Source organism: Salmo trutta, chromosome 14, assembly GCF_901001165.1.
Source record: "Salmo trutta chromosome 14, fSalTru1.1, whole genome shotgun sequence".
Lineage (NCBI taxonomy): Eukaryota > Metazoa > Chordata > Actinopteri > Salmoniformes > Salmonidae > Salmo > Salmo trutta.
The window spans coordinates 12,758,424-12,829,658 of record NC_042970.1 but is presented as its reverse complement, the minus strand read 5'-3'; the positions used below and the strand labels follow the sequence as shown (position 1 = coordinate 12,829,658).

At 40.6% G+C, this 71,235-nt stretch overlaps 6 protein-coding genes across 7 annotated transcripts; 1 reads left to right on the top strand and 5 right to left on the bottom strand.

Annotated features, from left to right (window-relative positions):
• Nucleotides 1–18,875: 18,875 nt before the first annotated feature.
• LOC115207423 (uncharacterized) lies at nt 18,876–23,763 on the top strand. Of its 2 annotated transcripts, none has more exons than XM_029774489.1 (6): nt 18,876–19,011; nt 19,391–20,033; nt 21,270–21,374; nt 21,565–21,626; nt 21,944–22,225; nt 22,583–23,763. In XM_029774489.1, the coding sequence occupies exons 2-6, from the start codon at nt 19,400–19,402 to the stop codon at nt 22,628–22,630; spliced, it is 1,131 nt and encodes a 376-aa protein (XP_029630349.1). In that variant the 5' UTR covers nt 18,876–19,011; nt 19,391–19,399; the 3' UTR covers nt 22,631–23,763. The 2 variants fall into 2 exon arrangements, with proteins under 2 accessions (XP_029630349.1, XP_029630350.1); XM_029774490.1 differs by having other exon boundaries at nt 18,885–18,932.
• Nucleotides 23,764–23,923: 160 nt separating this feature from the next.
• On the bottom strand, nt 23,924–28,293 carry LOC115207422 (uncharacterized). Its single transcript, XM_029774488.1, has 5 exons — nt 27,681–28,293; nt 27,144–27,422; nt 26,313–26,436; nt 25,823–25,933; nt 23,924–25,371 (listed from the first exon to the last, which is right to left on the bottom strand). The coding sequence occupies exons 1-5, from the start codon at nt 27,907–27,909 to the stop codon at nt 24,804–24,806; spliced, it is 1,311 nt and encodes a 436-aa protein (XP_029630348.1). The 5' UTR covers nt 27,910–28,293; the 3' UTR covers nt 23,924–24,803.
• A 3,055-nt stretch (nt 28,294–31,348) lies between these two features.
• Nucleotides 31,349–41,153, bottom strand: LOC115207420 (60S acidic ribosomal protein P2). Its single transcript, XM_029774487.1, has 5 exons — nt 41,050–41,153; nt 34,370–34,493; nt 34,177–34,225; nt 31,998–32,090; nt 31,349–31,792 (listed from the first exon to the last, which is right to left on the bottom strand). The coding sequence occupies exons 2-5, from the start codon at nt 34,490–34,492 to the stop codon at nt 31,716–31,718; spliced, it is 342 nt and encodes a 113-aa protein (XP_029630347.1). The 5' UTR covers nt 34,493; nt 41,050–41,153; the 3' UTR covers nt 31,349–31,715.
• A 3,602-nt stretch (nt 41,154–44,755) lies between these two features.
• On the bottom strand, nt 44,756–59,802 carry LOC115207419 (adenosine receptor A1). Its single transcript, XM_029774486.1, has 2 exons — nt 59,451–59,802; nt 44,756–46,655 (listed from the first exon to the last, which is right to left on the bottom strand). Exons 1-2 carry the CDS (start codon nt 59,762–59,764, stop codon nt 46,538–46,540), a joined length of 432 nt encoding a protein of 143 aa, XP_029630346.1. The 5' UTR covers nt 59,765–59,802; the 3' UTR covers nt 44,756–46,537.
• A 3,903-nt stretch (nt 59,803–63,705) lies between these two features.
• LOC115207418 (adenosine receptor A3-like) lies at nt 63,706–65,554 on the bottom strand. Its single transcript, XM_029774485.1, has 2 exons — nt 64,915–65,554; nt 63,706–64,823 (listed from the first exon to the last, which is right to left on the bottom strand). Exons 1-2 carry the CDS (start codon nt 65,253–65,255, stop codon nt 64,118–64,120), a joined length of 1,047 nt encoding a protein of 348 aa, XP_029630345.1. The 5' UTR covers nt 65,256–65,554; the 3' UTR covers nt 63,706–64,117.
• Nucleotides 65,555–68,993: 3,439 nt separating this feature from the next.
• LOC115207417 (adenosine receptor A3) lies at nt 68,994–71,024 on the bottom strand. The gene is made up of 2 exons (XM_029774484.1): nt 70,206–71,024; nt 68,994–70,122 (listed from the first exon to the last, which is right to left on the bottom strand). The coding sequence occupies exons 1-2, from the start codon at nt 70,535–70,537 to the stop codon at nt 69,420–69,422; spliced, it is 1,035 nt and encodes a 344-aa protein (XP_029630344.1). The 5' UTR covers nt 70,538–71,024; the 3' UTR covers nt 68,994–69,419.
• Between the last annotated feature and the right edge of the window lie 211 nt (nt 71,025–71,235).

Below are 71,235 nucleotides of genomic sequence, written 5' to 3'. Positions count from 1 at the left end.
CCTTCATCCATCAGATGCACACCATCGCTACGATACAACTGCACACGATAATTTGCACAGGTTGTAAACATTTCTCTGCCATGTATACATGTGGGAATGTGGGCTCTTCTACTGGAGTTGGACAGCTGTGGACAGCATTACTAAGAACATTTGTAGCTAAAGGATTTAGAGACTAATCATTGTCAGATTTGTTCTTAAAAGTGTTTTGTATTTGTCTAATGACTTTATATTTTGTTTCTCAGCAGTTTGTCATTTGTCACAGTGTTAGTATCAGGAGTTACATAAATGTATCTTTACGAGTCACAGGGCTATGCAGTTTTTTTTGTTCAAGCCCAGTGCTACTGTACCACACCTGATTCTACTACTCAGCTGTTTATCAAGACCTCAGCTGTTCATCAAGACCTCAGCTGTTTATCAAGACCTCAGTTGTTCATAAAAACCTCAGCTGTTCATAAAGACCTCAGCTGTTCATAAAGGCATCAGCTGTTCATCAAGACCTCAGCTGTTCATCAATACCTCAGCTGTTCATCAAGACCTCAGCTGTTCATAAAGGCATCAGCTGTTCATCAAGACCTCAGCTGTTCATCAATACCTCAGCTGTTCATCAAGACCTAAGCTGTTCATCAAGACCTCAGCTGTTCATCAAGACCTCAGCTGTTCATCAAGACCTCAGCTGTTTATCAAGACCTCAGCTGTTTATCAAGACCTAAGCTGTTCATCAAGACCTCAGCTGTTCATCAAGACCTCAGCTGTTCATCAAGACCTCAGCTGTTCATCAAGACCTCAGCTGTTTATCAAGACCTCAGCTGTTTATCAAGACCTCAGCAAGCTGTTCATCAAGACCTAAGCTTTTCATGGATACCTTGAATAGTAGAATCAGGTGAGGTAGCTTTGGGCTTGAACAAGAAAGCCTGCATAACCCTGTACCTTTTCAATAGCAATTATGGCCATCCCTGAATTGTATGTACAAAGTTTACTATGTCTGATGAATGTACGCTTGATTGTAAATTGTATATTTTGCCCTAACTCACTATTGTTTACAGGTAGTACAACACCTTTCTTCAGTGAACTTCAAAGTACATTTTAATGTAAATAGTTAATGAGTACACATTAATTATTTTGTGTATTTTCTAAGAGCTTTCTCGATTGGTCTAAATGTCTTTTTGTTTTTTTGCCTCCCTCTGGAAAATCAGCTGTTAATATTAAATAAATACTAATAACTACATTATTTATTTTGCCATTCTTCATTATTGTGTACGTTTACTTTTATTGCTGTGTTTTGCTGTGTTATAATGTTGTATAATAATGTTGTATAATCACCTTCCGGTGTAAATATCATGAAAATTAAAAACAAAAAAACGATGTTTTAAGTGAGAAGAAGCCGAAAAAGAAAGGAAATTCACGAGCACCATAATGCTTACTTCCCCCATGCTCTACCAAGGTTTTCCAGCACACTGCTTTGACCTCCTACAAAAGCTACGTATGTTGATCTATTGTGCTAACATCAATGTGTAGTCAGGTTGCTTAGGATTCAAACATTCTCAAACAGCCTAATTCATACTCTTTAGAGGCATTATGGACTTTACAGTGTCCTGCTATTAAAATAATGTATATACACCAAGTGTACAAAACATTAGGTATACCTTCCTAATATTGAGTTGTACGAATCACAGTTTTGAGAGAAATCTTCTTTAATGTCACAGAGTGCTATTGCAATAAACTACATAATATCATTTTTCAGGTAATATTCATTATTTTCAGTTTTTAAACTCTCCACACTTTTATGGAGAGTTTGAAATTGGGATCCTTTGCTCATGACAAGGGCAAATCTTTCCTCATACAATTCACCTAAATGTTATTTTGAGCTCAAATAATGCAACAAAATCACAAAAAATACTAGGAAAAGAAAGTTTCCTTGCAGGACAAAGATGAATAATAATAATATTATATTTTATTTAGTGGATGGCTTTCAGGACATTTCCCATTAACGGTACGTCAACATGAGAACAAGTGCAGCACATAAGATCATAAAATCAATTTGAATCAATCAAAGTAACATTTAAATCAAAAGATCAGTTGAAACAGGACAGATAAAAAGAAGATGGAGGGGTTGGGTAGAGGATACAAACCCGGTTAGGGTAAGGGTTTAGGTTTAGGTATGGTTGGGAATAGGATATGGACCCGGTTAAAGGTAAGGGTTTAGGTTTAGGTATGGTTGGGAATAGGATATGGACCCGGTTAAAGGTAAGGGTTTAGGTTTAGGTATGGTTGGGAATAGGATATGGACCCGGTTAAAGGTAAGGGTTTAGGTTTAGGGTGTGGGTTGGGGGGACACATAGGGATACATAGGTATATGTTTTAATACGGCTGAGGTCAGGACTGGGGTATGTTTTAATCAGGCTGAGGTCAGGACTGGGGTATGTTTTAATCAGGCTGAGGTCAGGACTGGGGTATGTTTTAATCAGGCTGAGGTCAGGACTGGGGTATGTTTTAATCAGGCTGAGGTCAGGACTGGGGTATGTTTTAATCAGGCTGAGGTCAGGACTGGGGTATGTTTTAATCAGGCTGAGGTCAGGACTGGGGTATGTTTTAATCAGGCTGAGGTCAGGACTGGGGTATGTTTTAATCAGGCTGAGGTCAGGACTGGGGTATGTATTAATCAGGCTGAGGTCAGGACTGGGGTATGTTTTAATCAGGCTGAGGTCAGGACTGGGGTATGTTTTAATCAGGCTGAGCTCAGGACTGGGGTATGTTTTAATCAGGCTGGGGTCAGGACTGGGGTATGTTTTAATCAGGCTGAGCTCAGGACTGGGGTATGTTTTAATCAGGCTGAGGTCAGGACTGGGGTATGTTTTAATCAGGCTGAGGTCAGGACTGGGGTATGTTTTAATCAGGCTGAGGTCAGAACTGGGGTATGTTTTAATCAGGCTGAGGTCAGGACTGGGGTATGTTTTAATCAGGCTCATGAGATCAGTGGGGTTTATGTTTTTTACCTTTCTAAAGGAAATGGTGTGTTGGATATTTTGTTTGGAAAGGGGGGGCGGAGACTTCAAACTGAACAACTTTGTGATCAGAGATGGGGAGCTCAACATCAGTTATTTTGCCAGGAAGAATACCAGTGGATGAAACTAAATAAAAAAATTGTGGCATTTGTTGTGAGAGGGGAAAGCAACATTTTGAATGATATCAAGACCATCACATAATGACAAAGTCAGCAGCAAAAGTACAACTTGCAGTAGCATCAATGTGGATCACCTACAAGCAGTACATTGGCAGACAGAAGCCATTAATGAGGACAGTTCACATAAAAACAGATCAGATGACTTAGGTGGTCTATAAATGGTTAAAATGATCAGTGGTTGACAGCCAGGGAGTTTACCACACAGACATCGAAAGGAAGAGAGCTGGGATACAGAAACCAGGGTTTTGATTTCCATGAGCAGGAAGCACAAATGTATATCATTGCATAACTCGGAAATCCCAGTCCTAGGGCAACAGCACTAGCATATTATTTGCATTGTGGGAGGTAACCTGTCTGCCTAGGGAGATTCAAACTTACCTTTGCACCTAGCACTCTTTCAAGTTCCTAATCTACAGCAAATAAATATTGTCAAGAAGGAAGTTATGCTCATGTTAGGGACAGCAGGCGACTGACGCAACGCAGCGTTCAGCCTCGGTTCTCTGGATATCCCTGTCACCAATAAGATGTAATTTCAACTAACTTCCTGAAAATTCGCAAAGATCTGGTACGTTTTAGTCTCCCTAGGCAGACAGGTTGCCTACAACAATGTAAACAATGGTCAGGTTGTCACAGGCGTCGTAGTGAACAGACCAAGGTGCCGCGTGTAGAGTGCTCATTCTTACTTTATTAAATGATGACCCTTCAACGAAAACAACCAAACGACCGCCAACAGTTCCGTAAGGTACTCAGACTATACGGAAAACAACCACCCACAAAACCGAAAGGAAAACAGGCTGCCTAAGTATGGCTTCCAATCAGAGACAACGAAAGAGACCTGCCTCTGATTGGAAACCATACTCGGCCACACATGGAAAATGAAACATAGAAACAGAAAACTAGAACAAATTCCCCTAGAAACAAACCAACCTCAAAACACACAAAACAACCCCCTTGCCACACCCTGACCATTCTACTATGGCAAAATGACCCTTTTCACTGGTCAGGACGTGACACGGGTGCTGTTTCCCTAGGGCTAGGATTTCTGAGTTACACCATGAAATAACTTGTGCTTCCTGACAATACATAGGAGAGATAAGATCTATATAATGAAATCACGTTAACAGTAATTTTGCAAAAGACACCCTCCCCTTTAACTGGCACCCTATTACCATTACTCCCTTTAGAATATAATTTGGCCGTCCATTTCATCAAGGCAAACCAACTACAGCAGATAAACGTTTAGACTATGACCTCTACAGGATGAGATGATCTTTGACCTTGAGGTTAGCTAGCGTAAAGTGCCTTTTTGCCCTTAGCTTGTGTCATTTGATAAGGAGTATGGCATGAACAACCTGACACTTGGATGATGGGACATGTGAAGTGCGAGCAGGAAAAGAGGACAAAAACATGCTGACATAATATGTAAAGCCCTTGCCCTGTACCTTGTCTTGTATAAATGTAATTTCACACAACTTCTAATTTGTTGACCCAGACATCCCTTAGTAATATACTGTATGTGCTGAAATGTTTTATAGCTACAGCAAATTAATCAATTGTGTGCGTGTGTGTGTGTGTGTGTGTGTGTGTGTGTGTGTGTGTGTGTGTGTGTGTGTGTGTGTGCGTGTGTGTGTGCGTGTGTGCGTGTGCGTGTGCGTGTGCGTGTGTGTGTGTGTGTGAAATATGATAGAGACCCAATGGCACCTGGCGGGCAGACAGACAGAAAAACACACACACATGCGTGCGTGTACCTTCCACCTGCTCATTAGGCATAAATTGGTATGGAGGACAGACAGGTGAACACATCCTGCATCTTGGTGGGAGTGGCAGAGTCTTGGGCCTGGTGACAGACAGTGAGGCCAAGCCTGTTCAGGAAGGAAGTGAAGAGTTTAATTGCAAAACGCTATATATACATTTTCAGAAATGTTGGTCAAATCTAATCAAATCAAAGTTTATTTTGTCGCATACACAGATTAGCAGTTGTTAAAGTTGGTGCAGCGAAATTAGTAAATTGGTCAATTAAAAATAGGTAAATTAGCTTTTATTGTCTAAAGAAATTATGAAAGAGATCAGTGTGTTTTTTCCACTATCTGATGATGGCATGGAGTTGTTCAATGACAGACATGTACTTGTTTAAAATATATCACCTGATGGTTTCATTTCAAAGAGACAAATAATTATGCTTTTTTTTTACTAAGTGCTATACAGTATACCTGCCTCACTCTTCGATAAATAAGTAGTACTGCAGGTTTTACACAGTCAAATGTAACAAATAACAAAAATGTTTATTTAAGAACTGCACAAATTATAAATTTCTGTCAATATATAAAAAATCTAAATAAAAAAATCGATACAGTAATATGAGATCTGTATGTGAAACATTTACATTGGACATTTCAATAATTTAGCAGATGCTCTTATCCAGTGTGACTTACAGTAAGTGCATTCATCTTAAGACGCTAAGTGAGACAACCATATATCACAGTCAAATATACAGGATACAAACATTCCATTCCAGCTAAACAATGGATATACAGTATAGTGTTTTGTAAAAAAAAATACATTTTCATACACACAAAATCTATGAATAAAAAATCAATAATTTCTGATGAAAAAACACAAATGTGATAAATTGGTAGATATATCATTTTGGAAATGAACTCATCAAGTTATGCTCATGTCAAGTCCTGTAAATGATGCAATGAATTACCTTCCTGATTCCTGCTCATGGAAACTAAATCCTGGTTTCTGTATTACATAGAAAAAGATGAGATCACATGTGAGCAGTCTGAATGATTGTACCTGGGGAAGTTTAGGAAATTGTACACTGATACCAGGGTCTCTTGTGTTGACTAATGCAAGTCACAAGTCCCTCTAAATGTTATTGTTTAGTGTTTAGTTGTGAAAATACTAGAAAAAAGTTCTGTGTTATTAAATATTCCAAATATATATACCTATATGAGGATAATGTGTGTGGAGGGAAATATTTCAATGTGTTTTAGACAATTCAAATAGAAGTCTATATTTGTCCTCTCAAGGATCTGACCCTTTTAAAAAAAAATTCGCCTAAAATGACAAAGAACAAAAACACGTACACCAGTCTTTCCTCTAGTTTAAAGCAAGGTGAAAGCAAGGTGAAAGCAAGGTGAAAGCAAGGTGAAAGCAACATCCAGGCTTTCTGGCATCACAATTGTCAATTGACATGTTCATTACTGCTTTCTTTCATGTGTCCATGGGTGAATATTTGGGCTTAAAAAAAATAAATAATGTATACTGGTTTATTCCTTGTTGCTCTAAAATGTGGGAACGGATACCTCAAATCACCCAAAGCCTTAGGAAGTATATTCAGATTGAAGATCAGATTTGGGTATGCCATTTTAGGCAAAAATTGAAAAAAAAGGGTCCGATCCTTATTAAGAGGACAAACATAGAAAAATATATAAGCAAGGATATGCATATTCTTGGTATAATTTGAAAGGAAACACTTTGAAGTTTGTGGAAATATGAAATCAATGTAGGAGAATATAACACATTAGATCTGTAAAAGATAATACAAACAAAAAACAGTCGTGTTCAATTATTTGATTTTTTCATAATCTTTGAAATGCAAGAGAAAGGCCATAATGTACGAGTCTAGGCACAATTTAGATTTCGGCCACTAGATGGCATCAGTGTATATGCAAAGTTTCACATTGATCCAGTGAAGCGCTGAAATACTACACAATCTTTTTTTATCAAGTCTGCCCAAATGTGCCGAATTGGTCAATTGATACATTTTCAAGTACATAACTATAGAGAACATGCAAAAATAATATGGTAATACAACATTTAAGTTTACACACTCCCAGGAATGTCATACATGATGGATCATTAGCTTATACACTAACTTTCACACATCTAGATGGCCGGACAGGGTGGGTGTGGAGCCAGAGACAGCAGGGGTTCAAACTGTAGAAACCAGTTCCTACATTTGAATATAAAAATGTATTTTATCAAACAAAACTATGCTACAATTTATCTCTGGGACCCTCAGGATGACAAATCAGAGCAAGAGTACTGAATGTAAGTACATTATTTACCTTCAGAGGTGAATGTATCAAACCAGTTGCCGTGATAAAAGTGTTTTGTTGTTGTGTACTTTCCTCAAACAATAGCATGGTATATTCACTATAATAGCTACTGTAAATTGGACAGTGCAGTTAGATTAATACGAATTTTAGCTTTCTGCCCATATATGGTCCCGTGTGGCTCAGTTGGTAGAGCATGGTGTTTGCAATGCCAGGGTTGTGGGTTTGTTTCCCACAGGGGACCAGTATGGGGGAAAAAAATGTATGAAATGTATGCATTCACTACTGTAAGTCGCCCTGGATAAGAGCATCTGCTAAATGACTAAAATGTAAATATAAGACACATCTATGTCCTGGAAAATTTGCTGTTACTTACAACGTCATGCTAGTCACATTGGTGCACGTTAGCAACAACTGTCCCGGTAAAGTGACACCGATCCCATAGAGGTTACATTACTGTTCAGTCCTCTATGAAATGCATGACAAGGTCAAACCAGTTTAAATTATCTTTAACTGTGATGTCACGGGGAAGACGCACAGCCCTTTTCCTGATGTAGAATTCTCCACTATCAGACTTTGTTACTACAAGCTGCTCAATAACACAACTGACATGTAGGTCCTCTTTAATAATTCCGAGTTAATTAAGAGTTTAGTTTGTGATGACTAGTTGTCCATTAGCAATGAGGAAGCCCTTTATAATTATTGTCAATCAGGTGACCTAATCTTCACAAGGTTGAGCCCAAACAATACAATGACTCTGCTATACACTATCTATCTATAGACACATTAGGGACTTTTTGGTTTCACTTTGGTTTCTCTATGACATGGTTTAAGTTAGCTGCCTTTCCAACTGATGCATATTTATTTAAAATGGTACTGATTTCTCTAAAGTCAGACTGAGGATACTGCAGTATCTAACTTATAAACCTCTGCAGCAGCCAAAATGGGTTTGAGTGCAGCAGAAGCAGGAAATGACCTAAGAGATGTCGTGTCTTTGGGCACCACTAACTGAAGACATGTTTATCAATTAACTCCCTGTAATTATTATCACGCGATTAAACTGATTAATCGTTTAACTGTAATTAACTAGGAGATCGGGGCACCAAGGAAAATATTCAGATTACAAAGTTATAATTTTCCTAATATAACTTTCCTATATTATAACATCATATATTATATTATATTATATTATAGTATAGGCCGATTATCTTCTGGTTTAAATGGTGTATTTTACCTCGCATCCAGTCTCATTCCAAACGTTGTAAATTGTTGTATCTGCACGAACCCAGCCTTTACTAAAAGTAAATACATCAATTGTCTTAAAATCATTTATTTACTAAACAAAGTAATTCACAGAAAGCATACAAACAGTAGTTATCGTTACAAAGAAATGGTAGAGTAATGTACCCTAGTGGGCTAAACCGGCATGGCGGCTTTTTAAACAAAGGGTCATAAAGGGCAGCTGAGGAGGCACACAGAGCTCATTAATATTAACAATTGATATGCTAATCCTTTGCACATGAACGCTCACTCATTCGGGAACAATTGCAATCAATATATATTTACGCTCAGTGTGTGTCGGGATCCTTGTTGGAGAGTTCTGTTCTGTTGGAGAGTTTTGTCCGCGTTCTCTCTCTCTCGGTTAGAATGGATCTTTCAAAGTGACATTCATTAATGTTGTTATAGAATGGATGTTTCGTCGGTCTTCGCATTCAATGATACCGAATTTTAGCTGTAGACTAGTACTTAAAATCAAAGACTTGTTCTTATTCTGTATCGATAGTTTAACCACATGGTATGGTTAAAGTTCAGTAGAGGAATGTATGGTCAAACCTATTGGCCAACTCGTAATGGAGGGGAGTTTTGTCCCATGGAATAAATGTTGTGGATCTTAATGTTTTTCCTCATAATCCTGGATTATCGGACCACCATTTTATTGCGTTTACAATTGCAACAAATAATCTGCTCAGACCCCAACCAAGGAAGATTAAAAGTCGTGCTATAAATTCTCAGACAACCCAAAGATTCCTTGATGCCCTTCCAGACTCCCTCTGCCTACCCAAGGACGTCAGAGGACAAGAATCAGTTAACCACCTAACCGAGGAACTCAATTTAACCTTGCGCAATACCCTAGATGCAGTTGCACCCCTAAAAATTAAAAACATCTGTCATAAGAAACTAGCTCCCTGGTATACAGAAAATACACGAGCTCTGAAGCAAGCTTCCAGAAAATTGGAACGGAAATGGCGCCACACTAAACTGGAAGTCTTCCGACTAGCTTGGAAAGACAGTACCGTGCAGTATCGAAGAGCCCTCACTGCTGCACGATCATCCTATTTTTCCAACTTAATTGAGGAAAATAAGAACAATCCGAAATTTCTTTTTGACACTGTCGCAAAGTTAACTAAAAAGCAGCATTTGGAAATGGAGGATGGCTTTCACTTCAGCTGTAATAAATTTATGAACTTCTTTGAGGAAAAGATCATGATCATTAGAAAGCAAATTACGGACTCCTCTTTAAATCTGGGTATTCCTCCAGGGCTCCATTGTCCTGAGTCTGCACAACTCTGCCAGGACCTAGGATCAAGGGAGATACTAAAGTGTTTTAGTACTATATCTCTTGACATAATGATGAAAATAATCATGGCCTCCAAACCCTCAAGCTGCATACTGGACCCTATTCCAACTAAACTACTGAAAGAGCTGCTTCCTGTGCTTGGCCCTCCTATGTTGAACATAATAAACGGCTCTCTATCCACCGGATGTGTACCAAGCTCACTAAAAGTGGCAGTAATAAAGCCTCTCTTGAAAAAGCCGAATCTTGACCCAGAAATTATAAAAAACTATCGGCCTATATCGAATCTTCCATTCCTCTCAAAAATTTTAGAAAAAGTTGTTGCGCAGCAACTCACTGCCTTCCTGAAGACAAACAATGTATACGAAACGCTTCAGTCTGGTTTTAGACCCCATCATAGCACTGAGACTGCACTTGTGAAGGTGGTAAATGACCTTTTAATGACGTCAGACCGAGGCTCTGCATCTGTCCTCATGCTCCTAGATCTTAGTGCCGCTTTTGATACCATCGATCACCACATTCTTTTGGAGAGATTGGAAACCCAAATTGGTCTACATGGACAAGTTCTGGCCTGGTTTAGATCTTATCTGTCGGAAAGATATCAGTTTGTCTCTGTGAATGGTTCGTCCTCTGACAAATCAATTGTAAATTTCGGTGTTCCTCAAGGTTCCGTTCTAGGACCACTATTGTTTTCACTATATATTTTACCTCTTGGGGATGTCATTCGAAAACATAATGTTAAATTTCACTGCTATGCGGACGACACACAGCTGTACATTTCAATGAAACATGGTGAAGCCCCAAAATTGCCCTCGCTAGAAGCCTGTGTTTCAGACATAAGGAAGTGGATGGCTGCAAATTTTCTACTTTTAAACTCGGACAAAACAGAGATGCTTGTCCTAGGTCCCAAGAAACAAAGAAATCTTCTGTTGAATCTGACAATTAATCTGGATGGTTGTACAGTCGTCTCAAATAAAACTGTGAAGGACCTCGGCGTTACTCTGGACCCTGATCTCTCTTTTGAAGAACATATCAAGACTGCTTCAAGGACAGCTTTTTTCCATCTACGTAACATTGCAAAAATCAGAAACTTTCTGTCCAAAAATGACGCAGAAAAATTAATCCATGCTTTTGTTACTTCTAGGCTCGACTACTGCAATGCTCTACTTTCCGGCTACCCGGATAAAGCACTAAACAAACTTCAGTTAGTGCTAAATACGGCTGCTAGAATCCTGACTAGAACCAAAAAATTTGATCATATTACTCCAGTGCTAGCCTCCCTACACTGGCTTCCTGTTAAGGCAAGGGCTGATTTCAAGGTTTTACTGCTAACCTACAAAGCATTACATGGGCTTGCTCCTACCTATCTTTCCGATTTGGTCCTGCCGTACATACCTACACGTACGCTACGGTCACAAGACGCAGGCCTCCTAATTGTCCCTAGAATTTCTAAGCAAACGGCTGGAGGTAGGGCTTTCTCCTATAGAGCTCCATTTTTATGGAATGGTCTGCCTACCCATGTGAGAGACGCAGACTCAGTCTCAACCTTTAAGTCTTTACTGAAGACTTATCTCTTCAGTAGGTCCTATGATTAAGTATAGTCTGGCCCAGGAGTGTGAAGGTGAACGGAAAGGCTGGAGCAACGAAATGCCCTTGCTGTCTCTGCCTTGTCGGTTCCCCTCTTCCCACTGGGATTCTCTGCCTCTAACCCTTTTACAGGGGCTGAGTCACTGACTTACTGGTGTTCTTCCATGCCGTCCATGGGAGGGGTACGTCACTTGAGTAGGTTGAGCCACTGACGTGGTCTTCCTGTCTGGGTTGGCACCCCCCCCCTTGGGTTGTGCCGTGGCGGAGATCTTTGTGGGCTATACTCGGCCTTGTCTTCGGACGGTAAGTTGGTAGTTGTAGATATCCCTCTAGTGGTGTGGGGGCTGTGCTTTGGCAAAGTGGGTGGGGTTATATCCTGCCTGTTTGGCCCTGTCCGGGGGTATCATCGGATGGGGCCACAGTGTCTTCTGATCCCTCCTGTCTCAGCCTCCAGTATTTATGCTGCAGTAGTTTATGTGTCGAGGGGCTAGGGTCAGTCTGTTACATCTGGAGTATTCTCTTGTCTTATCCGGTGTCCTGTGTGAATGTAAATATGCTCTCTCTAATTCTCTCTTTCTCTCTTTCTTTCTTTCTCTCGGAGGACCTGAGCCCTAGGACCATGCCTCAGGACTACCTGGCATGATGACTCCTTGCTGTCCCCAGTCCACCTGGCCATGCTGCTGCTCCAGTTTCAACTGTTCTGCCTGCGGCTACGGAACCCTGACCTGTTCACCGGACGTGCTTGTTGCACCCTCGACAACTACTATGATTATTATTATTTGACCATGCTGGTCATTTACGAACATTTTAACATCTTGACCATGTTATGTTATAATATCCACCCGGCACAGCCAGAAGAGGACTGGCCACCCCTCATAGCCTGGTTCCTCTCTAGGTTTCTTCCTAGGTTTTTGGCCTTTCTCAGGAGTTTTTCCTAGGGAGTTTTTCCCAGCCACCGTGCTTCTTTCACATGCATTGCTTGCTGTTTGGGGTTTTAGGCTGGGTTTCTGTACAGCACTTTGAGATTTCAGCTGATGTACGAAGGGCTATATAAATACATTTGATTTGATTTGATTTGATTTGAGGCCTGGTCTGAAGAAAGTAACCCTGGGTGGGGGTTTTATTCGGAATGACAGAAAAAGGCTGTCTCATGACGCCAGGTCTTGTCTGTGTCCCTGGGGGCGTGCCGATGACTGAGTTAAGCTTTGAACAGAAATAAAATTCTATCACATTAACAACAGTACATAGCCTCTCAACATATTCCAAATAGCTTTAATCTTTGTATACAACCATTTAGATGCAAGTCCCATAGCTGAGGCTATTATATAAACCTTAGTATGGTAATATGGTACTATTGTCTCCAATGGGTATCACAAAATTGTACCAAGCGGACCAGTTCGTAGCTGGATTCTTCACCGATCTTTTATACCTTCTCCAGAACATAAATGTTGTTCGGTTCCCCAATTCTGTGAGTTGGAAGAATTTCCTTTGTCTCTCTATGAAACCCCTCTCTGTCTCAACTGGGCCATGCGGCAGGACATTCTCCTTTAGAATTTTACAACCGCCTTCACAGGGCCTGGGTAGGGAGAGGTAGGTAGGGGGATGGTGCAAAGGGGAGGGGGTCAACTGTGCTCCCTGTTCCCAGAGAGAGGGCAACGTCATGACATAGATAAAGATTGATGACTGATTACAGAGTGGTGACTCTTCCTGCTACGCTGCGGTGCGCTGTCCCCCCAGGTCAACGAACGCGCCATGTGAGAGGTAACGTGAGTCCGACATTTGTCCTGCTTAAGGGCCATAAAAAATAAGGGCCATAAAAAACACCTGGAGTATCAACCTGGATCAAATTAAGTTCAATTTAAAAACAAGATAAGGCTCCCAAATATAGACAGCTATCAAGCTGCTGAAGTGGTTCAGCAACAATCTCTTAATTTCATCATAAATGTATCATATATAGTACAAAAATCTATTTGCCCCAATCAAGTTAACAAATTATTATCAGTGTAGAGTCTTACATTACAAAAAATAAAAGTATGATAATTTAACTTGTATGGTTGATATCAGATTAAGAAAATACCAGTGCCCTTTCAGCTGCGCCTCCCAGAATGAATAGTGTTTGTGAATCATTCATCTGTCACACTTTCTTCTTGGGAACAAATTATGTCTAAGTTTTTTGTTTACACCTCATTTACTCTAATTCTGGAGTGCATCATATGAAGGCCAACCTGTCACATTAGAGACCATACAATAATATACCACATTCAAGGTCCTTACTGAAATGACCATTCATCTTAAAGCAAACCAGCATAAAGGTACTGATCTATTGGACAGTTGCTGTGTTTTGCACAAATGTTGCATTGACTATCAATCTATGTGATCACATAGACATCACAATGATGAACTCTCTTATTGTGTTTCACGGTATTTGAAGTGACAGCCGCTGGCAGTAAAGTGTTGTCTAAGGGTTCAACTTAAGTAAGTCGAAGTGGATGCCGGCGACTCTTCCTGGGACGGTGAATTGGATCACATAAGAGAACGCTCGTTGATCAGATATACATATACTATGTGAAACGGATATGATGCGTTGTCATGTAGAAAAAGGAATAATGTCAGCTTTACAAGTTGGTGTGTTTTGCACAAATGTTGCGTTGACTATCAACCTATGTGATCACAAAGCCATCACAATGATAATGTCATGCCCTGATCTGTTTCACCTGTCATTGTGCTTGTCTCCACCCCCTTCCAGGTGTCACCCATCTTCCCAATTATCCCCTGTGTATTTATACCTGTGTTCTCTGTCTGTTTTTGTTGCCAATTCATCTTGTTTGTTCTTGCTTACCAGCGGTTTTCCTGACAGCTCCTATCGTTTCCCAGCGTCTCTTTGCTAGTCCTCCCGGTTTTGACCTCTGCCTGCCCCTGAGCCTGCCTGCCGTCCTGTACCTTTGCCTTACCCTGGATTTTCGACCCCTGCCTGCCTTGACCTGTCTTTGCCTGCCCCTGTCTCTACAATAAACATTGTTACTTCGACATCTGGGTCTTACCTTGATCGCTGAGAGATAAACTCTCTTATTGTGTTTCACAGTGTTTGGGGTGACATTCTTTGTCATTGAAGCATCACTGGATGACTAGTTGATTTTAGTAAGTAGATAATACATAGTCTATTGTGGAATGTAAATATCATATTGATTTGATCAAATTCCTCACCAAATTTTTAACACTGAGGATGTACCATTATTTTTAGAAAGGTACAATAAATTAAATCCTCCCTAAATGCAATTCAATTATGAGAGAGCCCTTCATAATCCTCTCATAGTTTCATGGTCTGACTGTTGGTCAAACATCAGGGATCAGTATAATGGCCTGTTGTAGAAGCTGACTAACAGAGGGTGAACAACACTAATGCCACTCTGTATGCCACTGTAACTGTATGAGTTTCCGGGTTGGTATTTCAGGAGAGAAATAACTGAACATCCTTCACATGAGCCAGCTGTTCACTACTAGCTCTGTAATCCTTCTGTAAGGTCAGCCTGGGTACATAATGTATTGAGTCTGAGTACAGAATAGAATAGAAAAGTAAAGAATAGAATACAAGAGAATAGAATGGAATATCATGGAATATAATAGAATAGCAGAGAATATAATGGAATATAAGAGAATACAATGGAATACAATTAAATAGAATACAACAGAATAGAATGGAATATAAGAGAATACAATGGAATACAATTAAATAGAATACAACAGAATAGAATGGAATATAAGAGAATACAATGGAATACAATTAAATAGAATACAACAGAATAGAATGGAATATAACAAAAGTGGAATAGAATAGAACAGAAGAAAACAGTGCCTCCCAAGTGGTGCAGCGGTCTAAGGCACTGCATTGCTGTGTTAGAGGCATCACTACAGACCCTGGTTCGTTCCCAGGCTGGTTCACAACCGGCCGTGATCAGGAGTCCCATAAGGCGGTGCACAATTTTCCCAGCTTCGTCTGAGTTAGGGGAGGGGTAGGCTGGTTGAATTTGTTCTTAACGGACTTGCCTAGTTAAATAAAAAGTCCATCCCTAGGGAGATGGAAATTCACAGTGATGTGTAAATGTGTCATCCACAAACATCAAGTTGTCTATAAAATGAACCTATTGGTTTTAGTGCATTACAAAAAAGGAGACCAGCAAATCCTGGATTTGGAGAGGCAACAAATGCTTGATTTGCAAACTTCTCTTTTTTTCTTTTTCCAGGTACAGTATATACATTGAAAAGCAGAAGAGAGGGTGAATTCTGCAGCAGGTACTATTGAGAGGCTTTACACACCATCCCCAGTGTTCACAGAGAATGTTAATAAGGCATAGTGAGTCAGCAGCCACACTCATTATGCAGGTCATGATCATGCCATTTAAACTACAGTGATAAGAAGAGGAAAGACGGAATAGTATGTGTACATTGTTCAGTTTGTGTGCAAGCACTTTGTGAAAACTAATGAGGAAGCTGCAGTTGTGAAGCTACAAAAAGCTTCATGAATAAATGGGATTGATTGATTGAGGCTTGTATTTTTCCATTGTATGGTGTACAGTATGTGTAGTCTACTGATTGTTTATGTATTATGATGGTGTGCTAAGTGCTATGGTGTTAACAGGAAGTATAATTGTGCTCCTGGGTAAAAATGTTATTTTTGGCGACATTCGGTCAGAAATGTTGCAGATGGGAGGATGAAGTCTCTAGTGAGACACCATGGGAGAATGGAGAGACATATCGCAAGAGGAAATGGTAGAATGATGATTTACTGGGAAATATGAGTTTATCTGTGGCTGTCTGAAGGTTGGAATTAATGAGTGTTCGAATAAATACATACACACATGCACAGTATAGATATTTGAGCTCCAACCAATCAGAGGTGAGGGTGGGGATGTGATTATTGTATGTTTTGCATTTAGTTATTTATGTTTTGTGTTATGGTTTCACTCTGTGAGTGGTGTGTGTGCTGGCCCTGGTGGTTTCGGTTGCGCTCACTTCCATGCCCGCCTGGGCGACAGGCGGGTCTTGGTGCTTCTTGCTCTTGGAAAATACCTTTGGGTCGGGGGCAGGAGCTTTGCCCTGCTGGCGTCTCGGGGCGGGTGGGGGTGAACGCACCCACTGACCAGAGCACCCACTGATGGGAACGGTCATTTGTATTGTCTTTCTATAGTATTGTGTTGTATTGTATAGTATTGTATTGTACAGTATTGTAATGTGTTGAATTGTATTGTATAGTATTGTATTATATAGTCTTGTCTTGTATTTTCATGTGTTGTATAGTATTGTATTGTATTTGTATTGTATAGTATTGTCTTGTGTTTTATAGTATTGTAAAGTATTGTGTTGTATAGTATTGTATTGTGTTGTATTGTATAGTATGGTTGTTGTTATTGATTTACTATAAAATGCGATGTAGGCTGTGTGTGCCATCCAATAGTGTAAATCCAGATATATATATAGCTAGCTGGTTTTTGACTATGATGGTGCCTTGTGAGTAGCCTGCATTGCATTGCATTAATTGCATTGCATTAATTGCATTGCATTAATTGCATTGCATTAATTAATTGCATTGCATTGCACTGAGAATTCAACAGAGTCCTTTTTTGTATGAGTTAGTATTCTGCCAGTTTAATCAAAATTCTGGTCATATGACTACAGTGTGTGTGGCTGACATTGACTGGAGCAAATAGATTAACAGGCTTTGAACACGACCAAAGCCAGCAGGTCATTAAAAATGAAAAATCACAACCATAATAGTAACAGTCAAAAATAAATTTCAGATCAAATGAACCCACGTGTAAATTAATCAGACCAGTGCATTAACGTGAACGCCGTCCCTTTTCTTATCTCTACTCCTCACATTCATCTCTGGTCACAATCATGAGCTGTGGTCGATTTCATGATTAATGCGATACACCTTTATGATGGAATAAGATTACACTTCAAATAATGAAGCCTTGAATATGAGGAGTGCAGCGTAGACTTTCAATGGACTCTAGAAGTGTATGCCACTGCAGCCTAATGGCTATGTGGCCATACAATATAACCATATACTGTAGCCTAGTTGTGTCTTGATCACTTCTCTTGAATCGTACAGTGTAGTCATAACACTTGTCAGCGAATGGCTCAGACACCATCCACTTTTTAGGAACTGTTCAAACTTCCATTTCAGAGAATATAGGTCACTTTAGGGTGGTGTAAAGACTTAAAGCCCATGGCTCCTATAAGGAGCATAGTCCATCGATGAATGTTCTGTCTCTCTCGGTTCAGGGCAAGTTTTTCCAGGTCAAAGGTCACACCAGTTGGGGACGCTCTCTGTCATATCTGCCTGGAAGTCTCTCCTCCTCCTCCACTTCCTCTCCTTCTCATTCCCCCTCCACTCCTCCATCCTTTCCAAGGTTGAACAATAAAATATAAATATAACAGACTAGGTAACACAGCACTGCTTGGGAACATGCAGAATGACCCTGAGTCAAGGTTGGAACATATAGCATCATGCCACCACAAACACCTGCCCCAAAAAGAGCACACAATGATATATCATGTATTTTTGTGTTTCTCCAGACCTAAAGGTTATGGTAATATATTATCAGCTGAACCGAAAGTCCAAATGCCCCACAAAGTAGTTACTCACATTTTCCCTGCAGTCAACAAATGTTCTTATCAGTAGGCTACCGGTTTGACTACAGAGGTCCAAAAATGGTGATGGCAGCCTTTATTGCTGCCTTTGACAGTAATAAAAGTTGATTTGACTGTGCCCAGTGTGTATGGTCAATCATAAAACAAGAGAATGAGGATTCTGTTTTTGTTTCTAGTCACATATGCCACTAAACCCGCATTATTATATAGGCCATATGAATGTTATTTTGTTGATGGGGTAGCCTTATTTTATTAATCAAATCAAATCAAATGTATTAGTCACATACACAATTTACTGCAGGTATAAAAGGTGCAGTGAAATGCTTATGTGTTAGCTCCCTCAACAATGCAGAACATAAATCCTTCATCAATAATAACAATGATGAAGTAAAGAAATAAAATAAGAAGTAGTAGAAGTAGCAGAAGAGATAGTATGCATAGTAATAATGGACTGGATTTACAATGGATTTACATATTTAAAGTGGGTAGTAGAATTAATAGTATATATTAGAACAGCAGCATCAACTGTGTGTGTGTGTGTGTATTTGCGTTTATGGGTGTTTGTGTGTGTGTGTGTGTGTGTGTGTGTGTGTGTGTGTGTGTGTGTGTGTTTCAGGTTAACTAAAACCAATACCGTAATTTCCCCTTTTGGGACGAGCAGGACAACACCGAAACCGTAAACAAGCCCTAAACTACCGTTGCGGAGAAATCATATGACGCATTGAACTGGAGGCGTTACTCACCTGCTACACTTCAGCCAGCCATTGCCCTGCATGACGGGTGGTGATAGGCTGTCGGTAAAGAAGGAGGCGTAAACCATAGCGTCATTATATGTCCTAAACTGGGTTTTTGTTGAAGAGGTCATTTTTAGGTAAGAATATCTCACCTAGTCAACACGTCGAAATCAACACATTTATCGGGAAGGGAACAGTAAGACAGTTAGTGAAAAAGTGAGTAGCCTACTGTATGATATTCAATTATATTTAATGTTGTCGACTGACATATTCACATGGGAAATTGCAAGTTGAAGTGGTAATGCTAGGCTACTGTTAATGTTCAGGAAGAACTAAGATCAGCATTGGGTGAAATACCACGAACAGAGAGAACTGTTATGCAATTTTTTGGGCACCCAATGCTGTGTTTAATCGTTGGTTTAGCCGTATTTAAGAAAATGTAAACGGAATATTTACTTTAGGCTATTTTACAAGTGAAACCAAAACAACCATATCCAAGACAATTATGCAATTGTGACATATCATAAAGTTCGAAAGAAAGACATCTTTACGGTAATGAAAAAAAATGTATCTAATTTTGCATTATCCATTGTAGATTCCTATCATGGAGGTTACAGAAAAGAAGATGCCCAAACAGGCCCAACTGCTCTCTCTTGGCCGCAAGGACACCAGTCACCTCTTGGAAGTGTATGTGAAGCGCAGCATCAGTTTAAGTGATGGGACATGTGAGGACCAGAGGTCACCAACAAAGCCTCGGAAGTGGGTGACACTGTCAGAGAAACGCAGAAGAGTCCACCGGCATTCTATGGACTCCTTGGTCACCTTAGGGCCCAGCAAACTTGACAAGGGCGATGCTACCAGCACACCACCCCACGAGGGCTTTGTTATACCAAATGTGGCTCCTGTAGAAATCCCAGGGCCTGCTGATATTCCTGAGATTGATGCGTCTACTGAACTGGAGAATAAGTCTAAAGAGGGAAAGAAGAAGACCAAAAGGCCCTCTCTCTGGAAAAGTTTTCTGGGTTTCTTCTCGAAGAAGGGGAGTGACCAGAAAGATGAGCATGAGTCTGGTACAGAGACTGCTGGACAGTCACAAGGAAACAAATCCATAAAAAAGCAATGGCGCTCCATGAGGAGACTACCTCTGAGAAAAATAAAGAGTGACAGCCTCAGAGGGTCTGTGAGGAGATCATCGGCTCGGAACAGGGCCAACACTACAGAAATAACTGGAGTTGAATGTAGGTTTGAGCGGGCATGCACCCAAACATCACACACAGTACTGTTTTTGTTGTTGTTATGGTCCTTTTGTTCAAACAGGATTTTGTGGATAATCTTAGTTTAGCAATGTTTTGGGAAATTGGGCCCTAGTTGGTTGTCCTGTTGTTAGAGTTAGTTGGTAGTCCTGTTATTAGAGAGTTGGTAGTCCAGTTGTTAGAGAGTTAGTTGGTTGTCCTGTTGTTAGAGTTAGTTGGTAGTCCTGTTATTAGAGAGTTGGTAGTCCAGTTGTTAGAGAGTTAGTTGGTAGTCCTGTTATTAGAGAGTTAGTTGGTAGTCCAGTTATTAGAGAGTTAGTTGGTAGTCCAGTTGTTAGAGAGTTAGTTGGTAGTCCAGTTGTTAGAGAGTTAGTTGGTAGTCCTGTTATTAGAGAGTTAGTTGGTAGTCCTGTTATTAGAGAGTTAGTTGGTAGTCCTGTTATTAGAGAGTTAGTTGGTAGTCCAGTTGTTAGAGAGTTAGTTGGTAGTCCAGTTGTTAGAGAGTTAGTTGGTAGTCCAGTTGTTAGAGAGTTAGTTGGTAGTCCTGTTATTAGAGAGTTAGTTGGTAGTCCTGTTGTTAGAGAGTTAGTTGGTAGTCCTGTTGTTAGAGAGTTAGTTGGTAGTCCTGTTGTTAGAGAGTTAGTTGGTAGTCCTGTTGTTAGAGAGTTAGTTGGTAGTCCTGTTATTAGAGAGTTAGTTGGTAGTCCAGTTGTTAGAGAGTTAGTTGGTAGTCCTGTTATTAGAGAGTTAGTTGGTAGTCCAGTTGTTAGAGAGTTAGTTGGTAGTCCAGTTGTTAGAGAGTTAGTTGGTAGTCCTGTTATTAGAGAGTTAGTTGGTAGTCCTGTTATTAGAGAGTTAGTTGGTAGTCCTGTTATTAGAGAGTTAGTTGGTAGTCCCGTTATTAGAGAGTTAGTTGGTAGTCCTGTTATTAGAGAGTTAGTTGGTAGTCCTGTTATTAGAGAGTTAGTTGGTAGTCCTGTTATTAGAGTTAGTTGGTAGTCCAGTTGTTAGAGAGTTAGTTGGTAGTCCAGTTGTTATAGAGTTAGTTGGTAGTCCAGTTGTTAGAGAGTTAGTTGGTAGTCCAGTTGTTAGAGAGTTAGTTGGTAGTCCTGTTATTAGAGAGTTAGTTGGTAGTCCAGTTGGTAGAGAGTTAGTTGGTAGTCCTGTTGTTAGAGAGTTATTGCATGAAAAAAATACTCTGCTACTTGTTACTATCTACAGCGGTTGTGAGTGTGGTGCTTACAGACTCGTACTATGAGAAAGTGTCAGAAGAGCTGGAGAAGATTGTGTCTGAGGAGAAAGAGACAGACACAGCTTCTACAGATGGTAAGTAGCTTATCATCAAGCAATGTTCTCATGTGTATTGATGTCTTATCCAATCATAATAGAAATCGCACATTCAATAGCATCCTAAGCATTCTATATATAAAACTGTAAAGGCCATGTAATACAGCACATCACACATCTGTTACAACTGTGTAGACTTCTATTGACCCTTTCTATCCATTTCTTCCAGAGGACGTCATCAAAAGGTTAATTGTTCTGATGAAGCAGCAAGGAGACGTCATTGATAACAAGGTTTGTGTTCATAAACTACAACAAAAAAAATGAATGTATGTGAGAAACTTAACACAAAGTCTATCTTTGACACTCAATGCTTCTTTCACGTCCAGGATAGCTTGCTATAGCCTGGGTACCAGTCTGTTTGTGCTTACATTCCACCCCTTGTAATCAGTATCCTATGCCAAACAGGTTTGGTAAATGGCACAGAGTACAAGGAGTGAAATGTTAGCACAAAACTGGTCTGGATTTCAGGCTAAACTTGCTATTTCCTCATGGATAGTAATGTATTATTCTGTGATCACTCATGAAAGTCTGTCCTGCTCTCTCCGTAGCTAAAGGAGAACCCCAGCCTGAGCACATTCTTCCAGAAGCTGTCCTACAGTACCTTCCAGCAGTTAGCTGATACGTATGTGGAGACAGAGACCCCTACAGGCCAGAGCCGCCAGACACCACACAGTGTTGGGCCCGGGCCCGTCAATGCCCCGGAGCTGGTCAAGCTGGCCTTCACTCTGGACTTCACAGCCAGGGTGGCCTGTCTCTCCAGACAATCCACAGGACACATCATGGGCCTGGGCAACCGCTACTTAGAGGACCGCTTCACCCAGACACCAGAGGTAAGAGTCAGCCCTGTTTTCTCTTTTAATTCAAATGCATGTAATTATGTGTAAATCACAGGAGGCTGGTAGCACCTTATTTGGGGAGAACAGGCTCGTGGTAATGACTGGACTGGAATTAGTGGAATGGTATCAAATGCATCAAACACATGGTTTCCAGGCCGTTATTATGAGCTGTTCCCCCCCTCAGCAGCCTCATGTGGTATAAACTAAACTAGAGGTCAGAAGGGATTGTGACACAGAAACACCCCCAACACACAAGTTAAAACCTGTTTTGTACCTTTAACCACAGTGCTGTTAGCAGGTGAATCAAGGAAGATCACATATGTTTCTAATGGCATTTGTGTTGCTTTACAGGTTAATCCAGATCAGACGTTGTATAACCAGGATGGTCCTAATCATTGATGCACCACCACACGCAAATGAGACCAACTACTGCAGGGGAAAGTAAACATTCTCAGTACTGTAATAGCACATGTAGTGCCCCTTGGGACACAAATAAAACCCAGAGGCAGGTCACCTAGGGAACACCACATGACAGCCACTTATGGTAGTCCTTGTACCAGTAAATCTACACTAGGTAATCTAAATAACTACTATGTGTACAGGTTAGTAAGTAAAATATATCCACTATGGACTGTCTGTATTTACTTATCTGAATTAGTGATAGTAAGTACTATGTAGCCTACTGTAACTGCATGTACTTGCTACAAGGTACATTGGTTATTTCCCTACAGCAGGGTATCTTAATCCTGGTTCTGTGGACTCAAAGGGGTGCACATTTTTGGTTTTGCCCTAGCAATACACACCTGATTCCACTAATCAAAGGTTTGATGATGAGTTGATTAGTGACATGATGTGTGTAGTGCTAGGGTAAAAACTAAAATGTGCACCCCTTTGAGTCCACAGAACCAGGACTAAGAAACAGGCCCCTACAGTAACCCTAGAGTAATGCATTGTTTCTGGGGATTCTACTTATGAGATGTGAGAAAATAAGAAAACCAAGCTATTGATCCAAACTATTTATGTAGCAATATTTCCAGGTGGTAGAAATATATTTTCTCTAATACTGTGGTCCTGTGTGGCTCAGTTGTTAGAGCATGATGCTTGTAACACCAAGTGTCAATTCCCACTGGAGCCACCCATATGTGAAATGTATACACGCATGACTGTAAGTCACTTTGGACAAAAGCGTCTGCTAAATGGTATATATTATTTCTACAATATCAATGTTTTACAGATTTGATAGAATGCACTTTACAAAACTGTATCTGGCTATGTAATAATGCAATGCATTGTCCAGCACTTTACACAGTGCACTAGTATTAGTGCAATTACATGAAAATTGCAGCATACTTCTATTAACTTTTTAAAAAAAAAACAATTATCGTTATTGGCAGTACAATCTTTAGTTTCATCATTGTTTACCTGTTTTGGGATGAACAACTGCTGATGAACAATATGACATTTATATAGATGTGTATGCTGGCATTCACACTATTTGTTACATGAATAAATTATGTTTTTGTTAAAAAGCACTACTTCTACTGATTGAAATGCGTTATTTGATGGTACCTTGGTTGATACAGTATCAGCATTTGACTTAGTTTAGATAATGGCCAAACTGTCCTCTGAAAGAAAGAGAGCTGAATTCTTGAAACTGCCAGAGCTTTGAGAAAGAAAGAGAAAGCCAGAGCCTTTTCATTTAACTACTTTTATTTAAATGAACTAAGTTCCACTCAACCCCAGCAAAACAGTTGGTCAAGGAGAAAAGGCTTAACATTGTCTCAATCTAAAGGTATTACTATTCAGCTAACAAAATAATGGTGTTTATTAGGATCCTATCAAACACTGATAATAACCAGATAGGGGGAAAAAATACTGCTTGCTATTTGCCGCCACCCAAGGCTGTAAATTCCTACTGCCAGTGGGCGAATGGAGTTTTCCGTTCAAGATGATATTTTCATCTCTGCCAGGTAGCCCCCCACTCATAGGACTGTCACTCACTTGATGAACAATACCCGCAATCAAATACCTGAAAGTAATCTGATTTAACTAGTTGAGGTACAATACATGTTCTGTGGACATTATTTACCTTTATTTAATCAGGGAGTCGCCATTGAGACCAGTGTCTCTTTCAAGCGCTGCATATACAATTTCTTAAAATACGTAAATCTAATACAATATAAGTACTACCTTACCTGGAAGTCGGCTGATAAGGTAATACCTACTACTTTACCTGGAAGTCAGCTGATAAGGGACATGAGGCAATTGTTTTGACTATGTGACGTGACTAAGAGGGACTCTACCCTAATCATCATTCCTTCCAGTCATTGTGCATCCTGGAGTGAGAATGGAAGAACGTAGCAGAAAGAGAGCTTTTGTGCTTACTACCTCATGCGGCACATGAGAGTCGACTTCACTAATCTGGTTCAACATACATTATACTTCAAAGTACAAACTAGTTGTGAATTGGATACAGGCAGACTTAAGTCTGCTATTCATTTGCTGAGAAAATCACATTGCTAACCATGTGACCCGATCAGGGAAAAAGTCCTGACCCTAAAGTCAGCCAACATTAGTAGCCAGTATTGGCACACTCCACAGGAAGGCTGCGGAGGAGAGCTAACCCTTCCTCCACCTCATCCCCTCCCTGAGAGATCCTCTCCTCCTCTTCCTCCACCCCCATGTAGGAGATGTGTGGGGAGGCCAGGGCCTCTTCCTTTATGCAGGGGCCATACTCCAGTGGCAGCAGCCTCTCGCTATGGTGGAGTAGAGACTGGTTGTTGGGCTGATTGGGCTGGTTGTCCATCGCTAGTTCCAGGTTGAAGAGGAGGCAGAAGCCCAGGGGGTCAGGGTGGCTCTCGGTTGGGGTGTTGGGGGTCTCGGTTGTGTAATGGGTGCTGGTGGTGGACAGCTGGAACCGCAGGACGGAGCGACGGCGCTGCTGTGGAGGAGGATCCTCTGCACTCTTAAACTGTGTATGTGTTTCTTTGGTAGATGCCAGAAAGCGTAGGGGCCACAACCTGATAAGATTGTAGGGCCACAACCTGACAGGATTGCAGGGCCACAACCTGACAGGATTGCAGGGCCACAACCTGGCAGGAACACCAGGCCAAAATCTGACAGGACCAGAGGGCCACAACCTAAAAGCATCACAAAACAGAGTGTAAGACAGAGCACTGGCTGCACTAGCCTGACAGAAAGTGTTATGGAAATGTACTTGGTAGAAGAAAGATTAAAACAAACATGTCTGACAGACAGGAGCTACCACCGGGCAATGGCAGATCAACATTCAATTTTGATTGATACATAATTGCCCACAGTTTAAAATGAACCACACCTAGAAACCCTGTAGTCAAGTTTGTTGATGTCAGGATTAATCTGACAAGAAAATCTACTGAAATATGATTCACTAACCACGTTGATATCATACGTTAACCAGAAAGTATGTTGAAATAACAAATGGTGATTCAACCAATTCTAACCTGATTGGGATGCTCTTGCCAAGAACACCATGGTGTTTGTGTGGCACATGATTTCTAGTAACTGGGATCGCTGACTTACAGCTGATACGATCTGATAGTCACGTCTCACCTGTGCATGAGGTTCTTCCTGGGGTGAGAGAGCTTTAGAAGGAATGGCACAACCATTTCGACACCCGGCCACAGCCACTTCCCTGGGACTTGGCGGAGCCAACACAGCACCCTGGGGGATGTAAAGTCCATGTACACACAAGTTGAAGCAACAACAAAAAAAACATACAGACACAAATGTACAAATGGTATGAACACAAGCATGACAGAAAGAGCCATAGTTACAGTATGTAACTAAGGGGTAGACTGTGCAGAATATGTACTGTAAACACTATCAGTTCACAGATAAGTTTACCCTTGGAAATCGCCGGACATGTCTATGAAAGTTTCCATAATTATGCTTATTTTAATGGTGTTAGGTCATAGTAACTATGCTATCATGTTTTGATTGATGGACATTTTATAGTCCGTGGGGTAATGTGACTTGTTTTCTTTGTTCTTTTGATAAATTCAATATGGTTGTTTGTATAGACGCTAGTATTGAGCATCACCTGTAGTTGACATGGAGAAAGATAGAGGCTGGCAGTATGTAGGGCAGCAGCAGGTAGGACAGCAGACGGGCTGGGAAGAATGAGTTGTTTACACCACATTTAGCCATGAGGTTGCACAGCAATGCTGAAACAGTAGACAAAAGAAGGACAACCACAACTGTGTCAAAAGGTTGGCTGGTTTCCATTAAAGTGCCGAAGATCAATTAATTACTCATTTTTGTTTACAAAGCCCTACTACACAAGCTTCCAACTTACCTAACTGTGTTGTTATAGTATAAAAAAAACATTACATACCAAACCCACTCACAGGGTTGGTTAACTCTCGAGGTTCCTCAGATCTCCCCCAAATTAGGTAAATCCTAAAGTACACTGCAATTAGACGCTCTGATGCTGCTCAGGCAATTTAAAATATTAATTGGGGAACTATTTGCTGAGGAATGTGGCTGTTTTTCTTGATTGTTTGTTGAGCTGAATTTTAGTTTGTTTTTGTCCTATCTGATTTTGATTTGATTTTGTCTATGAATTGTATGTGCAGGGCTCCCTTGCGAAAGAGACCCTGGTCTCAATGGTGAATCTCTGTCAAATAAAACTTAATGTTATAATGATATTTTAACAGTCTTGGCTGTCAAAGGAGAAGAAACCATAAAACAACACTTGAATGTGAGAGATAAATGTTTTGTGTTTTACTATTGAGCAACGTTTATAATTGTCTCACCCATCTGGGCATGGCTTCATGGTTAAGGGACAGCTGAAATTGTGGCTAAATGCCCACTAACAACACAGCAGTAGCATGACATGGTGATGTGGTGTGGGTGGTGTCGTCATGCATACCTCTCTGGACCCACGGTGGCAGGCTGAGATATACAGCCTTCTCTAGAGAGCTCAGGTTCCACCTCAGGTCCTCCAGGCCATGGGAATACTCCTCAGGCAACTCTGGATCCAGCTCTGAGTCCGTCAATACGTCCCCTTTTTTCTCCTCTTCCCTCTCTTTCTCCTCCTCTAGTGTTACCTCCTCCTCCTCTTCTTTCAGGACAGGCTGCGAGTCGGTGTCACTCCCCAGAGAGGACTGGGAATGAACGTTTCTCATCCTTACTAGAGGGTGCTTCATATCTGCAACACATTTTCATTTGGTTGAACTTTTGACTCTGGTCTATTTATACATTGTAATAACTACAGCTATCATCAGTCCACTATGAATCTCATTACATAGAGCGATGAGGTCATTTGTCTTCAAAACAAAGGGATCCCGTCCACAAAGCTCTTATAGTGTACAGTGTACCTAAACATTTCAAAGCAAACAACTAGTTAAGAAAAAAAGCTATTCACACTTTTATTGTGTCATGCATGCAGTTAAAGGGTAACACTTGCCTCTGTTATTAGCATATTTCATTTTCCAGAGAGATAGATACAGGCACAAGGAGAGAAGTAGGAGCAGGGGAAATTGGGTCGAGTTCCTCCCCCAACCAGCACAGTGTGGAGTGGACACTGGACAGGGACGTTTGACCAGGCACTGTTCGGACTGCCAGACTGCAATGTTGCAAGGTGAAACTATTTTTAGTGGACACCATGACTTGAAATTCCCTGGCAACAGTTTCATATTTATGTATTTACTTTTTAACCTTTGAGTAGATATTCTGGGGTCATTTTTTTTGTAAGTGGCATTGTCTGTAAAAATGCCATTTTCAACCACCTTCTGAGAGAAAATGTGTACGAAATGAAATATTGTATTCAATTTATCCACAAGATGTCACTGCTGTGTCATGAATGGCAGTAGAACATTTCTCGTCCACCTTAGATATTGTTAAAGATGCCAAATACAGCAAAATATAACACAGGTGGAATACAGGAGTCAGATGGGGACTTGATCTGCATGGAGCTGTATGCAGCACACCAAGCAGAGTTAAAACATGCTGACCAGACCGGACATGTCGCGTGCGCGAGCATCGCAAAATAAATTTAGAAATCCATGTTATTCAATTACTGCACCCACACTGCTCGCGAGCGTCTGCGATGCCAAGGGCTAAAATAGAAGTCATTCCTATTTCTGACGCAGATCGCGCTGAAAGTCCTGCCTCTCCCATCTCCTCATTGGTTTATAGAAGCAGGTATCCAGTGCCATCTCCTCATTGGTTATACCCACGTGGGTGATTGAAAGACTAACTGTTTTGCTGGTTGTCGTGGTAATACTATCAAAGTGTAGATGCCAATCACCATATAAGTTCAAAGATGAAAAAGCCTGGAAGGAGGAGAGATGACTAGAAATGATTTGGTTGGCCGTTTTATGTGTGGATTAATTGTCGGAGTGGAGGACCTTGTGCATTTCAGGTAAAATAACTCAATATTTACATCCCAGAACAAATTAGCTAGCAACAGCAAGCTAGCTAACTAGGACAAATTAGCTAGCAAGTGCAAGCTAACTAGCTAAATTGCCATACATGTTCAATGCTTTTCGACCTGTCCCCAAATTAATGTCATTGGTTCAGAGTTTGTTTTGATATTTTAACCTGCGTGTCTTGATCGCGTTTGGTGTGGGGGGACTAAATAAATTCATGCACGATAGCGCACGCTCGCAGCCAGTTTGGCCTCCGTGTTAGAGTAGTAGTTTCACAAGCAAACAGGTCAAGTACGTATCAGTGACATTTGAGTCCAAATACACTATATATACACAAATGTGGACACTCCTTCAAATTACTGGATTTGGCTATTTCAGCCACACCAGTTGCTATCAGGTGTATAAAATCGAGCACACCGCCATGCAATCTCCATAGACAAACATTGGCAGTAGAATGGCCTTACTGAAGAGTTTAGTGACTTTCAACGTGGCACAATCACAGGATGCCATCTTTCCAAGCTTCATGAAATGGGTTTTGATGGCCGCACACAAGCCTAAGAACACCATACGCAATGCCAAGTGTCGGCTGGAGTGGTGTAAAGCTCGCCGCCATTGGACTCTGGAGTGATGAATCACGCTTCACCATCTGGCAATCCGACAGACGAATCTGGGTTTGGCAGATGTCAGGAGAACGCTACCTGCCCCAATGCATAGTGCCAACTGTAAAGTTTGGTGGAGGAGGAATAATGGTCTGGGGCCGTTTTTCATGGTTCGGGGTAAGCCCCTTTGTTCCAGTGAAGGGAAATCTTAACGCAACAACATACGATGACATTCTAGACAATTCTGTGCTTCCAACTTTGTGGCAACAGCTTGGGGAAGGCCCTTTCCTGTTTCAGCATGACAATGCCCCCCCGTGCACAAAGCAAGGTCCATTCAGAAATGGTTTGATGAGATCGGTGTGGAAGAACTTGACTGGCCAGCACAGAGCCCTGACATCAACCCCATCGAACACCTTTGGGATGAATTGTAACACTAACCGCCAGCCAGGCCTAATTGCCCAACATCAGTTCCCGACCTCACTAGTGCTCTAGTGGCTGATTGGAAGCAAGTCCCCACAGCAATATTCCAACATCTAGTGGAAAGCCTTCCCTGAAGAGTGGAGGCTGTTATAGCAGCAAAGCAGGGACCAACTCCATATTAATGACCATGAATTTGGAAAGAGATGTTTGACGAGCAGGTGTCCACATATGCTACATGACCAAAAAGTATTTTTTGTTTTGGGGTAGCGATAGGAAATGAGTAAACAAAATGTATTCTACTAGCTAGGTGAAGCAGATACACTTCCCTACATATTTATTTGGACAGTGAAGTAAAACCTTTAATATGGCTCTATAACCCAGAATTTTGGATTTGAGATCAAATGTTATGAGGCGACAGCAAAGAATGTCACCTTTTATTTTAGGATATTTTCATACATCGGTTTTAACATTAAAAATGAATTCCCCACATTTTGAAGTTGTCGTAAGTATTTAGAAAAATGAACTTAGTTTATTCAATTTAGTCAAAAGTTTAGTATGCATCGACTATATCAAGCTTGTGACTCTACAAACTTGTTGGATGCATTTCCACTTTGTTTTAGTTGTGTTTCAGATTGTTGTGCCCCCCCAACTCCCCTCAGACGATCCCGCAAGTGAAGCCGGATGTGGAGGTTCTGGGCTGGCGTGGTTCCACATGGTCTGTGTGTAAAACGACTTGAGAAGCAGTTTATGGTAGAGAAATTAACATTAAATTCTCTGGCAACAGCTCAGGTGGACATTCCTGCAGTCAGCATGCTAATTGCACACTCCCTCAAAACTTGAGACCACTGTGGCATTGTTTTGTGTGACAAAACTGCACATTTTAAAGTGGCCTTGTATTGTCCCCAGCACAAGGTGCACCTGTGCAATGATCACGCTGTTTAATCAGCTTCTTGAAATGCCACACCTTCCAGGTGGATGGATTATCTTGGCAAAAGAGAAATGCTCACTAATGGATGTAAACTAATTTGTGCACAGAATGAGAGAAGCTTTTGTGCATTTGGAAAATGGCTGGGATTCTTTATTTCAGCTAATGAAACATGGGACTTCTTGCGTTTATATTTTTGTTCAGTGTAAATTCATCCAAATACTTGACACCTTCAAATGGGGGGGACTATATATATATTTTTTAGCTTTATTTAACTAGACATGTCAGTTAAGAACAAATTCTTATTTTCAATGACAGCCTAGGCACAGTGGGTTAACTGCCTTGTTCAGGGGCATAACGACAGATCTTTACCTTATAAGCTCTGGAATTTGATCTTGCAACCTTCCGGTTGCTAGTCCAACGCTCTAACAACTAGGCTACCTGCCACCCCCATTTACACAAAGTGCTTTCATTTCCAAATGCTAAAACAGAGGTATGAAAATACCCTCAAATATAATGTTCTGTCACCTCAAACATTTGATCTCAAATCCAAAACGCTGGAGTATAAAGCCAAATGAAAAGGTCTAGCTTCACTGTACAAATAAACACGTAGTTGAGACTACCTCAAAAAGCACACACAATAGTCATTACAATTACCTCAAGTATTGTTGATTCTAAACTTTACCGTGTCTAAAACGTAAATCCCATGCTATTCTGTGAATAAAACGGAGCTAAGAAAAAAATGTAAACATACCAGGTGTTTACGGTTCTTGATATTTTATAATCCAACAAGGTTTCTTTTTTAGCATAGATCGACAAATTAATCCCAACAGTGTCATTACACGCAAAATACCTTTTCCCATATCAAGAAAATGTGGTCGTTGCCAAAAGGAATACTACTGTTCTGCCAGACTTCAGGTTTGGCGCAGGCCAAGGTCAATATCTCAGTGAGCTACACAATGTGTTTGTGTCATTGTAACATTCACTCCCCCCCCCCCCTTTAACGGTCCTACAAAATTGAACGTTAATGATAAAATAACATATTAAAAAAAAATGAAGACAACAGTGGCTTTCTTCTAACCATTTCCATCTTATTATTGGTTTTTCAACCTCTAACGGAAGGAAGATTAATCAAAGAGTCCAAATCCCATGTCATCATCAGATCCCTCTTCAGATTCCTCTTTCTCCTCCTTTTTCTCTTCCGCTGCACAGACACACAAACATAGGTTAGTTTCGTATTTGGGAGCCTATCCCCAAAACACATTGACAATTTCCAGAAATACATATACATAATCAAAGTGCATTTAAAATATCAAGCGTTTTCCTCAATGTGTCTTCTCATGCAATTCATTTCAAATAAACGTGTTTCAGTCCATTGAAATTAATGACTCCCTACTATGATGGCTTACCAGCAGTAGGAGAAACTCCAGCTGCAGCAGACCCAGCAGCAGCAGGAGCCGCCACAGCACCACCTGCTGGCACGGAGGCCAATTTAGAGAGACCTGCAAAGAGCAAAGGAGTAATTAATTGACAGGTCATTTAGATTGTACAGTGACTGGTAATTTGACAACATTTGCACCTATATGCAATCTACAGACCAAAGTCTGATTCACACGATGGTGCCAAACCAAGCTGTACTGGTAATTTTGGTATTTTATTAGGATCCCCATTAGAGGTCGACCGATTAATCGGAATGGCCAATAAATTAGGGCCGATTTCACATTTTCAAAACAATCGGAAATCTGTATTTTTGGACGCCGATTTGGCCAATTTTTTTTTATTTTTTACACTTTTATTTAACTAGGCAAGTCAGTTAAGAACACATTCTTATTTTCAATGACGGCCTAGGAACGGTGGGTTAACTGCCTTGTTCAGGGGCAGAATGACAGATTTTTACCTTGTCAGCTTGGGGATTCAATCTTGCAACCTTACGGTTAACTAGTCCAACGCTCTAACCACCTGCTTTACATTGCACTCCACGAGGAGCCTACCTGTTACGCGAATGCAGTAAGAAGACAAGGTAAGTTGCTAGCTAGCATTAAACTTATCTTATAAAAAACAATCAATCAATCATAATCACTAGTTAACTACACATGGTTGATGATATTACTAGTTTATCTAGCCTGTCCTGCGTTGCATATAATCGCTTAGGTACACGTTGCTCCAACCATAAACATCAATGCCTTTCTTAAAATCAATACACAGAAGTATATATTTTTAAACCTGCATATTTAGCTAAAAGAAATCGAGGTTAGCAGGCAATATTAACCAGGTGAAATTTTGTCACTTCTTTTGCGTTCATTGCACGCAGAGTCAGGGTATATGCAACCGTTTGGGCCGCCTGGCTCGTTGCGAACTAATTTGCCAGAATTTTACGTAATTATGACATAACATTGAAGGTTGTGCAATGTAACAGGAATATTTAGACTTAGGGATGCCACCCGTTAGATAAAATACGTAACGGTTCCGTATTTCACTGAAAGGAAAAATGTTTTGTTTTCGAGATGATTGTTTCCGGATTCGACCATATTAATGACCCAAGGCTCGTATTTCTGTGTGTTATTATGTTATAATTAAGTCTATGATTTGATAGAGCAGTCTGACTGAGCAGTGGTAGGCAGCAGCAGGCTCGTAAGCATTCATTCAAACAGCACTTTCGTGCGTTTTGCCAGCAGCTCTTCGCTGTGCTTCAAGCACTGCGCTGTTTATGACTTCAAGCCTATCAACTCCCAAGATTAGGCTGGTGTAACCGATGTGAAATGGCTAGCTAGTTAGCCGGGTGCGCGCTAATAGCGTTTCAAACGTCACTCGCTCTGAGACTTGGAGTAGTTGTTTCCCCTTGCTCTACATGGCTTCGAGGGTGGCTGTTGTCGATGTGTTCCTGGTTCGAGCCCAGGTAGGGGCGAGGAGAGGGACGGAAGCTATACTGTTACACTGGCAATACTAAAGTGCCTATAAGAACATCCAATAGTCAAAAGTATATGAAATACAAATCGTATAGAGAGAAATAGTCCTACAATTCCTATAATAACTACAACCTAAAACTTCTTACCTGGAAATATTGAAGACTCATGTTAAAAGGAACCACCAGCTTTCATATGTTCCCATGTTCTGAGCAAGGAACTTAAACGTTAGCTTTCTTACATGGCACATATTGCACTTTTACTTTCTTCTCCAACACTTTGTTTTTGCATTATTTAAACCAAATTGAACATGTTACATTATTTATTTGAGGCTAAATTGATTTTATTGATGTATTATATTAAGTTAAAATAAGTGTTCATTCAGTATTGTTGTAATTGTCATTATTACAAATAAATAAAAAAATTGGGCGATTAATCGGTATCGGCGCGGTTTTTGGCCCTCCAATAATCGGTATCGGCGTTAAAATCATAATCGGTCGACCTCTAATCCCCATTAGCTGTTGCAAAAGCAGCAGCTACTCTTCCTGGGGTCTACACAAACCGTGAAACATGACATAATACAGAACAGCCAACAGTACTGTTTGGGTTGGCCATATAGTGTAAATCTGGCATAATTATGTATGAATTCATGAGTCAAAACAAAGACATAAGGACAATGCCTCACCAGAGTTCATGACTTCATTGATGTCTTTTCCATTCAATTCATTGACAACCTGTGGAGACAAATTCAGGTTCTTATTATCACCAGTTACTATGTAAACCAAGGCCTTTGTCCTGCAATAGCGTCGAAGTACACAAAAGTAACTCAGTTCATCTTCTCAAAATACAAGACAGCATCGCCCTAAATGGAGGCATACCTTGTCTAGGCGCTCATCTTCGGCCTCGATTCCTACACTCCCCAAAATGGTCTTGATATCCTTGGAGGAGGGGCTGGTGTTGCCACCGAGCACAGCCAGGAGGTAAGCGGACACGTAACGCATTCTGCAAGCAGGAGGATGGAGAAGGGGAAAAAAAAAAAAAAAAAATGTTAGTTGGATTATTAAATATTGGCCTACTTGAAATGCACTCTGTGGATATTCATACTATCCAGGTCTATATTAGGATAGGAGTAGCCAAATTAGTTAACGACTATGATTATTTCATAAATATTATTGTTTTTTACGTGTCATTTCGTTACAATTACCTCAACTTCAAGTATTGTTGATTCTAAACTTTACCGTGTCTAAAACGTAAATCCCATGCTATTCTGTGAACAAAAGGGAGCTAAGAAAAAACACATACCAGGTGTTTACTGTTCTTGATATCTTATAATCCAACAAGGTTTCTTTTTTGTATAGATTGACAAATTAATCCCAACAGCGTCACTAAACGCAAACATTTAATTTTCCCATATCAAGAAAATGTGGTCGTTGCCAAAAGGAATACTACTGTTCTGCCAGACTTCAGGTTTGGCGCAGGCCAAGGTCAATATCTCAGTGAGCTACACAATGTGTTTGTGTCATTGTAACATTCACTCCCCCCCCCCCCTTTAACGGTCCTACAAAATTGAACGTTAACGATAAAATAATGAACAAAAAAAATGAATTGAGACAACAGTGGCTTCTGACTATTTATTTTCTAGTGATCGATGACAACCGAGCTCGCTGCCCGAACTTACATAATTACAAAGAGGAGATTCTCCTGATTAAAATGGGTATCCAACCTGAAAATCTAAATATACACATTGTGAGATATTTGGCGAAATAGACCGGCATGCCTCTCCATAGGAAAACAATGGGTGGAGCTCAGGATTCAAAGGGCAAAAAGTATTTTGGGGCTAGCATTTGAAGACAATCGAGCTCGCTGCCCAGCCTTACATCATTACAAAAAGGAGATTCTCCTGATTAAAAAATGGTGTCCAACTTGAAAAAAATGTAAATACACACATTGTGAGATATTTGGGGAAATACAGACATGTCTGTGTAGAATTTCCCATAGGGAAACAATAGAGTGTCCTCAGAGTTCCAACAGTAATGGGTAATTTCTGATATTTGAAAGGCTAGTGTTTGATGACCGCAGAGCTCACTGCCCAATCTTACATCAATACAAAGGAAATTATCCTGATTAAAATGGTGTCGGACTCGAAAAAAAATATACACACTCACACACACACACACACACACAGAAATTTGGCAAAATATACATACATACCCCTACTTACTTAAACAGTTTACCATTTATCTACTACCATTTGCCTTTTTGTGTTTAACATTGTGTGGTTTGTAATCTTAGTGGTTAAGAGCGTTGGGCAGTAACCGAAAGGTGGCTAGTTCGGAGATTCAAACAGACTAGGTTAATCTGTCGATGTACTCTTGAGCAAGAAAACAAACTGCTCAGCAAAAAAAGGCTCTTTTGAGAGCTACCAGATTTATTATATTAAAAAAAAGCACATTTTAGTGTCTGTGTTTATATGTTAAGGGGGTGTTACTTTTGCAGATGTCGCCCATCTAAATAAAGTTATTTTTATATAACTAAATGTATAGTGTTTGTCAGTTTCATTGCTATGGTTTAAATAGTTATGGTTGTAAGTGATAAAATGAACTAGAAAATTGTATATTTTCCAATTCTGAGTAATTACTAGTTTGGTAAGGATATACAATTTATTCATTACTACCGCAGTGGCTAAATAATTCCAATAGAAGGCAGCATAAGACCATAAATGAAATTTCAGAAGATTCGTTCTCCCTGGATACTCCCTTCACAAGAAAAATCCCGCGAGTGCTTTTTTCCTGTCCCTTTCCACACTTCTAACGCAAGAGGAAGGACTGAACATGCATTTAACAGATTACTGTGAAGTAATATAATGATTCATGTTATTACTACTTGTTTTTATTCTCATGTTTTGAAAATATACTTCATTACTATAACTTTTATCAATAAGGCTGAACATTAATTCTGTCACCTCTGGTCAACAAAACGTATTTTCCCTAGTACATTCACTGTCAAATTCATCAACCAGCATCGACCCGCTCTGCCTTCTCGCAAAAGTAGCCAATTCAACAAAGTCCTGCCAAAAGCTTGTGCGCTAGGCAGCAGCGAGCACTCTGACTTCTCGCGCAATCGAGGGGCACGTTGAGGTAAATTTGCTAACCGCAAGGGTTGCATGATGTAATTTATTGACGAGCTGGAAGAAAGACTCGTCTTTTCTATTCTAGGATGTTTACTCATAATATGCTATAAAAAGCTCTGTTAGTGTAATACATGTCTACTAGGGTTGATGTTAGCGCACCTGTCTTGTGATTATTTATCCAGGGTTCAATACCTGCTGTAGTCACTATTGTTTTGCTCCCCAAAAGCAACACAGGCCTAATACGAGATGAATAGCAACCTGTAAAGTAATGAGTGACCATTTTAGAAAATCATGGGACATATAGTCTTTGGTTGCATGCTATTTTATGTCAATTATATTGCTGCTACAGCCTATAATTGATGCTTCATGGTCTTATGTCTTATGCTGCCATCTATTGGAAATATTTAGCAATTAAAAGGTATTAATTAACATAAAGACATTGGTGAAGCAGCTAAGAAATAAAGTGTCTTTTTCTTATTAATTCCTGAGATCAGTCTCAAACCTGCCCCACCTATCCCAGCCAATTGCTGGAAATTCACATATAGGTTACTAAGTCACACACAGTTCAAACCACATTTGAAAAATACAAAAATAGCAAAACGCTTGCATTGGTTTTGATTAAAAACATAACACTAAAAATGCTATTTTGTACAATAATGGTATTTACTAACATAATATTATACAAAAATAGTTTTTCAAAAGTATAGGCTACCCTACCCAAGAATTAGGGTTAGGGTTAAAGGCTAAAATAGGTTATACCAAGGGTTAGGGTTAAAGGTTGTACCTAGGATTAGGGTTAAAGGTTATACATAGGGTTAGGGTTAAAGGCTAAAATAGGTTATTCTTCTATGAGGTTTAACGGCGGCTGGCATCCAATTTGTTGCATTACCTCCACCTACTAGACTGGAGTACAACTCCCTTATACTTTACTTGAAATAGAAACATTTACTAAATAAATACCCTACAATCTAACACTATACTCACCAACGTCAAAATTATATAAAATAAAACACCCCTCTACGCCACTAATTAAACATATTTATTCCTACCTCATGCCATCACCACTTAACACATCCTGTAACTTCTGTGGTCAAGTCTTGCACACCCACATACCTCTCTGCAACTGGCACCACAACCTCAATTCTCTGAGACTTCCGATCCATCCCTGCAGTACAATTAATAACCATCGCTCTAAATACTAAAAATCCAATCTTACTGAAACTTATTTCACTTTTTGGCCTATCCCTCTGTACTGGTATATCTCTACTACTCTCACCACTCCTCTCCCTTAACCCATCTTCCTCTACTTTCTTCACTGCCTAGGCATATGACAACTTCTGCTCTACTCTAACCCTGGAAAGCTCAACCTGCCTCCCGCACAGGACATTTCTGATCCCCAGCTCCATGGGCACCCCTACAATTAACACATTCTACTACTTTCCCAAATATTACACATTCCTTTGTCTCGTGCCCTTCTGCACATTTCTCACACCTTGGAACCTCCCTTCTACACACTGCTGCCACCTGCCCATCAGCTTGACACCTGTAACAACGTAATGTATTCGGCACATACGCTCATACAGGATAACTTCACTTTGTCAGGCAAAGACAACATCAAAACTCAAAAGAACAATGACTTCTGTTTCCCCACCTTGTCTGCATAGCATCAAACGACAAGCATCACATACACCGGGAATCTTTGACCTCAACGTTTATATCTACCGCACCCCAGTTATCACTCCTTTCATTAGTGCCTTTTTCTTGAGAACGAAACGTTTCACTTTCCCATTCGTTTTACTTTGAGCACATTCTTCCTCTGCCCAACAGAAACACAAACAATTATCACTAGACCACTTCTGGTTACCCTCACCAATTCCACATGACCACTCTTTTTTCACCCACCCGTGAAACCCCAAATGGATCAGCTAAAAGGCAGGAGTCCACTTTGTCCATAAACTTCACTCCTACTGTCAGACTCTTCTTTATCCTGATCCTCGGTGCATACCTCAGTCTCCGATGACTTTACCGCACCTACCACCTCCAATACTTCACCCTCATTCACTTCCCTTTCTCCTCCTGTCTTCAGCTCCCTCTGCTTACACTTTCTACCACTCTTCTTTGACAAACCATCTCCCCTTTTATCAGACTCAAGCTCACCCTCTTCTTCCCTAACTCTCGTAGACCTCTTCTCCCTCTCTTTTCCCCCCTCCGTTTGTCTCTGCATTGCTTTCCACACGCGAATGATTAACACCAAGCATTACCCCATAGAGGCCTTCCTGTTTGTCTCGCCTGTGCTGGAATGTAGGCACCTCAGATAATGACTAGGGCTAAGTAGGTTATACCTAGGGTTAGGGTTTTTAAGGTAAAAAACTGTATTGTTTATAGCTCTCTTGCTCCTCCCTGTGGCCATAATCTGAGGTAGCAACAGTGTCAGATCTGCAAATCAATGAGCTAGACCTATCCATTTGGTTTGCAACTCTGTGAACCTGCCCTCCATTTGCTCCATTTGATGCCTACTAATGAACACATTTTGACACATATCAAATTATCCAGCAGCCATTTAGAAACAAAACATTTTTTTTTAATGGTTTTCTAAATAAATAAAAAAAGTATTCTGGCTGTTTAAATTCGCCACATCTTGAAACTTCGTTCAGGGACTTGCGGTTTGTTTAGGTTTACACCTTCTTCTGAAGGAGGTCACAACAACGTGTACCCAGGCGAACAGTGAACTTGCTCACCAACTAGCCTTGTTGATAATAAGTTACTTGAGGTAAGCCTATGAGTTTAATGTGGGCACGTTTTGTGAAGTAGAACAATGGGCTGGAAATAGAATGTTCGGAAGGCGAGTTGGTGCCACGGTGCTCAATAGAACTAATAGAAGCTGGCAGGGTGAAAAATGCCCTAAAATAAGATCTGTTTTTTTCCCCACGATTACTTCAAAACTACGGCAAACAGTTGGGACAGATGGTAATATTAAGAAACTGGGCTCCACTGCGGATGCAATGAACCAGTTATCACAACAACAAAAAAACGTTAATTTCATGTGCGTTTGTGTCGTAACATTCACTCAACGGAACGTTATAATGATAAAATAATGAACATATAAAAAAAAGTTTAAAAACAACACTTTCTTTCTTGTGACCATTTCCATATAATTATTGGTGCTCATGCAATGGTGTCATGTGATCTAGCAAACGCTGACATTAGCTTCCATAAAGCTAGCAAAACTTGCACACGCCTTTTTTTGTTAACGTGGAACATTTCATTTCACCTTTATTTAACCAGGTAGGCTAGTTGAGAACAAGTTCTCATTTGCAACTGCGACATGGCCAAGATAAAGCAAAGCAGTGTGACACATACAACAACACAGAGTTACACATGGAATAAACAAAACATACAGTCAATAATACAGTAGAACAAAAGAAAACAGAAAGTATATATACAGTGAGTGCAAATGAGGTAAATTAAGGCAATAAATAGGCCATGGTGGCGAAGTAATTACAATATAGCAATTAAACACTGGAATGGTAGATGTGCAGAAGATGAATGTGCAAGTAGAGGTACTGGGGTGCAAAGGAGCAAGAGAAATAAATATAGTATGGGGATGAGGTAGGTAGATAGATGGGCTGTTTACAGATGGGCTATGTACAGGTGCAGTGATCTGTGAGCTGCTCTGACAGCTGATGCTTAAAGCTATTGAGGGAGATATGAGTCTCCAGCTTCAGAGATTTTTGCAGTTCGTTCCAGTCATTGGCAGCAGAGAACTGGAAGGAAAGACGACCAAAGGAGGAATTGGCTTTGGGGGTGACCAGTGAGATATACCTGCTGGAGCGCAAGGCGGGGCTTTACCTAGCAGAGACTTGTACATAACCTGTAGCCAGTGGGTTTGGCGACGAATATGAAGCGAGGGCCAACCAACGAGAGCGTACAGGTCGCAGTGGTGGGTAGTATATGGGGCTTTGGTGACAAAACGGATGGCACTGTGATAGACTGCATCCAGTTTGTTGAGTAGAGTATTGGAGGCTATTTTATAGATGACGTCAAGGATCGGTAGGATGGTCAGTTTTACGAGGGTATTTTTGGCAGCATGAGTGAAGGATACTTTGTTGCGATATAGGAAGCCGATTCTAGATTTAATTTTGGATTGGAGATGCTTAATGTGAGTCTGGAAGGAGAGTTTACAGTCCAAACAGACACCCAGGTAGTTGTCCACGTATTCTAAATCAGAACGTCCAGAGTAGTGATGCTGGACGCGCGGGCAGGTGCGGGCAGCGATCGATTGAATAGCATGCATTTAGTTTTACTTGCGTTTAAGAGCAGTTGGTTGTACAGAATGGATTCTGATCATATACTTGCACATTAAAACATCTGAGCTATAATACTGAAACCGTTTTGATGGTCTAACACGTATTAAATAGTTTAACTTACTTTAAGTCTATACAGACACGAAACGTCGGTCGCGCTGAATCTTCCGGAAGAGAAAGAGGGTCGTAACCGGAAGATAGAGTAATTTGCAGTGCCCAGATATTATTGGCCCATCATCACGCCTCGTCCAAAAAAATCACCTTGGACGAGATGCGCCTGACGAATGAAGTGTCGGTATGTATGAACACATTACCACGGTAAATAGTTTCTTAATTCAATTTCTTCGCGACATAGCTAGGACTAAAACTTGTTTTTATGAACATGATTTTCAGCAGCAGCACATTTTGTCCAGCAATAAGTCAAGCCATGACGAAATTAAATGATTATTTGTAATGTGTGATTCAGACTAGGGGTAGGCTAGTTTCGTATGAAACCAAAGAATATCTAATAAATCGACAAGATAATCGTGTGACCACTCTAACAATGGAAATACATGTATTTAAAGATGGAAGGCAGGCGGTCGAAGGCCAGAGCAGATGGGACCATTCTAGCCAATGAAAGGTCAGGTATACGCTTGTGACCGACATGCTTACTCAGATATAAAGTCGTTTTTTTTGTTGCCGAAATGCCACGTGAGCCCACTTATATCAGTGAATACTAACAGCCTAACCATTTTGAAACGTCTATTCAATCAAATAAACCTATGTAGCAATTACATTTTTTTGTTGTTGAACAAATTCGACCCTTTTCATTGATCCTCATAAAAAAATCCTCACTTCTTAGTCTTATTTTCATGAACAGATATTGTGTAGAGTAAACCCTCTCGCTTCACCTCTTCCTCTCTGGTGAAACTGGCACCGGTACATATCCAGAATAGTCCATCTCTGGTATGGGAAACCTATATCCACTAGCGGTTCTGGGGGGGCCAGTGCCCCTGTGACAACAATTTTGGACCCCCTTGTGGCCCCCCTAAATGTGGAGTATAAAATAATTTTTACATAACACATTTTTGCTATCTTTCTTTTTTTACATCAGTTATTAGACAGTGGCAACGCGGATCACTAATTTAACCCACACATTTTCTAGAGGGACGGCTTTAGGCGGAACACAACAGTATCGTACCACATACATCTGCATTATGAACATGGTCTTTTGCCTGCAATGCAGTGAAGAAAACGATATGACAACAATAATGTCTAATGTAACTGGCCCCTCTAACAGTACAACTGGCCCCAGCTTGCCCCCCCCCCCCCCCCCCCAGTTGAAATGGTCTAGAACCGCCACTCAAAAAAGAGTCTATCAAACATAAACTATGCCGCAGAATAATAACCAAGAATAATAACCAATACGCACAGTTTAGTTTATTGAATAATTGACAATCTTGGACTTCAGATTACATAAGTCGCTCTGGATAAGAGCGTCTGCTAAATGACTTAAATGTAAATGTAAATTTCGCACAATCAGAAACTAACGAAAACAGGATTTCCAAACAGACAGAACAATTTATCACATTTCAAATATTTCTGTCAAAGCAAAGTAGCCTACTGACAAATCATAATCTCTGGTGTGGTGATCCTCGGGTGATCATGAGGATGTGCTAGGCATCTTTGTCGTGGTCATACTGTCCAATTGGCCTACAGTTCAATCATCTCCTTCCTTTCCTCCTGGGTGAACAGGTATGTGGCAAAGTTGAACAAAAACACCTTAATGTTATATCAGTTTGACACCCACCACGTTTTGTTAATAAACTCCCCAAACAGCAGAAAGAGGGAGAAGATGACAGATGTGACGAGGAAGACAAGAAAGCAGCAGTAAGTGTAGTAGGTAATCTTCTCCTGGCAGGTCTTCTGATCCCTGGGCACGGCGTTGCGGGTCTCGGCATAGCGGATTAAGTGTAGCAAGGCAGCATCGGCCTCCCCGGTCCCCCCCCCCCCCCCCCCCCCCCCCAAGGCCTGTAGCAAAGCAGCCTCCTCTTCGGTCACCCCCCCAACGGTTTCTCGGCCACCATCTCCCTCTCATCTTCAGCAAGCCCGTCTCCCTGTGCCATCTCTCTTAAGACTTCCTCTATCAGGAGATTCTATGAATCACCCTAAGTCCTCTAGTTTAGGATTTCAGGTTTTTGAGATTTCAATGGTCAGAAAACTGAAGAACAATGAGGGACGGAGAGAAATGCAGAGCGTCTGGAGATTATAGTTTTACAGCACCAATACTGCTTAAGTGTCCTCGCTAAAGATTGGTATCCAGTCTGTCAATCAGCACTCTCGGATCTCTGATAGCTTAGCTTCCATTGTCACCTCTTCTGTTGTTGTCTGGCTTATTTTTTGTTTATCCTTTGAATGGTTGTTTTCCAACTAGAATCAATTATGATCTCACCCATGCATTATACTGTCTTGTTTTCTCTATGTCAGAGCTCAAGCGTCTCCAGGGACAGCTTGTGTTGGACTGGCTGTAGGGCAGAAATTTCTAGGCTGATTAGTGAGGTCAGGACACCTCATTAAGAAGATATAAGAGATTAAAAACAGTGGTGTAGTGGAGGGTAAATGGAAGTAAACGTATTTTATCTACTTTTTTTTTGCTTGACAGTTTACCCACCTTTTGCGGAAAAATTAGCGATCAGAGTTTACCACTACATCACTGATTAAGAGACTATTCAGATTGAAGAGAATTGAAGAAGAGGCAACGCTACGAGATTTCAATTCACATAATATGTACATTGAAGATGACCTATGCAGAAATCGTTCCTCCATTTTCAGGTTGCTAAAATTCTAATAGTTCGCTTAATTCCAGTTTGTGACAAAACAAGCAAGTATAGTGTAGAGAATCATTGTACTATCTAAACCACTGTGAAATATATTTTCCATAACCAAAAATATTGTATTTTCAACTGTTTGAAGCTGCTTTACAAAACCGAAAGTAAGACGCAAAAACGAAACCTAAGACAGGGAAGCATAGAAATTGGGCACCTAGAACAGATCTACCTCTTCTTATGCTTGCTTTCAATGAGAATGGCAGATCTATAACACATATTTGGTTGGGTCGACCAAAAATGTACTTATTGCAGCTTTAACTTTAACTTTTCCATTATCAAAGGAATGTCACATGCCGAGAGAAGGTTGGGGGTTTCATGACACACATTTTTGCTCCACAGCTCAAATTTATAGTAAATATCCCAGTATAGCCACTAGCCAGTAAGCATGCTTTTAACAAACTGTTTAACTATGAAAGCAACTTTTCATCATATAACACTCTTGAATGAGTAAGGCAACCAGACCACATTACACCATTGAATAATGCAACAATTCAAAACCATGTTGGACAGTTAAAGAGTTTATTTTCTTGTCCGTACACTACATTTTAGCTTCAAGACAATAGCACAGATACTGCTAGCTAGCTACCCACTAGGCACAGACATCAGATGAACGTTTAGTTTTGATTTACATTTGGTTGCGTTTTCAACTAATGTGAATCCAACGTGAAATCAACCATTTTTTTTGCCATTTCATTGGATTTAGGTTAAAAGTTGGGTAAGAAAAAAATACGAAATGCCCTTAAGTTGATGACTTTTTGCAAATCCAATAAGTTTTCCACATTGATTCAATGTCATCACATTGAATTTTGGGGTAAAGGGACGTGGAAGCAACTTTGATTCAACCAGTTTTTTCCCAGTGGGTAGCTAGCTAAGAACATGTTTCATCAAGTAACGTTAGCATATATATATATATATATATATATATATATATATATATATATAACAAATACCCCTCTCATATGAATTATAAAAGTGCAGTAGTCCTACATTACAACTTAGCTTATCAAAGTTAAGAACAAACCAAGCTTCATTTTTATCAATATCATGCAAATCATTACATGTGGTAAAATGAAAGTGTGACTGAAAACATGGGTAATTCACTGGGGAGTCGATCAGCTGCTTGCTGGCCAAATGTATATTATTTGTTCAAAATCACATCTCGCCCAAGAAAAAAATCAGCTCGGATTAGATGCTCCTGACAAATGAAGTGTTGGTATGTATGAATACATTATCACCATAATGGTTCAAGGATCTTTAAATTTTTTGAGGATTTTTAAAAAATGAATATGATATGCAGCAACAATACATTTCGTCCAGCAATAATTCAAGCCATGATGAAATTAAATGATCCTTTGGAATTTGCGATTCAGGTTAGGGATAGGCTAATTTGAGTGAAACTCCTTGCTTTTGAGAATCTATGGTAGTGTAAAACGCTCTAATCCACACCCTCAGCAGTTTACAATCCTTCTGTTTGTTGTGGGAGAGCATGTGACCCAAGGTGTGTGAGAGAGAGAGAGAGAGAGAGAGAGAATTTGAGCCTTATGCAAATTTCAATTGGTTATAGTTGAAAAAGTATAAATGCTATCAAAAAGCTGAATACTATCACACTATTGTGCCAGACCGGTCAGCACATTTTAAAGTTTGAATGGCGTTTCTAGCTAAAACGGTTGAAAATTACTTACGGTCCAAACGTTTACCATGTTAAACTATGGCCATTGTAATGCATTGTGATTTATGCAGGTACTTTTGTAATGTGAAAAGTATTAGTAGTATCAAAACGTTTTTTTTTTTTCAAGCAAGTTGTTTGTGTTGGTATATTTTATGGTTTTGGTGCTACATGTGGTAGCGGAATAATAATGAATTTAGTTGAAATTATGTGGAAACAACATTGATTCAACCAGTGTGTGTCCTGTGGGAAGTATGAGCAATCACACCTAATTATTCATGTAGACAGTTGACTTTATTGAATAATTAACCATTTTGGAGTTTAGACGATTGTTCTGATTATATCTAGTTGATTTCCTTGCACACATTCAGTAACAAACAAAAACAGGATTTCCAAACAGACAAAACAGTCAATCACATTTCAAATATTTGTGTCAAAACAAAATAGCCTACTGACTAACAGATAGTAATTTCAGGTGTGGTGATCCTCGGGTGATCATGAGGATGTGTTCGGCATATCTGTCAATGTCATACTGTCCTATAGGCCTACAGTTCAATCATGTCCTCCCCTTCCTCCTGGGCGAACAGGTATGTGGCAAAATTGAACAAAAACGCCTTTATCTTATGCCCATTTGACACCCACCATGCTTTGTACATAGCCTCCCCAAACAGCACAGACAGGAAGATGATGACGAAGATGAGAAAGCAGCGGTCAGTGTAGTAGGTAATCTTCTCCCTGCGGGTCTTCTGGTCCCAGGGCAGGGCTTGGCGGGCCTCGGCATAGCGGCTAAAGTGTAGCAAGGCATCCTCCTCTTCAGCCGTCTCCCTCTCATGTTCAGTAACTCCGTCTCCCTGTGCCATCTCTTCAACACTTCCTCTATTGGGCGATTCTATATATCCCTTCACCCTAAACCCTCTAGTTCAGGATTTCAACGTTCACGAAACTAACAAATAATTAGAGATGGAGAGAAATGCAGAGAGTGGTGATTATAGTTTTACAGCATCCATACTGCTTGTGTGTCCCTCGTGAAGATTGGTATCCAGTCTATCGATTAGCACTCTCAGATCTCTGGTAACTTAGCTTCCATTGTCAACTCCTCCTCCTGTTGTTGTCTCTGTTTTCTGAATCAACGAGAAACAGTCTTGATGTCTCCTGTGTATTATTCTGTCTGGTTTTCTCCCTGTGTTAGACTGGCTGTAGGGAAGAAAGTGCCAGGCTGATTAGTTTGGTCAGGACACTTCACTAAGAAGATATAGGGGATTAAGCCACACTCAGCAGTTTACAATCCTGTTTGACCCAAGGTAACAGATTGTAAAAGAGAGAGAGGGGGAGGGGAGAGCGAGGGGGGGAGAGAAAGAGAGATCATTAAAATGGAAAATTGGCTTTTGTCAATCAAGTCAGTGTCCTCTTATACAGACAGTTAGCATGATTGATAGGAGCACAAGCACTCTTGCATCAGTGTCACCTCTCCCATGTACTGTCATGGAATCTTTCAGCTGGGTAGACTGTCCATTTCTAACAGCTCCTTCTAACAGATCCATGCAGGACCTGAGCCATCTCTTCATATGAGCCCACCACGTCACCCACTGGGCACAGACGTCAATTCAACATCTATTCCACGTTGGTTCAATTTAATTTTGTTGAAATGACATGGAAACAACGTTGATTTAACCAGTGTGTGCCCAGTGGCAACTCTATGAATCATTGAGTTCAGGTGTTAAATCCTTAAGACTCTATTGACCAGTGTGTCAATCTAAGTAACATAATACAATTAATTACTACTAAAACAGGAGTATAAAGATCGAGTCCATGTAAAAAACTGGAGGCCTCTTATTCATCAACATTGTGATTCGAAAATCCTTGCAAATGCATAGCACATAGAATAAAAAAGGTTTTACCAGATATTGTTCATCCTGATCAGACAGGTTTTTTACATGGACAATATATTTGAGATAATATACGACAATTACTTGAAGCAATTGAACATTATGAAACATCAAAAGATACCAGGCCTGGTCTTCGTAGCAGATTTTGAAAAGGCGTTTGATAAAGTCTGACTAGAATTTATATATAAATGCCTGGATTACTATAATTTCAGTGAATTTCTTATACAATGGGTTAAAGTTATGTACAGCAACCCCAGATGTAAAATAGTGAATAATGGTTACTTCTCAGAAAGTATTAGCATTTAAGTGGAGTAAAACAAGGCTATCCATTGTCTTCATATCTATTTATTATGGCCATTGAAATGCTAGTTATTAAAATTAGATCCAACAAGAACATCAAGGGGTTAGAAATCCAGGGGATAAAAACAAAAGTGTCAATGTATGCTGATGACTCAAGTTTTTTCTTAAGTATGCAGTCTCATTGAAGATCTTGATCACTTTTCTAGCCTCTCTGGACTAAAGCCTAATTATTACAAGTGTACCATATTACGTATTGGATCGTTAAAAAATAGTGTTTACACTACCTTGTATTTTACCAATAAAATGGGCGGATGGTGAAGTAGACATACTTGGTATTCACATCTCAAAAAATATAAATTAACTTACCGCAATCAATTTCAATACAAAGTTTGGTGTTGCCTTCCCCAGACGACTCGTTTGAAATCATATGAGCAAAAAATATAAAATTTTATTTGGAATGCTAAGACATACAAAATTAAGCGTACCTATTTACATAATGAATATGTGTTTGGGGGGCTAAAATGATTAAATATTAAAGCTTTAAACCTCTCACTAAAAGCTTCACTCATACATAAGTTATACTTAAACCCAAAATGGTTCTCCAGTAGATTATTGAGAAAGGCTCATGTTGAAAAATGTCCTTTTTGCCTTTATACAGATTACAATTACTCATTTCCGACTAATTGAAAATGAAATTTTGTTTAAAGTATCGCCCTTTCTCGAACAAGTTATACAAAGCTGGTTTCAATTTCAGTTTTATCCTCCATAAAAGATTGGCATATTGGCAATTGGCATAAATAGAAAAATATACCAGTTTCAATTGACGACAAAAATGTTGACATCTGCGCCATGCATGTTGCAAAATAAATGGAAAGAGATTTTCGATGTATCAATTCCATGGCAGATGGTTTATGAACTGATACAAAAAACAACACTTGATGCAAAACTTAGTTTTTCCAATTTAAATTATTATGCAAAATTCCACCAACAGAATGCTAAATATATCAAATCAAATCAAATGTTATTTGTCACAAACACATGGTTAGCAGATGTTAATGCGAGTGTAGCGAAATGTTTGTGCTTCTAGTTCCGACCATGTAGTAATATCTAACAAGTAATTTAAAGGCCAGGCAGAACTCCTATTTTCTCTTATTTATTCCCATGTATGTTATGTTTGAGTGATAATGTACTTACTGTATTGTGCTTTGCCGTGAGCTAGCACTTAACCCTGAGTTGCTGAAATCATATCTGCTATAGGCAATGTGGGGATTGACACTGATTTTTGAAAAATGGTATGTTTCATGACCTGTGTAGAGGTGTTATTCACCATGTGGTGAATGAACACACATGGACACTAGGACACTGTGAACATGACTGCATGGGGGACAACCACACCAGGGAATGGATCAAAAAGGGCTCTCACAGACAAGTCCTCAAAACAAGGTGGCTGAAGGATCTTCATGAATACCTGAACTTCAGGTGGGTTACATGCCGGGGCAGTAGGTAGCCTAGTGGTTGGAGTGTTGGGCCAGTAAGCGAAAGGTTGCTGGATCGAATCCCTGAGCTGTCAAGGTGAAAAATCTGTTTGTCTAACCTTGAACAAGGCAGTTAACCCACTGTTCCCCGGTAGGCCGTTATTGTAAATCAGAATTTGTCCTTTATTTTAAATGTAAAATTAATAAAAAGTTCTCAAGAATCCTTCCCCCGATTTAGCAATTGATTACAGCTAATGGTCCATTATGCACTACTGCAGTAATGTCCTCGGGGACCACCAGAATATGTATACAAATATCGGTCTATTGGTCACAGAGGACAGGGTTGGGAAACCCTGCATTAGGGTGATGTTTGGGAAACCATGCATTAGGGTGTTGGTTGGGAAACCATGCATTAGGGTGATGGCTGGGAATCCCCATAATGACAAAGAGGATTCAAGGGGAGTGACCCAGGCTCGACCCAGGCTGGACCTTCTTCTACCATACGATTGTGAAGTAGGCGAAGACGTGGGATGCAGGAAAAATGTTGAGTAATTGAATATAAACAGGAACTTCTCAGTGTACAGTTGAAGTCGGAAGTTTACATACACCTTAGCCAAATACATTTAAACTCAGTTTGTCACAATTCCTGACATTTAATCCTAGTAAAAATTCCCTGTCTTAGGTCAGTTAGGATCACCACTTTATTTTAAGAATGTGAAATGTCAGAATAATAGTAGAGAGAATGATTGATTTATTTCAGCTTTTATTTCTTTCATCACATTCCCAGTGGATCATAAGTTTACATACACCCAATTAGTATCTGGCAGCATTGCCTTTAAGTTTTTTATCTTGGGTCAAATGAGATGGGTAGCCTTCCAGAAGCTTCCCACAACAAGTTAGGTGATTTTTGGCCCATTCCTCCTGACAGAGCTGGTGTAACTGAGTCAGCTTTGTAGGCCTCCTTGCTCGCACACGCTTTTTCAGTTCTGCCCACACATTTTCTATGGGATTGAGGTCAAGGCTTTGTGATGGCCCCTCCAATACCTTGACTTTGCTGTCCTTAAGCCATTTTGCCACAACTTTGGAAGTATACTTGGGGTAATTGTCCATTTGGAAGACCCATTTGCAACCAAGCTTTAACTTCCTGACTGATGCCTTGAGATGTTGCTTCAATATATCCACTTAATTTTCCATCCTCATGATACCATCTATTTTGTGAAGAGCACCAGTCCCTCCTGCAGCAAAGCACCCCCACAACATGATGCTGCCACCCCCGTGCTTCACGGTTGGGATGGTGTTCTTCGGCTGGCAAGCCTCCCCCTTTTTCCTCCAAACATAACAATGGTCATTATGGCCAAACAGTTCTATTTTTGTTTCATCAGACCAGAGGACATTTCTTCAAAAAGTACTATCTTTGTCCCCATGTGCAGTTGCAAACCATAGTCTGGCTTTTTTATGGTGGTTTTGGAGCAGTGGCTTCTTCCTTGCTGAGCGGCCTTTCAGGTTATGACGATACAGGACTCGTTTTAATGTGGATATATATATATACTTTTGTACCTGTTTCCTCCAGCATCTTTACAAGGTCCTTTGCTGTTGTTCTGGGATTGATTTGCACTTTTCGCACCAAAGTACGTTCATCTCTAGGAGACAGAACGCGTCTCCTTCCTGAGCAGTATGACGCCTGCGTGGTCCCATGGTGTTTATACTTGCGTACTATTGTTTGTACAGATGAACGTGGTACCTTCGGGCGTTTGGAAATTGCTCCCAAGGATGAACCAGACTTGTGGAGGTCTACAATTTTTTTCTGAGGTCTTGGCTGATTTCTTTAGATTTTCCCATGATGTCAAGCAAAGGGGCACTGAGTTTGAAGGTAGGCCTTGAAATACATCTACATGTACACCTCCAATTGACTCAAATTATGTCATTTAGCCTATCAGAAGCTTCTAAAGCCATGAAATCATTTTCTGGAATTTTCCAAGCTGTTTAAAGGCACAGTCAACTTAGTGTATGTGAACTTCTGACCCACTGGAATTGTGAAACAGTGAATTGTAAGTGAAATAATCTGTCTGCAAACAATTGTTGGAAAAATGACTTGTGTTATGCACAAAGTAGATGTCCTAACCGACTTGCCAAAACTATAGTTTGTTAACAAGAAATTTGTGGAGTGGTTGAAAAACGACTTTTAATGACTCTAACCTAAGTGTATGTAAACTTCCGACTTCAACTATATGCAGTGTATTGTAAACCATCCAATCTCCTTTCTCTAAACCATTGAGGGAAGTGATGTACAACCTTATTTGTTCTGTTGTAGTTAGATTGTAAGATCTGTGACCTTACGAATTGACCTTGAAAGCACATTTTTATATTTTATAACACAATTATGTTGGTTTATAGCTATTAAAATATATTGTTGGCCTCTTTACCCTCCTCTAATCCTCCCATCCCTGTGTTCATGGGGCTCTACCTGCCTCATGGGGCTCTACCTGCCTCTTTTATTTCTTGTTAGGTGACAAGTGGCAGAAGATTCTGGATAAAAGGTATTTTTGATCTGGTTATATTCTGAGTTTCTGCTTTAGCCATTTATCACTTGTCCATTTTTTTGTGATAGCTAAGGGTTAATTTGCGTTTGATCATGTTCACATTGCATCTTAACTCCTTAAAGCTGGAATCAGCGAGTCATTGGCGACCCCCAGGACGCACCTCTTTTGTTATTGCACTTTGAACAAAACCCAACCCTTGCCTCTTTTTCTCACTTCTCTTTTGGGGTCGAGTGATCCAGATCCAAAACGAATGATGATGATGCTTGTTCAGTATAACATTTCTGAAAATGTTGTCCCTGCTACCACAACTGTTTATCTACAACTAGCTAGCAGCTGACTACTCCGCTGTTTACATTCTAGCTCTCTCACTCCCTCTCATACGTGCTCCCTCTCATGCCCAAACGCTCTCTTTCACATCTATGCACTCTCCGATTCTCTCACAACCATAGATTGTATATATAAACAACACAAGACGCGGGGGGAAGCCTGGGGTCATGGACAACTCGCTGATTACCACTTTAAATATGTCATTGAGTTTATTTGTTTTTTTAAATATTTGCCTAGTGGGTTAAATGCCTTGTCCAGGGGTAGTTATGTGTTTTATATCCCAGTTGAAAACTCATCTGGAATATCTGTACCATAGCCTAATAAGTTCACGCCTCTGTGTTAGTTCACTGGTTTATGTCTTATTTCACTGGACATCCCATGTCTCCTTGAATAGCAAGGCTTGGAGTAACTTCTCATTTATCAGCATAGACCTGGAACAATTAATTGGCGTTAACTGTTGTTTTGAGGGTGAAATTTGAACAAAATGGTAATATTGTTAATATAGACAAACGTTGTATAAAATGTGTAAAATTTGACCTTTGAAACGTGATATCCAGAAAAAACAATTATACAAACAAACTAATGTAACATTATTTATTTCTGCACACTTTCAGTTGTATAAATAAAGAAAATCTGACATTTTCCCATTTTAAAACTTTGCTCTGCCGGGAGAAAGTGCAGTGATGACACTTTTGGGTGAGAAATAAACTAACAACCTTTAATATGACATGGTGTGCCCAGTAAGAAGGTTTCTGATGTCCTGAAGATGCACCTGGCAGGTGTTTGTGTGTGGAGAATGCAAACTGAGAGAGAGGTTGTGTTCTGTTCACAGCAAGTGACATGATGCCATACTAATGTCAGGCAAATACATTTACATTTTAGTCATTTAGCAGACGCTCTTATCCAGAGCAACTTACAGTAGTGAATGCATACATTTCATTTTTATTTCATACATTTTTTTTATTTTTATTGGGGTTTTTTTCGTACTTGGCCCCCCGTGGGAATCAAACCCATAACCCTGGCGTTGCAAACACCATGCTCTACCAACTGAGCTACGGGGAAGGCCAAGTGTCTGGCAATGGACACTCTTTGGACATATTACTAGCATGGCATCATGCCACACGCTTTGGGAATCCTAGTGCCTCAGGTGGAACCCAGTGTACTGTGAATGGGAATCAGGGAAAGTGTCCCTGATTCTCTGAACACAGCAACTTGGGATGCCTACTACTGCATAGACCTCTTAAAGGACTAGAACACTAGTCACTTCAATAAGGTTTACATATCTGGCATTACTCATCTCATATGTATATACTGTTTTCTATACTATTCTATGATATCTTAGTCACTTAATAATGTTAACATATTTTGCATTACTTTTTACGCATCTCATATGTATTTACTGTTTTCTATACTATTCTATGGTATCTCATTCAAATAATGTTTACACATCTTGTATTACTCATCTGATACGTGTATATACTGTATTCTATAATATTCTACTGTATCTTAGTCCGTTCCGCTCTGACATCGCTCGTCCATATGTATATAGTCTTAATTCATTCCTACTTAGATTTGTGTGTATTGGGTATATGTTGTGTAATTTCTTAGATATTACTTGTTAGATATTACTGCACTGTCGGAGCTAGAAGCACAAGCATTTCGCTACACCTGCAATAACATCTGCTAATCACGTGTATGTGACCAATAAAATTGATTTGACAACTCGGTTTCCTGCACTAAAGGCAACATGCTGCCACATCACAAACTGTGTTTAGGCAGCATGCCGTTACTCCCGGGCGTCATCTCCAGTCTCTGCTGCATCAGCCATTGCCAACACGTCAACCCTATACCGCCTGTGCAAACGTAAATATCCGTTGTCTAGGCAATAATGGGTGAAATGTGGCAGCTGTCTTACACAGAGGTCTGGTCCCTGACCTAAACACTTCCTCTCTCTGTCTGTAGGCATCTCCCTGCAGTTACCAAGGTTACCACCTAGTACATGTTCAGGTGGTGGCTCACCATTCCGCCGCTGTTAAATCTCTAGGACATCAAAAACCAACCCTGGCTCTCGCTGAAACATCAGCCTCACCACCTCCCTGTTGTCTGTATCATCCAGCTCCCTGAGGAGGAATTCCTGAATTAACTGATGCACACATAGCCTATTATCAGTAAGGCAGAATGGGATATTTCTCCCCACACCCAACTAAAGGTATTTGTCATTATATATATATATATATATATGGTTAAGGTCCAGGATTCATTCAGTGATCCAAGATGGCGTAGCAGTCAGACGTCTTTGTACTTCGTCTTGTCATGTCCCATGTATATATCTTTTCTTCGCATATCTTTTTTATATTTTTCTAAACCTCAACTTCAAAATACTCTCCTGCAACCCGCCTCACCCAATGTGGTGTGGATCTGCTTTTTTCTAAAGTATTTTTCTTTACCTCTGAATCAGAATCCCCCAACAGAAGTTAGCCAGCTAACGAGCTACTAGCAAGTAGTCAGCTACCCACTGCTAGCGGTCATCAGCTACCTTTAGCTCGGAAAGTTCTCGCCAGTTTGTACAACGCGATTCAAACCAGAGCATACCGGACCTATTTTCTCTCCATATCTCCGGATTCCTACCGCAAGCTCTGAACCTTCTCACCTGGATCATCGCAGCTAGCTAGCTGCAATCCGAGTGACTACTCCTGGCTAACGTCTCTGTCCCGAAGCAAGTACCAATTAGCCTGGAGCTAGCCCATGCTAGGCCCATCTCCCGGCTAGCTGAAGAGGTCCATCAGCCACTCCTGGGCTACAATACCTATTTTGCCAACTGGCCTGGACCCCTTTTACTGCTTGTACGCCGATCCTTCAAGACTGGACTACCGACGTAATCTGCTCGAGGGGGTTACTCAGCTGGCTCATACATCGCGACGTCCCCTGAATGTGCCTCTGCTAGCCTGCTAGCTGTCTAGAGCATATTGGACTGTTAGTCCAATTGGCAAATGGATCTATTCATCTGTCGGAATCGCGGTGTCTCCAGCCAGCCCAACCACTCACTGGACCCCTATGATCACTCGGGTACGCATGCCTCTCCCTAATATAAGTATGCCATGTCCATTACTGTTCTGGTTAGTGATTATTGTTTTATTTCACTGTAGAGCCTCTAGCCCTGCTCAATATGCCTTAACCAACCATTTAGTTCCACCTCCCACATATGCAATGACATCACCTGGTTTAAATGTTTCTAGAGACAATATCTCTCTCATCATCACTCAATGCCTAGGTTTACCTCCAATGTACTCACATCCTACCATACCACTGTCTGTACATTATGCCTTGAATCTATTCTATCGCACCCAGAAACCTGCTCCTTTTACTCTCTGTTCCGAACGTACTAGATGCCCAGTTATATTAGCCTTTTGCCGTACCCTTATCCTATTCCTACTCTGTTCCTCTGGTGATGTAGATGTTAATCCAGGACTTGCAGTGCCTAGCTCCACTCCTATTCCCCAGGTGCTCTCATTTGTTGACTTCTGTAACCATAAAAGCCTTGGTTTCATGCATGTTAACATTAGAAGCCTCCACCATTAGTTTGTTTTATTCACTGCTTTAGCACACTCTGCCAACCCGGATGTCTTAGCCGTGTCTGAATCCTGGCTAGGAAGACCACCAAAAACCCTGACATTTCCATCCCTAACTATAACATTTTGCACCAAGATATAACTGCCAAAGGGGGCGGAGTTGAAATCTACTGCAGAGATAGCCTGCAGAGTTCTGTCTTACTATCCAGGTCTGTACCCAAGCAATTCGAGCTCCACCTTTCCAGAAACAAGTCTCTCACCGTTACCGCTTGCTATAGACCACCCTCTGCCCCAGCTGTGCCCTGGACGCCAAATGTGAATTAATTGCTCCACATCTATCTTCAGAGCTCGTCCTGCTTGGTGACCTAAACTGGGACATGCTTAACCTGTTAGGGCTAGGGGGCAGTATTTACACGGCCGGATAAAAAATGTATTCGATTTAATCTGGTTATTACTACTGCCCAGAAACTAGAATATGCATATAATTATTGGCTATGGATAGAAAACACCCTAAAGTTTCTAAAACTGTTTGAATGGTGTCTGTGAGTATAACAGAACTCATATGGCAGGCAAAAACCCGAGGAGATTCTGTACAGGAAGTGCCCTCTCTGACCATTCCTTGGGCTTCTTGACTCTCTTTATTGAAAACTTAGGATCTTTGCTGTAACGTGACACTTCCTACGGCTCCCATAGGCTCTCAGAGCCCGGGAAAAAGCGGAATGACGTCTTTGCAGCCACTGGCTGAAAAACATTAGCGCCTTTGGTAAGTGGTCTATCAGAGGACAATGAGACTGAGGCGCGTGCACGAGGTGACCCCATGTTTTTATTTTCTCTCTCTTTGAACTAAAACACGGTTTCCCGGTCGGAATATTATCGCTTTTTTACGAGAAAAATTGCATAAAAATTGATTTTAAACAGCGGTTGACATGCTTCGAAGTACGGTAATGGAATATTTAGACATTTTTTGTCACGAAACGCGTCGGGCGGGTCACCCTTATTTACCCTTCGGATAGTGTCTTGAACGCACGAACAAAACAGAGGATATTTGAACATAACTATGGATTATTTTGAACCAAACCAACATTTGTTATTGAAGTAGAAGTCCTGGGAGTGCATTCTGATGAAGATCAGCAAAGGTAATAACATTTTTCTTATAGTAAATCTGACTTTGGTGAGGGCTAAACTTGGTGGGTGTCTAAATAGCTAGCCCTGTGATGCCGGGCTATCGACTCAGAATATTGCAAAAGGTGCTTTCACCGAAAAGCTATTTTAAAATCGGACATAGCGAGTGCATAAAGCAGTTCTGTATCTATAATTCTTAAAATAATTGTTATGTTTTTTGTGAACATTTATCGTGAGTAATTTAGTAAATTCACCGGAAGTTTGCGGGGGTATGCTAGTTCTGAACGTCACATGCTAATGTAAAAAGCTGGTTTTTGATATAAATATGAACTTGATTGAACAAAACATGCATGTATTGTATAACATAATGTCCTAGGATTGTCATCTGATGAAGATCATCAAAGGTTAGTGCTGCATTTAGCTGTGGGTTGGGTTTATGTGACATTATATGCTAGCTTGAAAAATGAGTGTCTGATTATTTCTGGCTGGGTACTCTGCTGACATAATCTAATGTTTTGCTTTCGTTGTAAAGCCTTTTTGAAATCGGACAGTGTGGTTAGATTAACCCCTTTTTGGGGGTAGGCACAAAACTACCTCCATACTTACATTAATTATTTTAACTGGTACCAACTTCAGACCAAATCCTAACCCGGACAACGCTGGGCCAATTGTGCGGCTGTGATTGGGACGCCGGGTTGTGATACAACCTGGAATCGAACCAGGGTATGTAGTGCATCTCTCGGGAGCCCACCAATCAGGACCTAATATAGTAATATATTAGTCACATAATAATTTAACACGTTCATACATTTTTTTATGTAGTTATTACACAATCACTTGTATTTCATATGTCACAACGATTAATAGATACATATACTATGATGCCAGTAAAGTTGTGCCTCGCGCACCTGCCCTTCCCCAAGCTCTGGGCACTCCTAGTAAAAAAGAAAAGCTAGCTAACTGATGGATGCAAACAATGTTCTTCCCCAAAAACATAGCAAAACGACATAATCTGTTTCGGTAGTTATAGTTAGCTAGCCAACTATCTAGCAAGGTGTCATCATCTAAAATACCCCTAATTTATAAGAGAGTTTTTATTTGATTCAATCGGACCCATCTATGTGAAGCTAGCCACAATAAGGATAAGGCACACTAGTGGAATTTGTGGTTAGCCTTCAAAATAAAAGTGTGTCATTTATATTTACTATGGATCCCCATTAGCTGCTACTCTTCCTGGGGTCCAGCAAAATCAAGGCAGTTATACAAATAACATTATTTGACGCGTCAAATAAACTTGTTGACCAATTTTTTTAACTTGTTTTTAATCCCAGCCCCCGTCCCCACAGGAAGCCTTTAACCTTTTGGTAGGCCGTCATTGTAAATAAGAATTTGTTCTTAACTAACTTGCCTAGTGTCACCGAGTAGACTGATAAACCATTTCATTGCTCCACATTCCAACCTTGTTAAACATGATCTAGTCTAAATATGGCATGATTCCACCAATTGTAACTTTCTGTGTCACTTTCAAAGATAAACCTTTACTTTGAAGGCGAACTGAAAATTCCACTAGTGTGGCTAATCATTATTGTGGCTAGCTTCACAACACATAACCCGGTCCGGTCAAGCCTCACCACCCAGATGAAGCTAGCTGGCTGCTTATAACGTTAGCTCTGGGCAACAGGTTCAAGTTGCGTCTAGCTAGTTATTTTCACGAACTGAGGTTAAATGTCAATAGGCGAACAACAAGTGGCTACCTAGCTAATACTTACGCACAAGGATTCCTAAATCATTGCTAAGAATATTAAAAATGACTGCAGTTTTTACTAGTCATTGTTTTCAGGCTGGTTGCATTAGTGCTAACGTTAGCTATCTACCGCCGAAGTTCTAACATCTGTATCAAAGATATTTGCCTTTTTTTTTTATCCTGCTCGTTTGATCCTGGTCTTATTTCAGATGCTCACACAGACGTTTTCCCATTCGGTCGAACAAATATGCCTCTTTACCAACGCGGGGTTGTAAACACATCGTTCGTGGCCGGCGTGTGCTTGTTTGCATACTTTTCTTTGTACAGTTTTGACAGTGCTTCTGATCGTAATTGTGGCGCTTGGCTTGCACGTGCAAATTCAGCTACACAACATTCTATAATAGAATTGTGTTATTTGACGTGTCAAATGGAAAGCTTATTTAACGCGTCAAATAGTGTTATTTTGACGTGTATATTTTTTGACATGCAAATACCCAAACGGCATTCCATAATTGCTTCCTCATTGGGGTTTTAGGCTGGGCTTCTGTATAATCACTTTGTGACATCTGCTGATGTAAAAAGGGCTTTATAAATAATTGTGACAACGTTTGACATGTCCATGGCTCAGACATAATGCATTTTATAGTAGGCCTATGTTAATGCTTTTCCATATTGAAGCCATGCAATTACTTAGAACAATGTGGACTGCAAACAAATTCAACATATTTAGAAAATGTGTTTCCTCATGCTATTTAACAAACTAGGCTATAACGGACTAACATTCTTATTAGAGTTAATTACAGCACAATACATACAAGACTATAAATACACAACTTGAAGCAACCACATATTTAGCCATGGAGCACGTTCAAACCTACAGCACTACAGCCAGCACTACGATTTAACATTGCATTAGGTTTGTTAAAATAGAGCCCTCTGCGTGGTAAAGTTGGCAGTTGTTTTCAGACTGTTCAGAACGCTACCTGGGAAAAGTAAATAGCATGCAGCCGGTGTAATTCAACTCACTTGGTGGGAATCTTGACCCGGAGGTAGCGGTCGATGGCAATGGCCACTAGGGACAGGATGGAGCCCTGGGTGATGATGAGGAGCAGGCAGGAGAAGAAGAGGCAGGTGTCGAACTGAGTCTTCAGCCCCAGACTGATCACTACAGCCAGGGGGATGACCAGGGCTCCCACAGCGATGTCGGCCACCGCCAGAGACACGATGAAGCAGAACGTGGTGTCCCTCAGGGCCCGGTTCGTACAGACCACCAGCACCACTAACACGTTGCCCAGCACAGAGGCCAGGGCTATGGCTGTCTCCATGGAGATGTACATCATGTCCACATGCTCCCATGGCTTGACACCGGGAGAGGAAGACATTTTAAAATTCCCCGGATTTCCCCTTGCCTTTCCTCAGATTGAAAATTGTTTAAGAAGTAGTTAAAGGTTCTTCTTCTTCAGTTGGTCCTTTGCATTCAGCTAATTTGATTGTGTCCTCTTCCATTCTGTGCGTTCCCTCTGAGCTGCTGCTGGTGAGAGAAGCGTGGGTGGTCGCTGACCTGGCATTGACTCACTGAGTGGGCCACTGAGTGGACTGCTCCACACTGACCGGCTGATCCCCTGCGTCTCTCCATCTCTTAGAGGGGAGGGGCCTCGTTCTCCTCCCATCACTCCTCTGGAACAGTAGGGAGCTTCTCACACATGCCATGGGCGCGCACATGGTATGTGTGTGTGTGTTTGTGTGGGTGCGCATGTGCTATGTGTGTGTGTTTTTGTAGGTGTGAATCTGTGTGTGCATACATGTGGGTGAGAGGGGAGCTGTGACTGGTCTGGCAGGTGGGTCTCATAAAACATGCATTTGGGATATTTTTTAACATTGCCTCAAGATAACGGTGTCAAATGACAATGTGAGTGACCTAGGTGCCATTTTAACATTTTAGTACTCTTTCTGTCACCTGAGATGAACTGCAGACAGGACCTTGACACTTACCCAAGAGGATTTGTGAGAAACGAACATTCTGCGCCCCCACCCATGCTTTTGTGCTAACCAAAACCGATTTCATCCTCTCAAATGGCTTTGCATGAATGACTGGACCGCACGCTGTGTCCAGATGAGCTGTATGTGATGTGATATGTTTTTACTTCCTGAATAACAGAGGATCTGTAGAAATAGAACCTTACATCGCCTATAGATAATTGTTGTATCCTGCCTTTTTGCCTTTAGCCTTGTTCATAATGGTGAATTAATTAATTAATCAATCCATCATCTTTAGTGTGACTAGAGTGCTTCCCCTGCCTGTATAGATTTCTCCTTAATCACAAAGCATCAATAAATATGATACATGGGAGTAATTGGAATTATGTAATGTGCAAGTTATTCAGTTGCAATCTGTGATTTAATTTCATACACCAGCTAAATAACTTGTGTGAAATATGGTACGTTTTGAATGGTACATAGTGCATAACTGTAGCCATTCACTTATGTAACTCTATAGCGACAGGAAGATGATTGTGATTTTATCACATTTATATGCTCATGAATACATTTCAACACACATTTTCCTCCTTTTATCATTTTGAAACATAATTTTCTGTGATTTTTTTTTTACTTCACTCATTCATTCCCGTTCTGTACCTTCTTTACATAAAATTAATCATTCTGGACCAGCTCTTTGCTAAAATAGTAATGGAGCCATGCAAAAAAAGGGACACAATTTAAACACTGACATTGAAATTAGAGGTCGACCGATTAATCGGAATGGCCGATTAATTAGGGCCGATTTCAGGTTTTCATAACAATCGGAAATCGGTATTTTTGGACGCCGATTTGGCCGATTATTTTAATTTTTAGACCTTTATTTAACTAGGCAAGTCAGTTAAGAACACATTCTTATTTTCAATGACGGCCTAGGAACGGTGGGTTAACTGCCTTGTTCAGGGGCAGAACGACAGATTTTTACCTTGTCAGCTCAGGGATTCAATCTTGCAACCTTACGGTTAACCTGTTAGGGCTAGGGGGCAGTATTTTCACGGCCGGATGAAAAAACGTACCCGATTTAAACTGGTTACTACTCTTGCCCAGAAATAAGGATGTGCATATTATTAGTAGATTTGGATAGAAAACACTCTGAAGTTTCTAAAACTGTTTGAATGGTGTCTGTGAGTATAACAGAACTCATATGGCAGGCATAAACCTGAGAAAAAGTCACCCAGGAAGTGTAGGATCTGAGAAATGTAGTTCTTTCTAGGCCCTTTCGAAACTACAGTATCTGTGCTGTTACGTTGCACTTTCTAAGGCTTCCATTGGCTGTCTAAAGCCTTCAGAAAGTGGATTGAGCCTTCTCCTGTCTCTGGGCAGAGTATAGGAGCTCAGTTACTGAGTGGTCTGCCTGAGGACAAAGAGATTGGAAATGCGCATTCCCGCGAGCACGCTGTTTTTATTTTCCTCCTTGAAAGAATACACTATTGTCCGGTTGGAATATTATCGCAATTTTACATAAAAAATACCATAAAAATGTATTTTAAACAGTGTTTGACATGCTTCTAAGTTCGATAATGGAACATTTTGACTTTTTGTGTCTCGAATTGCGCTTGCGCGTTACCCTTTGGATAGTGACCTGAACGCACGAACAAAACGGAGGTATTTGGACATAACTATGGATTATTTCGAACAAAAACAAACATTTTTGTGGAAGTAGCAGTCCTGGGAGTGCATTCTGACGAAGATCAGCAAAGGTAATACAATATTTCTAATACTAATTCTGAGTTTAGGTTGCCCCAAACTTGGCGGGTGTCTGAATAGCTCGCCGTGATGGCGAGCTATGTACTCAGAATATTGAAAAATGTGCTTACACCGAAAAGCTATTTTAAAATCTGACACAGCAATTGCATAAAGGAGTTCTGTATCTATAATTCTTAAAATAATTGTTATGTATTTTGTCAACGTTTATGATGAGTATTTTTGTAAATTCACCGGAAGTTTTTGGTGGGAATACATTTTCTGAACATCATGTGCCAATGTAAAAAGCTGTTTTTGGATATAAATATGAACTTGATTGAACAAAACATACATGTTGTCACGTCCTGACCAGTATAAGGGGTTATTTGTTATTGTAGTTTGGTCAGGACGTGGCAGGGGTGTGTTTGTTTAGAGTGTTTCGGGGTTTGTTGGGTTATGTTCTTGTTAGAAATAGACTATGTTAGTTCTAGTATGTCTATTTCTATGTGGTGTTTGTTGGGTTGACTTTCAATTGGAAGCAGCTGCTCCTAGTTGCTTCTAATTGAAGGTCCTATTTAAGCCCTTCATTTAGCTGTGTTTTGGGTTTTATTGACATATATGCTTGCTTGGAAAATGGCTGTGTGGTTATTTTGGTCTATGTACTCTCCTAACATAATCTAATGTTTTGCTTTCGCTGTAAAGCCTTTTTGAAATTGGACAATGTGGTTGGATTCAGGAGAGGTTTATCTTTCAAATGGTGTAAAATAGTCGTATGTTTGAAAAATTGAAATTATTGGATTTTTGAGGTTTTTATATTTCGCGCCATGCGATCCCATTGGCTGTTGGCTAGGGGTTTCGCTGGCGGAACGGGGTTCTGCTAGCGGAACGCCTAGATGTAAGAGGTTAATCAGTTTGCATACTTGTTTCATCTCTTATTGTCCTTGTTGTGTTTATAACAATGTGTTTGTTTGCTTCGGTTGCATACAGGTGTAGCATCTTCATTTGATTACTCTTTTGTTGCTGATTTTCCTGTGACGCAGGAAATGCAGACGAGCTTTATGATTTACAGAAATTTGCAGAAATTTGCACTAACACATTAACAGTATTGCATTTTTCATGTATACTGATTTTGGACAGCTAATAGCCTAACCATCACACACAGCATTATGTACTAAACGTTCAAATCCCGTTGCTGCAGGATTATTTTGTTGCAACAGTACTGGTCAAATTAAGATTATACATCTGTATCTGTTTTCTGGATGCTGCCTTCATCAATGAAGTAGAGTAGAAGGATAAATCAGCAATATGTCCATGCAATCCGGGATCCTTGGGACGTGCCTACCTCATTGAAATTGACATTTAAAATGGTTAAAGTAAGGTTTAAGGTTAGGGTTTAGGGTAGGGATGTCCCAAGAAACTCGGATAGCACTGACAAATATGTCCTATAGGAGAAACGTAAATATTGATGCGCTTGTGACTCCCAGATATTGTGGGTAGAAACTTTTGACATCTGTACAGGAACATGGTGGAATATTACTCAACAATGACCCAGATCCCTGGCCACTATCACTCAACTCAATATAAACATTTATTGCTGAAGCAGACAAATCATTGAAAGAGTGCAATTTTTTTTCCATCAATTTTTGGGGATAACTGCCAAATAGTGCATGTTATTTCCATTTCTGGGCAATGTAATCAGTACATCAAAATTCAGTACATTCAAGAAACAAGTCTTTAAACAGGAAATTGATAAGAGTAAAATGAAACCTGTAAGAGCCCACTTACTTGACTTCCTTGAAACTTCCTCTGTCTATTTTTACCCTTCAGTTTTTTTCAACAAATGCCAAATTGACATATTTTTATATGTGGCATCCTAGCAGTAGTTTTCCCTTTTTATACAGGTTCTTAGGTCTTGATGCACTTTCCCAAAGATAAAAAGCTAAGCGACTCACTTTTATTGTCTTCCTACACTATTAACATGCTGTACCTAGAACTGTGTCAATTTTCATAACACGGATAGCATTTCCATCAATATTTCTGTCTGCACTGTTAGGGTTGCTGCTGATAATGTTTTCAGTGGTCTGGTTGCTCAGAGAGCCCTGACTGCCACCTCGACACACAAAGAACTTCCTCCAGATCCTCAGGTACGCTTCCTGGATCTTGCGGATCTTAAAGGCATAAACAATTGGGTTGACAGCTGAATTGCCATGGGAGAGGAGGATGCCCATGTAGAAGGCCTGTTGGGGTATGTCTGATGGGTTACCAAAGTAGGCAACACAGTTCATGATGTCCAGAGGGAGCCAGCAGAAAACAAACAGCACCAGTACCAGAGTAAGGGATCGGGCAAGGCTCCTCTCCTTCGTGAAGTAGGTGTGGGACTTGGTACCGCTCCCCACGCTCTCTCTCAGGTTCTTTTGTATGATACAGAAGATGTAGCAGTACAGGACAGCCATGATAAGCAACGGAGTGAGGGTGCAGAGGAGGAAGAAAAAGTAAACCAGGTATGACATGGGAATCACAGCCAGGAAACGGCAGATGATGGTGGTTGAGTTCCCTGAGTGAGACAAGGTGTCACGGTTGTACCACCCAAACATGGGTGGGAAGCTCAACATGAAGGCAACAAACCAACATATTGCTACCATCACCCAAGACCTCCTCTCTGTCACTGTCCTCTTGTACCTGTTGAAGCAGAGAATCTGTTCATCTGACATGACAACTGTTCATCTGACATTTTAAACTGTGTATGTACTGCATATGCATGCAGGCTCACCTGAGAGCGATGAAGACACGTAGGAATCTGTCCACAGAGATGGCTAGCAGAGACATGACCGAAGTCATTGTCAACATGATGACCACACAGCTTATGAAGAGACATACATTGAATGAGGTGCACACCCGTCCATCCACCAGCACAGCCAGCGGCACAGCTACAGAACCTACAAGGAAGTCAGCTGCAGCCAGAGAGACCACAAAGCAGAAGGTGGGCTGCCGGAGGTTGCTGCTCGACCACACTGCCCAGATCACCAGCACATTTCCCAGACAGCAGGCAACAGCGATCAGCACTTCCAACACTGTGTAGGCCACCTCTCCTCCAGACATCCTGTCAGCCATCCAATGGAAGTTTAATATTGGCAATTACTGTACTTAACACTAAGTGTGCCCTATTCAATACACCTGGAGATTTTCCTTTTCCTGTAGGCTCGAGGATGTTCACTTGGTTATTGAAAAGGTTTATTGAAATGTCACAGCCCCCACTTGCCTGCTATAGGTTGGTGATAAGTGGGGTTGTGGTATCTCACTTCTCCTACACTGCTAGTAGGAGGAGACTGTGTATAAACTAGTTTGTTCCTCTCAGTTGAAGCCTTATCTTGAACATTTGGTAATAAGAGGCAAGGTGTCGCAATCTTAAAATTTATGTTGGCTACAGAAACATGTTTAGCTGTGGTCGAGTTGTACACATTTCCTTTGGCTTTAGAGTAAGGATGCTCAAAAATACACTTTCCTTTGTGAATGGTATACATGTCACAATGTGGAAAGTGACAGGTGTTATGTCTGGGATGAGCAGGCACAGTGAAGGCAAAGGCAGACAACAAAATGTATTATAGGCCATGGTTTTCAATCATCATCGTTTCAGTAATCAAGTTCAATTACCATTTTTAACGCTGTCCCACAATTCAGTTCAAATGTTTCACTGCCATAATATTTTATTTTTGCTTTTAACTTAGAAAACCATGCTACTTCAAAATCCAGCCTGGTCTCATAGACTAGACGTAACATAGCAAATGGATATCCAATATATTATGTTTGGTATGGTTACATAAGAAAGAGGGTTACTTAAGGCAAAAACTAAAGGAGGGTGGTTGGTCGGGGTCGGCGTATAATGCGAACATCTTGCAAGCCTAAGGTTGCATGTTTGAATCTCATCACAAACAACTTTAGCATTTTAGCAACTACAACTACTTAGCATGTTAGCTAACCCTTACCCTAAACCTTTCTCCTAACCCTACTCTTAACCCTTTAACTTAACCCCTAACCCCTAGCCAAACAAAACAAGGGGCATAGGAAGTGGCAGGCGTTAATTTTCTCTAAATCTCCATTGTAACAGATCTGTATATAATGATGAGCTGCTCATGTCTTAACCCTAACAATTGGTGTCTTTCTCCTAAAGCTGGGAAGGCAGACGACAAGCTTAGGTCCAAAATAAGCCCATAAAAACGCATTGGGCTTATTTTGCACAGATGAAAGCTCTTGCTTCGCCTCTTATTCTCTGATTGTAACTCAAACAAATTTCCATCAGCCATGTGGGCTCACCAATGCCATCACATGCTCTGGCAAACTTGGGATCCACCATCATTCCGGATTGCATTCGCTTCCTGTGGGCTGTCAGCATAGCCGCGAGAAGTAGGGGTGCTGCTGCACCGCCTGAAAAATCAGGATAAAAAACATTAATATAAATATATATATATATATATATATATATATCTTTACTAGTCCTATATTAGAGGACCGTTATAGCCATCTGTAGCTTTGCACCCACCCAAACAAAACAGTTGAGATGACAACCAGAGCAACCAGACCACTGTGAACAAAACATGTATCACCAGTAATCCTAGCACTGTGAGTCATAGTTAATGATTTGTTGAATGATAATTCCAAAATGACATTTTGGTTTTCCTTACCCTGTAAGCAGTCTATAGACAAGGTATGACAGCAATCCTTGTTTTGCTTTTGTTTACCTGGGGTGCGTTCATTTTGCTTGACAATTTGTACTGAATAACACTTTTCTCCAAATTGGTCCACAGTGTCCTTCGATAGCCTTTGAGGTACGTTTGCTCAAATTTGGTGTGCGTGGCCTGACCAATATGGGTGTAACCAATTGAAATCGCAAAACTCGTGCAGCACATCATACGGTAATCGCCCTCTGTGCAATCATAAACACAGCATTTTTCAATTGGTAGTTCAATACAGTACAATTTCTGTTGAATTGAACATTGCACACCATTCTGTCACACTGACCACACCCCTGGCCACTGTTTCCAAATGCTAACTTTGGTACCGATTATTATAATTTTTTGGAGCTTCATGTCCAAATAATCCTAAAGTATCTCAAATGTATTGTGTACCTCAATAAAATTACTTATAGATCATTTGGACATGAAGCACAAAAAATGCTAATATTGGAATTTTGGTGAACTATCCCTATAACCTAACCCTTGTTCCGAAACCTAACCTCACAAATGGACCGGTCCATCGTATTCTAGCCTACAGCTCTCTGGATATAAGATTGTAGTACTCTATTCTTCATTACCCTCTCTAGATTGACTTGGCATTGCCAGTACAGGCCCTAAATCATTCTAATGTGGTAGAAAGGTTTATTGTAATATACTGTATGAGGACGAGCTATTGTCCGCTGTCTATTCTTCATTACCCTCTCTAGATTGACTTGGCATTGCCAGTACAGGCCCTAAATCATTCTAATGTGGTAGAAAGGTTTATTGTAATATACTGTATGAGGACGAGCTATTATCCACTGTCTTCAAACGCTATGTTTTTAGAATTGTGTCCAAAAACCACTGCAAGTCAATATCCCCGAAAAAATGTTTTTGTGGATTTATATCCAGATCATTCTAAAGTGTCTAAAAGTTACTTTAACATGATTTTGACATGACATGTGAAATAATGCTAACTATCCAATTCTATGGAATATTACCAAAGTAAATCATAAAATTAAAAACATCGACTGAGCTGCGAGTTCATATTTTAATAGGAGGGCAGAAGGACAGGTGCTCGGGTGCTGGTTGAGCCCTATCTGTCTGCTAGAGTTTTGACCTCTGGGTATGTTTTGCAACAGAAACCCACTGGCCAGTGAATACACCTCTGAGACTGTAACCAACACTATGAATAGCAGTAATGAATTAGTACAGTACCATGCAGAGGTTCTCCAGGTCAGGTTCCTCAGGGGATTAAGTGGCTGTGGTGAAGAGATCCCATTACCGGTAATGCACATCGACACAGAGAAGAGGGTCGTAGAATGGATGAATGTGTTCCAATGGTAAAATGTGAAAAACAGTGAGTTAACATATATAATGTATTTCTGTTCTGAGGGAGCCAGCAATAAAACAATGGCATTGAAAACGTAATACCAGTAGGATTTCAGAAGACTAGAAGCAGCACGAGCTCTACTGCATTATCAACCACACAACTTCTGTGGAAGATTCTATTGTTTTCGCATCATAGCTTAATAAGAGGCCTATGTTTTGACACAACGATCGATTTAACTTAATATCTATTTTTTTTACTTCTTCTCTTTTTAAAGAACAAAAAATCCTGCTTCAGTCACAATGAAAGAACCTGCTTCAGTCCCAACGAAAAAAACCTGCTGCAGTCCCAACGAAAAAAAACTGCTTTTGTAACGCCCTAACCTGAGAGAGCCTTTTTATGTCTCTAGGTTTGGTCAGGGTGTGATTTGGGTGGGCATTCTATGTCCTTTTTTCTATGTTTTTGTATTTCTTTGTTTTGGCCTGGTATGGCTCTCAATCAGGGACAGCTGTACATCGTTGTCGCTGATTGGGAGCCATACTTAGGTAGCCTGTTTTCCTTTGGGGTTTTGTGGGTAGTTATTTCTGTTTAGTGTTTTGCACCTGACGGAACTGTTGATCGTTTTGTTATTTTGTCTAAAGTGTTCTCAGTAAATAAATTTAATGATGAGCACTAACCACGCTGCATCTTGGTCCCCTCTTTCAGACGATCGTTACAGCTTTAGTCCCATGGGGTTTACAGATTATTATATTATATTTTTGACTGTCTGCTAAATTACTCTTATCATTTATTGCTGAAGCAGACAAATCATTGAATGAGATTGCAATTTGTATTTCCTTGTTTCATATGCCCAATTCATATTTACATTTTCAGATTACACATCTACATATTTATTGGAAACTGCCAAATAAATCACGTTATTTCCATTTCTGGCCAACTTGATCATACAGAAAAAAAAACATTTAAAATTCAGTACATTTCAGAAATGAGAGTCTTTAAACAGGAAATTGATGAGTAAAATGAAACCTGTAAGAGCTCTCTTACTTGACATCCTTGCAACCTTCTCTGTGTATTTTTAACCCTCAGTTTTAATCAACAAATGTGAAATGTAAAAATATGCCAATGTATGACACCCTGGCAGTAGTTTTCCCTTTTTATACAGGTTCTTAGGTCTTGATGCACTTTGCCAAAGATAAAAAGCTAAGCGACTATCATTTCTGTTGTCTTCCTACACTATTAACATTCTGTACCTTCAACTGTGTCGATTTGCACAACACTGATAGCATCTGCATCAGTATTTCTAGCCGCACTGTTAGGGTTGCTGCTAATATTTTCAGTGGTCTGGTTGCTCTGAGAGCCCTGACTGCCACCTCGACACACAAAGAACTTCCTCCAGATCCTCAGGTATGCTTCCTGGATCTTGCGGATCTTAAAGGCATAAACAATTGGGTTGACAGCTGAATTGCCATGGGAGAGGAGGATGCCCACGTAGAAGGCCTGTTGGGGTATGTCTGATGGGTTACCAAAGTAGGCAACACAGTTCATGATGTCCAGAGGGAGCCAGCAAAAGGCAAAGAGCACCAGGACCAGAGCCAGGGATCGGGCAAGGCTCCTCTCCTTCCTGAAATAGGTGTGGGACTTGGCACCGCTCCCCACCTTCTCTCTCATGTTCCTCTGGATGCTACAGAAGATATAGCAGTATAGGACAGCCATCACAAGCAACGGAGTGAGGGTGCAGAGGAAGAATGCAAAGTAAACCAAGTATGACATGGGAATCACAGCCAGGAAACGGCAGTTGATGGTGGTTGAGTTCCCTGAGTGAGACAAGGTGTCACGATTGTACCACCCAAACATGGGTGGGAAGCTCAACATGAAGGCAACAAACCAACATATTGCCACCACCACCCAAGATCTCCTCTCTGTCACTGTCCTCTTGTACCTGTTGAAGCAGAGAATCTGTTCATCTGACATGACAACCATTTTTTTAAACTGCGTATGTACTGCATATGCATGCAGGCTCACCTGAGAGGGATGAAGACGCGTAGGAATCTGTCCACAGAGATGGCTAGCAGAGACATGACGGAAGTTATTGTCAACATGACGACCACACAACTTATGAAGAGACATACATTGAACGAGGTGTACACCCGTCCATCCACCAGCACAGCCAGTGGCACAGCTACAGAACCTACAAGGAAGTCAGCTGCAGCCAGAGAGACCAAAAAACAGAAGGTGGGCTGCCGGAGGTTGCTGCTCGACCACACTGCCCAGATCACCAGCACATTTCCCAGACAGCAGGCAACAGCGATCAGCACCGCCAGCACTGTGTAGGCCACCTCTCCTCCAGACATCATATGGAAGTTTAATATTGGCAATTACTGTCCTTAACACTAAGTGTGCTCTATTCTATACCCCTGGAGATTTGCCAGCACGTTTCTTGTTCCTGTAGGCTCGAGGATGTTCACTTGGTTATTGAAAAGGTTTATTGAAATGTCACAGCCCCCACTTGCCTGCTATAGGTTGGTGATAAGTGGAGTTGTGGTATCTCTCTTCTCCTACACTGCCAGTAGGAGGAGACTGTGTATAAAAGAGTTTCAATATACCATAAATAGACTTGTAGTAAATCTGAAACATCTACAATGCTACCACAGCTAAAACATTTCTGTTCCTCTCAGATGAAGCCTTATCTTGCATAAACATTTGGTAATACGAGGCAAGGTGTTTCCATCTTCAAATCTGAGAGATGGTACAGGACTTTTTTATGTTGGCTGCAGAAACATGTTCAGCTGTGGTCGTGTTGAGCTGTGATCGTGTTGTACACATTTCCTGTAGCTTTAGAGGAAGGATGCTAAAAAAATACACTTGCTTCTGTGAATGGTATACATGTCACAATGTGGAAAGTGACAGGTGTTATGTCTGAGATAAGTAGGCACAGTAAAGGCAGAGGCAGACAACAAAAAGGTCAGTTTCAACATGTATTTTAAGGCATGGTTTTCAATCATCATCATTTCAGTAATCAAGTTCAATCACCATTTTTAACACTGTCCCACAA

Bases quoted from the DNA above. Each gene is read 5' to 3' on its own strand.
- LOC115207423 (XM_029774489.1), top strand. From the start codon at position 19,400: ATGGAGGTTACAGAAAAGAAGATGCCCAAACAGGCCCAACTGCTCTCT. The intron at 20,034-21,269 runs GTAGGTTTGAGC...TACTATCTACAG, and splicing joins AGAAATAACTGGAGTTGAAT to CGGTTGTGAGTGTGGTGCTT. The intron at 22,226-22,582 runs GTAAGAGTCAGC...GTTGCTTTACAG, and splicing joins GCTTCACCCAGACACCAGAG to GTTAATCCAGATCAGACGTT.
- LOC115207422 (XM_029774488.1), bottom strand. From the start codon at position 27,909: ATGAAACTGTTGCCAGGGAATTTCAAGTCATGGTGTCCACTAAAAATA. The intron at 27,423-27,680 runs GCAAGTGTTACC...AATGTGTTGCAG, and splicing joins GAAATATGCTAATAACAGAG to ATATGAAGCACCCTCTAGTA. The intron at 25,934-26,312 runs GTGATGCTCAAT...TACATCCCCCAG, and splicing joins TTTCTCCATGTCAACTACAG to GGTGCTGTGTTGGCTCCGCC.
- LOC115207420 (XM_029774487.1), bottom strand. From the start codon at position 34,492: ATGCGTTACGTGTCCGCTTACCTCCTGGCTGTGCTCGGTGGCAACACC. The intron at 34,226-34,369 runs GTATGCCTCCAT...TTGTCTCCACAG, and splicing joins AAGATGAGCGCCTAGACAAG to GTTGTCAATGAATTGAATGG. The intron at 32,091-34,176 runs GTGAGGCATTGT...TGCTCTTTGCAG, and splicing joins CAATGAAGTCATGAACTCTG to GTCTCTCTAAATTGGCCTCC.
- LOC115207419 (XM_029774486.1), bottom strand. From the start codon at position 59,764: ATGATGTACATCTCCATGGAGACAGCCATAGCCCTGGCCTCTGTGCTG. The intron at 46,656-59,450 runs GTGAGTTGAATT...TCTTCCCTACAG, and splicing joins CGGGTCAAGATTCCCACCAA to CCAGTCTAACACAGGGAGAA.
- LOC115207418 (XM_029774485.1), bottom strand. From the start codon at position 65,255: ATGGCTGACAGGATGTCTGGAGGAGAGGTGGCCTACACAGTGTTGGAA. The intron at 64,824-64,914 runs GTGAGCCTGCAT...CTGCTTCAACAG, and splicing joins CGTGTCTTCATCGCTCTCAG to GTACAAGAGGACAGTGACAG.
- LOC115207417 (XM_029774484.1), bottom strand. From the start codon at position 70,537: ATGATGTCTGGAGGAGAGGTGGCCTACACAGTGCTGGCGGTGCTGATC. The intron at 70,123-70,205 runs GTGAGCCTGCAT...CTGCTTCAACAG, and splicing joins CGCGTCTTCATCCCTCTCAG to GTACAAGAGGACAGTGACAG.